This window comes from Pinus tabuliformis, chromosome 7 (genome assembly GCF_031772625.1).
Source record: "Pinus tabuliformis cultivar Carrire ecotype Pingquan chromosome 7, CPIR1, whole genome shotgun sequence".
NCBI lineage: Eukaryota > Viridiplantae > Streptophyta > Pinopsida > Pinales > Pinaceae > Pinus > Pinus tabuliformis.
The window spans coordinates 865,482,080-865,554,168 of NC_142293.1; positions in this window are offsets into that span (position 1 = coordinate 865,482,080).

Here is a 72,089-nt window from a genome sequence, read left to right on the forward strand (position 1 = left end):
CAAAAAAACCCTTATCGACCATTCAAAGTTTGATGACATCGTGTTTACGACAGGTTCTTCAATTACCCATTAAATCTTCAGTAATACAAATGTAGTCATAGCTTTCTAGCCGGTGTTAAACCCAAAAATCCTAATGCATTAAAATGGCACAGTCCCTCAAGTAATGAGGCTTGTCGCCTGAAAACACAGTCACCGGGATCAACCTGAAAGAGTACCAACATGAAAATCGAATGCAATGATTGTGGTAAGAGAGGGGTTTCATTCTGAATCCTCCTTGAACATAAATATTCATACAACAACTTGAAAGTACCTGCGAACGAGAGACGCAATTGATTAAACATGGAAGTCAAATCAGAAGGAAGAAATTAGCAGTGAAGTCCTCAGCAGAGAATAAATTACCTGAGAGCGGTTGCCGAGCAATGGAATGAAAAGTATACCTCATAGAGCACAACATTCTCATTAGGGTTTCGTCAGAGAAAATAAAACCTCGAGAGATCATCCATAACATCTTAATAAGTTACCTCTAGTCACAGAGTGAACCAACGCGTCCTTTCGATGTAGAGATTCCAGCCATCAACGATTCGACCTCCTACATGGGACGAGGAGAATGAATTAGATTTGTGTATAAAATGAAGAGGTTTAAAGAAAATCTATTAGATGAGACTGGGGTCCTAGAGGGAGGTGGTGCCATACAACCATCCGTGTCGCTCTGTGTTGTAGAGCTGAACCTCAATATCATTGCATAACCCAAATGACCCTAACCTTTGCCGCGAAGTGCATTAATCCACAGGGTAATACTTAAGTCACTGAGACCGTGGATCTTCTCTGATCCAACGATGAGGATGGGACCAACTTTCGGGGTCGAGACTATTCCATCCAGTCTCATCAGCATTAAAATGAATATTGTTGTGTTAATGTACAGACCTTGGTTTCCCTTCGCTTTAATAGTGAGGTTTTTTCGGATGCATGCCATCTAGGTAGATTTTAATGTGTAGGGGTGATTTCTCATTAACACCTACCCGCCAGCTAACCCCAAAGTACCACCCTAATGTGAACAGAGTAATGTTAATAAGAATTTTTGTTATTTTTATAGATATATTTATAGTTTCGTTTTTTATGTTTGTTTGTTACAAATGGTATCAGAACAACAGGTTTATACACACTGAGTCTTCTAGGATCAATATAAACATAACACATATGAACAAAAAAAATATAGAATATATTTGTATAGAAATCTATAACACATAACTGAGTAAGTGTGATTGTGCATAGAGACAGAGATCTACACCTTAAAGGTAGAAATGTAGAGGAGTTCTGAAACATTAAACAAGCGAGAAGCAAGATGTAGGGACTAACCCATACATATGGATATAGCTAGGAGAGGAGTCTTGCTAAGCCAATGCTGCTCAATTACAAACAGTTCAATAATTACACATAGATATGACCAATTTTAGGATGGACAACGAATGTCTAATGTGGGAATAAGAAAGAATCCTCAAAAGTCTATTCGACCGACAAAATCAACGAGGACCAGATCCAAGTGCAGAGGATAGGGAAAGGATTCCAACAGCCCACCATGGTGAAGATAACATAGAATCGAGCGATGACCACAGAGAAGATGAGAAAGGATGTTCGGATAACGTTAGCGACCAATGTAAAACAAAGAAACCGAAAATGGAATTACAAGGTGAATTTAGAAAGATAAAACCATCACTCTTTGAAGGAGAATCTAAAGAAGCAGTTGAACCCTGGTTAATCGAAATGAGCAAGTATTTCCAGATTTATGACTACATCGAGAAACTTAAAGCTCGACTGGAAGTTTATCAACTAAGGGGTAAGGCCACCCTTTGGTGGGAGGAAATCAAAACTGTGTGAAAATTTGATGAGGAATAGGGTACATGGTAGAAATTTCAGAAGCATTTCAAGGTTAAGTATCTAACGGAGCGGTACTATGATGAGAAGGCAAAGGAATTCCATGAACTAAGGTTGGGCACCAAGGAAAATTTTAAGGATGGAAAAATTTCTTGAAGTTTAAAAACATTGGCGAATCTCACTAATCCCTAATATGAAAACTATAAAATGTTTATTGGTATATTTGTAAAATTATTCAAATTTATAATGATTTTATATATAGCCCCTATATAATGTTGGCGATTTTTAAGGTAAAATAATTTAACATTGTAAAATTTGGGCGAATTGTCCCTATTAAAATTGGAAATTGGCGAATCTTTTTTGTGGAAAAAGCATGGAAAATTAGCTCACTAGACGAACATTAGCCCCTAAAATTTTCCATGTTGGGCACCTCGACCATGGATGAGTACATGAAGTGATTTACTTCCTTATAGCGATACATTTCGTATATGTAAGAAGAAAAAGCCAAAATTCAACAATTTATTAGCAATCTGCCTAATTTTATGAAGGAAAAAATAGAATTTGACTATCTGAGGACAATGGATGATGCAGTTTGAAAAGCCCACATCTAGTAAATGAGATAGAAGAATGAAGGGTCCAAAGCGATATTAAGAAGAACAGGAAAGAATTTACCCTTAAGCGGACCAGTAAAGAACGCTAATGGAAAGAATATTCAACAAAGCGCATTCAGCAAATTGCCATGGAACGAGAGAAAAGTCCCAACATACACTGAGAATAGACAACCAGAGGGAGTGACTAAACCTGTAAATGACCAGCAACCAAAACAATGTTGGGGATGTCGAGAATGCCATTATTATGAAAATTTCCTGCATAGGGCCAAAACATAACAACTTTCAAATATGCAAGAGGCCTCCATAGTTGGAGACGTAGCAAGTAGCATGCCTAGAATTAACGCTGCTCTGGATGATCATCAAGCAGAATACCAACCTACCATGATCGAATGTGATGGTATGATTGTTGATCAACTCGTTTCTGTTTTGTTTGATCCCAGTGCTACTTTAAGCTATGTAAGTCCTAAAGTGGTAGAGGAAAATTTAAGAAACCTTGGTTAGTCCAACTAGCCATAGGGATGAAAAGGAGAGTATCTATGAAAACAAAACACTATCCTATAATAGTTTCAGGATAGTCAATCCATGTGGACCTTGATGTACTCCCTTTAGGCTCTTATGATGTACTAATAGGGATGGATTGGCTAGAAGGGTGTTGGTCCCTAGTTGACTGTAAAAGGAAATATGTAAGTTATCTCACAGAATTAGGACAAAGAAGAGAGATATAAGGGATCATGAAAATATTAAGTTACGCAATATTTCCACTAATCAGTTGGGAAGATGTATTAGGAATGGTTCTCAGGTGTATGACATTCAAGTAGGATATAGCAATTGAAAGAGTAATATGACCTCCATAGAAGATATTCTTGTCATCCGGGACTTCAGGAATCTATTTCTTGAATCACCCAATCGTGACATTGATTTCACCATTGAATTGATATGGGAGCAGCTCCTGTTTCAGGAGCTCCTTACCGTACGAGTGTTCTTGAACTAACAGAACTCAAAATGCAACTTTAGGAGCTTTTGGATAAAGGATACATACACCCCAGTGTATCCCCTTGGGGAGCCCCTATGCTGTTTGTGCGAAAGAAGGATGGAACCTTGAGGTTATGCATTGATTATCGTGATTTAAATAAAATGACTGTCAAAAATAAATATCCCTTACCATGCATTGAAAATATTTTTGAGCAAGTGCAGGGAGCAAGTGTATTCTCAAAAATTGACCGGAGGTCAGGCTACCGCCAGATAAGGATAAAGGAGGAAGACATTTGCAAAACTGCATTTCACACTCCTTACGGCTACTACGAGTTCGTAGTATTGCCTTTTGGCCTAAATAATGCTCCAGCTACCTTTATGAGTCTGATGCATAGTATTTTTCAGCCATATTTAGATAAATTTGTGCTAATTTTCATTGATGATATACTGATTTATTCTAAGAACCAAGAGGAGCATAAAAAACACTTGAAAATAGTATTGCAGATTTTAAGGGATAAGCTATACGTCAAGTTTAGCAAGTAAGACTTTTTCAAAAGTCAGATATAGTACCTGGGTCATGTGATTTCAGCCGAGGGAATTGTGATGGATCCAAAAAATATCAAGACTATTATGGAATGGACCACCCCGAAGAATGTTGTTGACATTAGATCCTTTTTGGGCCTAGCTGGCTACTACCATCGATTCATTAAAGGTTTTTCAAAAATAACCTTTCCTGTGACATCTTTAAAGAAAAAGGGGTGTACCTTTCGGTGGATAGTGAAATGCCAACAAAGTTTTCATCAGTTAAAACAGTTACTTACTACTACCCCTATCCTAAAAGTAGCACATCTAGAAAAGTACTTTGTGTTGTGCACAAATGCAAGGAAGGAGGGTGTTGGCAGGGTAATAACTCAAGAAGGGAAAGTTATATCCTATGAATCACGCAAATTAAAAAAATATGAACATCGATATTTTGCTTATGATCTTGAGTTGACACCAGTAGTGCATGCCCTCAAAATGTGGCGACACTACATCCTAGGGAAGAAATTTTTGTTGTTAACCGATCATAGTCACCTTACTAATTTCTTTAACCAGTCTAGTTTGAATGTTTGACTAGCGAGATGGACTGCGTTCTTGAGCAAATTCAACTTTGATATGAAGCACCTTAAAGGGAAATAAAACCGAGTGGCTGATGCTCTACGAAGAAAATTGCATTGCATTTATAAAGTGCAATACAGTCAAGTACGATCTAATCTATGGGATGTCATCTAATCTATGGGAGAAAGGGGGATAGTCGTATTATGGTATTAATCTTGACAAAATGATAAAATTTTGTAACATAATATATATTCCTAATCAGAATTCTATCAAGAAACAATTATTGGATGAGTTCCATTGGAAACATTACGTGGCTCACCCAAAATACCAAGAAATATTTTCTGCTATCAAAAAGAGTTAGTTTTGGTCAATTTTAAGGAAGGATGTGGCCAAGTATCTATCCAAATGCTTCGAATTCTAGTTGGTGAAGGTAGAACATCAACGTCCCTCTGGTCTGTTGCAACCACTACCCATTCTTGAGTGGAAATGAGAGACAATGACCATAGAATTTATCACCGGGTTACCTCGTACTAAGAAGTAGCATGACTTAATCATGGTATTGGTGGATAAGCTGAGCAAAACCGCTCATTTCATACCCGTGAAGTCCACCTAAAAGACGATGGAGATTGCAGACATATTCATGAGGGAGATCTTCCGGCTACACGAGATACCCCGGGTTGTAATCTCTAACAGGGATGTAAAATTCACATCCACATTCTGAAAAACCCTCTTCTCAGAATTGGGTACCCAAATTCATTTTAGCACAACTTACCACCCACAGCCGAATGGCCAAACTGAGAGGGTAAATCAGGTTTTGGAGGACATGTTAAGAATGTTTGTTATGCAAAAACTACAAAGGTGGGAGGACTACCTCCACCTGGTGGAGTTTGTCTACAACAACTGTTACCACGGCTCCCTGGGCATCAGCCCTTTTGAAGTGTTATATGGGAGAAAGTGCAGAGTACCCACAATTTGGAAAAGCCCCGATAATAGATTAACAGTGGGTCCTGATATGTTAGCTGAAATGGAGGACATAACTGAAAAGGTTCGTAAGAATTTAAAAGTCACCGAAGATAGAGAAAATATTTATGCGGATAAGGAGAGATCGCACAAGGAATTTCAGCTGGGGGATCATGTCTATCTAAAAGTCAAACCCCGGAAAAGTACCCCGGAGTGGAAAGGTTGTGCTAAATCGGTGCCCCGATACTGTGGACCATTTCAAATCCTGGAACGAATTGGATCCATAGCATACAAGCTAGCACTCCAAGGCCATATTCGAGTCCACAACATTTTCATGTCGCGTTGTTAAAAAAATATGTGTATGAGCCTCGGCATATTATTAATTGAGAGAATATATGGGTAATAAGAGAATAGAATCAATAACTTATAAATTATTGTTTTGAAAATTTCTAACTGTAGGTTATATTTGTGCAGGTCGAACCTGAGGGAGAATTTTTGGCATAGCCTTTTCATATCCTCGATCGAAGAGAAACCATCTTGTGGAAATGAGCTATCCCCCAAGTTAAAGTGCAGTGGAAGAACTTCAGCCTCGATGAAGCTATTTGGGAAGAGAAGGAAGCTATGCAAAAAGCCTATCTGAAACTGTTGTCATGAAAGCACCACTAGGGATGGTGTTCCTCTCAAGGGGAGGGAGTTGTAACACCCAATGATGCACCGATATTTACTTATTACCAAGTCTTACTAATTACTGTCAAATTTTCTTTCTATTATGTTGTAACCTGGATTGTTGAAGAATTAGGCTGAAAATCCATAACTTATTTTGTTAATTATTAATCAAAAGAATTTGACCAGTTTGTAAAAGCACTAAAGAATGAGTTAAATAACTCCTAAAGTAGTTACAAGAAGTTGCCCATCTTGTCCTTCAAAAAGGAAAATGACAGAACCCTCGAGGGGTTGGAAAAAGGGAAGAAGGGGTTTGCTGTGGATAAACTTCCTTGAGCTGGATGAATTAGCTAGTGGGAAGAGGTTGTGGAAAACAGTCGAAGGGCATAGGCCTTGAGGCTGGACACAGTCCTGACACCTACTGTGCCAGATTGCCTTCATCCACTGAGAGGAGTTGAAAGAGCTCCTTCATCCACTGAGAGGAGTTGAAAGAGCTCGGAGGGGGATTCTGGACGTAATGGCCAGATCCATGGTTGGGTGGTGAGATATTTCAGACAGAGGAAATAATTGCATGTTTATACTTACAATAGGAAAAAGTAATCACTAGTGAGAAAAGATTAATTGTTTTTGTATCATGTAGTTAAATAGTTAGCATGTAATTTAATTACTGGAAGACTATCATTGAAAGTTAATAAGTATATACTACTTCTTGCTATATTCCTAGCATATCCAAATTATTGCAGACATCTATGCATAATAGAAGTAATGACATTAGGGAATCTTTAACCACTGTAGAGTAATGTTCCTTTTTACTTCTGAATACAAATTGTCTTACTAAAATTAATATCTCATTGAATAATGAAACCAAAGTAAGCTTTCTGTCAATTCATAGAAATTCCTAAGAATTTCTCTATTCTAATAGTATTAGGAAAACACAAAAACAAGTGGTAGAAAAATTGAAATTTCATTCAAACAGTAAGAGAAATGAAAAAATAAATAACCTGTGAAGGTGGTATGGCTCTCCGACGGGTTTTGGGAGAACCCCTGCAAGCCTATTACCACGATAAACCACATATCAAGCATACAAAGATTGCTACTCTGGAACTGTAGCGGAATGATCCGAGATAATCATAATTTAACATAAAAGTTAGATATCGAGTATTAGTGAGACGAATACAAGATTTCAGGGGGCAACCCAACCCTAGGGATCAAACCCTAACCGCAAAAACTTCATAAACATGAAACAAAGAACGGTTGAAAATGGCATGACGATAAAATAAATATATAAGTCATTAATTTAAAACTATGTATTCACAGAACTCCACAAAAAAAACCTTATCGACTGTTAAATGTTTGATAACATCGTGTTCATGGTAGGTTCTTCAATTACTCGTTAAATCTTCAGAAATACAAGTGCATCCATAGCTTTCCAGTCAGCATTAAACCCAAATATCCTAATGCATTAAAATGGAACAACCCCTCAAGTAATGAGGCCTGTCGCCTAAAAACACAATCGCCAAGATCAACCTGAAAGAATACTGACCTGAAAATTGAACGCAATGACTTCTGTAAGAGAGGAGTTTCATTCTGAATCCTCCTTGAACATAAATATTCATACCAAAGCATGAAAGTACCTGCGAACGAGAGATGCAATGGATTAAACACAGAAGTCAAATCGGAAGGAAGAAATTAGTATCAAAGTCCTGAGAAGAGAATAAATTACTTGAGAGAGGTTACCAAGCAATGCAATGAAAAGTATACCTGAAAGAGCACAACATTTTCATCAGGGTTTCTTCAGAAAATATAAAACCACGAGAGATCATCCTTAACATCTTAATTAGTTACCTCTGGTTCTAGAGTGAACCAACACGTCCTTCCGATGTAAAGATTCCAGCCATTAGCGATTCGACCTGCTACATTGGATGAGGAGAATGAATCAAATTTGTTTATCAAATGAAGAAGTTTTAAAGAAAATCTATCAGATGAGACTGGGTGTCCAGGTCAGTTCCGCCATACCTATGAAGCTTGTAGAAGTGGTGCTGGCAAGAGATGGTGACATACAGCCATCCGGGTTGCTCTCTGTCGCAGATCCAAACCCCAATATCATCGCATAACCCAAATGACCCTAACCTTGCCACGAAGTGCATTAATCCGCAATGTAATCCTCAAGTCATCGAGACCGTGGATCTTCTCCAATCCAACGGTGAGGATGGGACCAGTTGATGAGGTCAAGACTATTCCATATAGTCTCATCAGCATTAAAATGAATACTGTTGTCAGTCTACACACCTCGGGTTCCCTCCACTTTAATGGTGATGTTTTTTCATATGTATGCAATTCAGGTAGATGTTAATGTGTAGGGGCGACTGCTCGTTAACACCTACCCACCAGCTAACCCTAGAGTACCACTCTAATGTGAATAGTGTAATGTTAATAAGAAATTTTTTTATTTGTATATATATTTATAGTTTCTTTTTGTAGGTTAGTTTGTTACATGTAATTGGTTTTTATTAATATTATAGGAAATTGGATAATGTATATGTGTTTAGCTGGAATGTATTAATTTAAATAATTAAATGTATTTAATATATTATTGAGAATTGTTTAAACATTTTTTTTAACTTTTTTTGAAAGAAATAGAATTATATAATTGTATAAGAGAATATTGAAAAAAATGTTCTCATTATATTACATACATATTATAATATGTTAGCAAAAAAAAAATGGATTTTATAAAATTATATTATAAAGAGTTATATTAAATCTCTTAGTGTAACCTTTTTTTTAATTGTTGCATAAATTATAATTAAAAAAAAGCATTGCATAATAAAAATATGTATAAGAATGGATTAATTAAATAAAAAATTCCTTTTAATTTTTTTTAAATAAACTTTAAATACCTTACTTAATATATGTTTAAATTCATGTGTTCTTAGATTTTCTATTGTTTATAATTTGGAAAAGATTGTTTGGAACTACAAGTAAATTTGAGTTGTAAATTCTTCAAAATTAGAGTGCATGCACCAAAAAAAACCAGTTTAAACAATAAAAATTAAGGTTGAGTCAACAAAAAATTGTCAAATTCGAACCAAAAATTCCTAAACATCTAAGTTTTAGACAACCCATTAAAAATATGTATAAATACGTAAAATAAAAATAATAATTCAGTTTTAAGATTAAGATCAACCTATATATCATTATTCTTTTAAAACAATGGAGACATATAGAATTAATTGTTTTAGAAACACATTTTCTTAATGGTTAATAACATTTAAGTTATAATTATTATGATTACTTTATGATTAAAAATTACATTATTAAACAAGAAAGACTATCTTAAAAAATATTAAGAAATTCAAATAATTAAAAAAAGTTAGAAATATATAAAATTATGTTGAAAAATCTCACAAACTTAAAACAAACTACATTTTTTATGATTTAAATTTCCTAATATTTATTAATTTAACTTCTATATACCACATAATCATAATCATGTGGATATTAATGTAGTCCATTATAATGATTAAGTTGTGATATTAATGCAGTCCATTACAAGGATTATCTTATGATTAACAATATATTGTTTTATTAATAAATGAGTAAAATGATTTTAGATTATTTATAAATATGAAAAAAGTTAATATATAAGAATGTGTTGTTTTAGAAACTTAATAATATAATTTTAATTTGATATTTCTGGATTCATTTTGATTGACTCAACAAAAAATTGTCAAATTCCAACCAAAAATTATTTAGATGGTTACTACACTTTAAAGACTACTCCTTATTTAGGTGGTTATTACACCTAATCACAATTGAAAATAGTTAATTATGATTCACATAACATTTATAATTAAGAATATAACTAAAATAAATTCAGATAATGTATATGTGTAATATTCGTTTTAAATGTAATTGGGTGTTATTAATATTATAGGAATTTAGATAATTTATGTGTTTAGTTGGAATGTATTAATTTAAATAATTAAATGTATTTAATATGTTATTGAGAATTGTTCAAACAATTTTTTTAACTTTTTTGAAAGAAATAGAATTATATAATTATATAAGAGAATAATGAAAAAACTCTTCTCATTATATTACATATATATTATAATATGTTAGAAAAATAAGATATGGATTTTATAAAATTATATTATAATAAGTTATATTAAATCTCTTGGTGTAACTTTTTTTTAATTGTTGCATAAATTATAATTACAAAAAAAACATTGTATAATAAAATATGCATAAGGATAGATTAACTAAATAAAAAAATCTTTTTAGTTTTTTTTTAAATGAACTTTAAATACCTTACTTAATATATGTTTAAATTCATGTGTTGTTAGATTTTCTATTGTTTATAATTTTGCAAAGATTCTTTAGAATTACAAGTAAATTTGAATTGTAAACTCTTCACAATCAAAGTGTATGGACTCAAAAAACCATTTTAAACAATAAAAATTAAGATCGATTCAACAAAAAATTGTCAAATTCCAACAAAAAATTCCTAAACATATAGGTTTGAGGACAATCCATTAAAAATATTTATAAATACATAAAATTAAAATAATAATACATTCTTAAGATTAATATCGACCTGTATATCATTATTTTTTTAAAACAATGGAGACATATAGAATTAATTGTTTTAGAAACACATTTTCTTAATGGTTAAGAACATTTAAATTATAATTATTATGATTAATGTATGATTAAAAATTACATTATTAAATAATAAAGACTATCTTAATAAATATTAAGAAATTCAAATAATTAAAAAAAATTATAAATATATAAAATTATGTTGAAAAATCTCACAAACTTAAAAAAGACTACATTTTTTATTATTTAAATTTCCTAATATTTATTAATTTAACCTCCATATACCACATAATCATAATCATGTAGATATTAATGTAGTCCATTAGAATGATTAAGTTGTGATATTAATGCAGTCCATTACAAGGATTATCTTATGATATTAACAATCTATTGCTTTGTTAATAAATAAGTAAAATGAATTTAGATTAATTCTAAATATGAAAAAAATTAATATATAATAATGTGTCTTTTTAAAAATTTAATAATATAATTTTAATTTGATATTTCTTGATTCATTATGATTGAGTCAATTTTTTTTGTCAAATTCCAACCAAAAATTATTTAGGTGGTTATTCCACCTAATCACAATTGGAAATAGTTAATTATGATTCACATTACAAACATAATTAAAACATATAACTAAAATAAATTCACTACTATACAAAACAAGTAGCCATGTGATGTTGAATCTCGAACAAAAACTAAGTTGTTCCCCAAGTATTTTTTATTAGTTAAAGTTTCACTCTTACAAACCATTAACATTTTTTATTGTTAACACAATGGAAAATTGTGTAGTCCAACAAAAGGATAACATTGTGTTTTCTAGGCAATTTGTTGTTGGCATTATGAATTAGGTGTTGTCCTCGATGGGAACCTACCTAATGAGTTGTTATTATTTGATATTACAAATATATTTGTAGAAACATTATAGAATCAATATTAAACATAGACCTTAATATAAACATTATTATAGGTTTACTAACATTAATAATCTTGGATTATATATATTAGGTTTAAAAAATTATTGAATTGTGTTCGGTGTTGTAATAATGTTATGATTGCACATTTGATTTTGTACAATGTGTATATGTGAATTTTTTCTGTATGTGTAAATGATAAATTATGTATGTATGTTACTTTTAATTTTATTCAACATTAAATTATTTTCATGATTTAAAATGTGTTTTTATTTTACTATTAGGTGATTTCATTGTTTGATCATGGATCCAACTATTTGGAGTTGTCTTCCATTCAAAATTCTTGAAATTGTCTTCCTCTGGCTCCCTTTATTAGTTGTGATAAAGTTTAGCACTGTTTGTAAGAAATGGAAGAATTTTTTGCAAAACCCTTCTTTCTTGTTAGGTTGCAAGCATGTCTCTACGAATGAATTTGGATTTCTGGTTCCTTTCCTCAATAGTGAAGACAATTGTTGTGCTGATCAATACCTTAATGAGAACGGGCATATATCTCAATTTCATTTGTGATTCATAGATTCAAAATACAAAGTAGAGTCTATTGTAGGACCAATGGTGATTTTATCCTTAACAACAAAATGCTCCCATACACACAACTATTTTGTAACGAATCAATTTACAAAGGCATTCAAAAACATAGGGCCAATATGAATTGGAAACTCAGGATTCTTTTCATTATTGGAAAATGTAACCAACAGAAAATATGACTAGATTAATCGAAAACTTATGTATGACATAATGCAGTCTAAATTTTGTGTTTGCAGTATGTTGGGTCCCTATAATACTAGTGATTACCCCATTGCTATTGTAGTTATACCCCTTATTAATATTGTTGTGCCCCTATTGCCCCCATATTGTTATTACTGTGCCCCATAGAATCCCTCTATTGTTATTTTTGTGGCTTTATATTATTATTGTTAGGTCGGCTGAATTATATTGTGACTCCTTAGACTCCTATATATAGAAAGGAAGTTTTGTCATTTGAATCATCCAAGAATTGTTCATTTATGTAATGTAAAGGAGGTTGCCCCCTCGAAGAGGCTGAATTCTAAGGCGTTGATCTATCTTTTCTATCTTTTCTTGAGCTGGTTTCATAACATTTGGTATCAGAGCTTTGGATTCTAGGGTTTCGCTGTTCCAAACAGGTCATCGTGGCATTTTTGCTATAACTTTTTTTTCTGTGACGTTTCAGAAGTCGCAAAAAAAACCCATTTGAGAAGAAATCACGCTAAACCTTGGGTCCGAATTTCAGATCTTTTTGCACGATATTTGTGGAGATATGCTCTGAGGAAGTTGGTCTTTTTGCAGACTCCTGAATTACATTCAAAACAGGTGACCTAGGGAAAATCGTCGTAACTTTATCTCTGGGGATCGGATTAAAATTTCGTAAGAAGGTACAGAAAGAGGACGGATTTTAGTGTCTTGTATGCATGTTTCAGATACAAAGGTCAAAACAGTGACTCGTGGCACGTCGTACAAGTTCACTCTACTGAACTAGTCTATAAGCAAGTCACTGTGGGAGATTTCACATAACTCTTCCTTGGAGAATCCAATTTGGGTCAGACTTATGGCATTGGAAAGAGGACACAGAGGGTTACTGCAGCTTAGAAATTCACAACTAGATGATTGGAAAGTACATAGATACATCAGAGGCAATATCAAGCTCCTACAAAGTGAAAAAAGGTGTGTAGATTTTCTTAAATTTTTGCTTAAGGTTGGTTTGAAAATTTATTTTGAAGGATTCCAAAGGGCATAGTAGAGCATTATTATCGTAACTGATGCCCCGAGGAAAGAAAATTCAAACACCTAGTAAGGAACCTGAAAGCTCTAGCATGACTCATGAAGAAGAGGAAGAAATGCAACATGATATATCAAAATTACAAGACCAAGTGCAACAACTGTCCCTTGCACAAAAAGGAACAGAATCTAAGATGGATGGTTTAAAGAAAGATGTAGAAGCTAAGATGGATGGTTTAAAGAAAGGTCTAGAAGCTAAGATGGACTATTTAAAGAAAGGCGTAGAAGCTAAGATGGATGGCATGGAAGCTAAGGTGAATGGCATGGACGCTAAAATTGATGGCATGGATGATAAGATAGAAGAATTGAAGATAAATATGAATAAGTTGCTACAAGAAATGGTCACTAAGGGTGAAAGGGTACTAAAGGAAACTCATGATGAGAACAAAAGAAATGTTAATCATGATTCCATAGACTCTAATGTTGGATCGAAGACTCACCATGTTCCAAAAATCGATATGAGGAAGTTTGATGGCAAGGATCCTGCCACATGGATATTACAGATGGAGCAATTCTTCGATCTCAATAATGTGCAAAACACACAAAAGGTACGTATGGCAACTTTATATTTGGAACCAAATCAGTTTGTATGGTATCAATGGCTTTTCTCTCGTAAACAATTTATCACTTGGGCAATTTTTACGGAAGAATTGATAGCACATTATGAGGATACAAAAAGCAACACTTTTTTTAGCCAATTGATAAGTCTCAAACAAAAGGGTTCAATAATGGAGCACATTGAGGAGTTCCAAAAATTGAACATAAGGGTAAAAGATATTCCAGAGGAGCATAGGATTGATGTGTTCATAGGGTCTTTAAAGGATAATATCCAACATGATGTTCGCCTTTGGGAACCTGATTCATTAGAGAAGGCATTCAGGTTAGCAAGAAAAATGGAAAGCAAAATTATGGCAACCAGGAAGCATACCACTCACAACTATAAAGATGGAAGTGTTGTTGCCCCTAGTCTTCCACAACCTATAAGGTTGACACCACAACAATTGGAAGAAAAAAGAGCAAAAGGGCTTTGTTACAGTTGTGATAGCAAATACACTAAAGGTCATAAGTGTGCTGAGAAGAAATTATTCTACATAGATTGTGAAGAGGAAGAAGAAAAGGAGCAAGAAAGGTCAAAAGAAGAGGATATACTCCAGGAACAAAGCCTAGATGAAGAACAAATAAATCCGACCATATCTTGTAATGCATTGGCAGGAATTACCACTCCTCAAACCATCAAGATAGAAGGACAAATCAAGAAGAAAAAGGTAATAGTGTTGATTGATTCAGGAAGCACCCACAATTTTATTCATTGTAAGGTAGCAAAAGAATTGAATTGCTTCCTATATCCAGCACCAGAGTGTCAAGTGATGATTGCAAATGGAGGAACAATAAATTTCTCTGGAAAGTGCCATAATATCAAGCTATCCATGGGAGAATATGTATTGACTAGCCCAATGCTTTCCATTCCAATGGGAGGTGCTGATGTTGTACTAGGAGTCCAATGGCTACAATCCTTGGGTACAATAGCTTTTAATTTTCAAGAACTTTTCATCAAATTTTCTACGGAAGGAAAGGAAGTTGAATTAAGGGGTATTGGGGAAACCAGGAAAGATAATCAGCTCTAATGGTATGACAAAGCTTCTAAAAAAGGAGCAAAGAGGTGTAATTGCACAATTATGTTCGCTAGATGTTTCCACATTGGAATCATCTATTTCTCCAGATCTCCAAAAAGTCTTGGACAATCATTCCAAGGTATTTGAGACTCCCAAAGGTCTCCCACCTATGCGTGATCATGATCATGCTATTCATCTGATTCCAGGAAGTGTTCCTCCAAACATCAGGCCGTACAGATATCCCTATGTCCAAAAGAATGAAATTGAACGTATGGTTGCAGAAATGCTAGAGGCTGGTATAATTCAACCGAGTCAAAGTTCTTTCTCTGCTCCAGTAGTATTGGTGCACAAGAAGGATGGATCATGGCGCATGTGTCGGATTATAGGGAGCTCAACAAGCTCACTATTAAAGATAAGTTCCCCATTCCTGTCATTGATGAATTACTGGATGAATTGCATGGATCAATTTACTTCACCAAGTTGGATCTTCGTTCAGGATATCATCAAATCAGAATGAAGACTGAAGACATTTCGAAAACAACATTTAGAACTCATGAGGGTCATTATGAATTTTTGGTCATGCCTTTTGGCCTTACCAATGCACCTTCAACATTTCAAGGTTTGATGAATTCAATTTTCAAACCATTCCTTAGAAAATTTGTGTTAGTATTTTTTGATGATATACTAATCTACAGCAAGTCTTGGAAGGATCATGTTGAACATGTTGACAAGGTGCTACAACTATTGGAGGAGAAACAATTATATGCAAAAAGATCCAAATGTTTCTTTGGAGTCCAGGAGGTGGAATATCTGGGTCATATTGTATCTCATGAAGGAGTTAAGGTAGACCCTAGCAAAATTAAAGCCATTAAGGAATGGAAAATCCCCACATCCATAAAGCATCTGCGAGGATTTCTCGGGTTGACAGGGTATTATCGCAAGTTTGTTAAGAATTATGGGAGAATAGCAGCACCTCTAACAACATTATTGAAGAAAGATGCATTTTCATGGACTCGGGAAGCAACAAAGGCCTTTGAACATCTTAAAGAGGCAATGTGCCAAGCACCGGTCTTAGCTACACCAGACTTCACAAAAACCTTTATTGTGGAATGTGATGCTTCAGGAAATGGAATTGGTGTTGTTCTAATGCAAGATGAAAGACCCATTGCTTTTGAAAGTCGTCCAATCAAGGGAAAGTTTTTAAGCAAAGCTATTTATGAGAAGGAAATGTTGGCAATACTCCATGCACTTAAGAAATGGCGACCCTACCTAATGGGAAGACACTTCAAGGTAAAAACGGATCATGATAGCCTTAAATACTTTTTAGAACAAAGATTATCCTCTGAAGAGCAACAAAAGTGGGTCACAAAGATGTTGGGTTATGACTTTGAAATCATCTACAAAAAAGGGAAGCAAAATGTGGTGGCAGATGCACTCTCAAGAAAGGATGAGGATGTGGAAGCATTGTTGTGCGCCATTTCTATTATCCAACCAGATTGGATAAACGAAGCAAGGGAGGAATGGAAGAATGACGAAGAAGTGTGGGCACTTATTCGAAAGTTACAACAAGATTCCAGTACGTCTGATACATTTAGCTGGCAAAATGATTCATTATGGTACAAAGATCGCTTATACCTCTGTAAGAATTCCCAGCTAAAACAAAAGATTCTTATGGAATTGCACACTTCTCCCTTAGGAGGGCACTCAGGATTTTTAAAAACTTACCACAGGGTTAAGAAGGAATTTTTTTGGGATGGCCTTAAATCAAATATTCAAAAGTTTGTGGCGGAATGTTTGGTTTGCCAACAAAATAAGGTTGAAACAATTAAGACACCGGGTCTATTACAACCTTTATCCATTCCAAGCCAACGTTGGGAAGAGGTTTCAATGGATTTTATCACAGGTTTACCCAAGTCTGAGGGAAAGAGTGTCATCATGGTGGTAGTTGACAGACTTACCAAGTATGCACACTTTTGTGCATTATCACATCCATTTAAAGCCAGTACAGTTTCTACTGCATTTATGGAAACAATTCAAAAGCTACATGGAAACCCAAAGATTATTGTAAGTGACAGAGATCCCATTTTCACTGGAAATTTTTGGACAGAATTATTTTCTTGTCTTGGTACTCAGTTAGCTCATAGCTCATCTTATCCTCCTCAATCTGATGGGCAAACTGAGATAGTAAAAAAATGTTTGGAAGGATATCTTCGTTGCTTTGTATCTGATAAACAGACACAATGGGTCAAATGGTTGCCTCTGGCTGAATGGTGGTATAACACTTCCTTCCATACAGCAACAAAAATGACCCCATTTATGGCACTTTATGGGTATCAACCACCATCCATCACATCATATTTAAGAGAAAATTCTAAGTTTCAGGCAGTGGAACATCACATCGAACATCAACAACAAGTCCTCCAACTCTTAAAGGATAACCTCGTGTTGGCACAGAATAGAATGAAACAACAGGCATAACAACATCGCAGTGAAAGAAGTTTTGATGTAGGTGATTGGGTATTCCTACGGCTACAACCATATAAGAAAATGTCCCTCAAGCAAGCTAAGAAGGATAATAAATTATCACTAAAGTATTATGGTTCGCACAAGCTGTTGCAAAAGATTGGTACTATGAAATATAAATTGGAGCTTCCTGCAGCTTCTTGATTGCACCCAGTTTTCCATGTTTCATGTTTAAAGAAGGTTATAGGCGAAAAGCTCCCAGTTCAAACAATATTGCCAGAACTTGACGAGGAAGGAAAAATTATATTGGAACTGGAAGCAGTCACAGAAACAAGAACTCGACAGCTATGAAATCGATCAATTTCAGAGTATCTTATCAAGTGGAAGAACTTATCCGCTGAAGATTCCACATGGGAGGATGAGAATTTTATGCAGAAGTATCAAGAACTACTCAAGCGTTGAGGACAACACTTTTTTGAAGGAGAGGGGCATGTTGGGTCCCTATAATACTAGTGATTACCTCATTACTATTGTATTTATACCCCTTATTAATATTGTTGTGCCCCTATTGCCCCCATATTGTTATCACTATGCCCCATAGAATCCCTCTATTGTTATTTTTGTGGCTTTATATTATTATTGTTAGGTCGGCTGGATTATATTGTGACTCCTTAGACTCCTATATATAGAAAGGAAGTTTTGTCATTTGAATCATCCAAGAATTGTTCATTTATGTAATGTAAAGGAGGTTTCCCCCTCGAAGAGGCTGAATTCTAAGGCGTTGATCTATCTTTTATATCTTTTCTTGAGCTGGTTTCATAACACAGTAGTCTTGATAAGGTATGGAAAAGGGTTGTTGTTCTATTTGGTGGCACTTCACCCCCTACAGATGTATTGTAAATTGCTTTGCCTATATCTATACAAGGAGTATGAATATTATCCTTAGTATGGGTATACAATATACTGGTTTGATGCAATAAAAAATGAATGGGGTTTTTCGTTTGTTCCAATCAGTGACATACAATGTATGTCATTAGCAATATAGATGTATAACTTGATATGCCTTACCAATGATGGGTCCACCTCTGTATGGTCAATTGAAGAATTAGATTATTTCCAATTTGGTTAACCATGTGTTGAACTAAGAATTGACTACTGTGAATATGATTGGGGTTTCAGATGGAAGTTGTTCAAAGAAATTTCTACAGATATAAATAGAAAATGTCCTAGTTATCTTCCATTTTGAACAATCCTGGTTTGGTTCTTATGTGCAACTATAGTGAATTTCCTTTCCTATTACATGACATGATGACTAGAATTTGTTTTCCAATAGATATTGATAATTCAACTAATGAATAGATGTATGGGTTTTGGTACCCAACATTGGAAGATTGCAATGATTTGATTGAGTATGGAAATGTTTTTGCAATTGCTCCTCATATAGATTCTGTTGATGAGATTCCACCATTGGATATGGATATGGATTCTTAGGATATTAGTATTATTAGGAGTTCCTATAAATATTTCCATTTTATATACTCTGTATGGTTGTGGAAAATATTTCAATTGTTGTCTCTATACATACTACATGTCTTTATTGTAATACTTTAAAATTATGTTTGTATCGATCTTTATGATGTAAAATATTTCATATTGTTTCCCCTAAATTTTTCTTAATTACATGTAAATGTGTCTCGATGTTATTCATTTTTCTTTGTTTCTATAATTATAATTTCTACATGTTATTTTATACATGTTATTTGTATTGCTTTTTGTCGTTGATTCTCAAACAAGGTTATATGTTTATGTACATTTTAATATTTGCATTTATATTTTGGTAGTATATAGTTCCAAATTTTTAGATATACTTCCAAATCATATAATTCTTAGAGTATTGTGTCCCAATAGTATGGGTTTTGTTTTGATTCTAATATGATAAATGGAAATTTATACTTTTTTGTTTAAGCAATTTCTAAGAATTCATTTATGTTTTTAGCCATTTTGAAAAATTTATTTTTGTTTTTAGCCATTTGGAAAAATCCTTATACATTTTGATAAGTTTATATGGTTGGAAAAAATAACATATACACTTTTTATATTTTCTTATGATTTCCAGAAAAAAAACTTGTGCCTTTTTCATTCTTTTGTGTTTGTTTATATTATATATTTGTTTGTTCCATGTTTATGATTCCATAACGAATATCTTATTATTAATTGTAGACATGTCATCTGAAGGCACAAGAAAGCATACAATAAAATGAAATTTGTCACCAGAATCACGTGAGAGGTCTAGTGAAAGTCATCATTTATGGTATCAACAAAATATGAATGCCATAAATGAGATCGGAGAGCTACATATCATAGAAAAACAAGTGAAGCCACTCCTGAAAATGATTTTATAATTCCTCGTAAGTATCGTACTATGGATGATATAATGGAAATAATATTTCCTATTGATAGTTCATTTTCAGGATATGCTCCTCATTAGCATAATCTTGTTGTTCAATGTTCTCTTCAAAATGTTTATAACATTGGGGAAACATCTTGAAATCGGGAAGAATGCCATATCGATAATGTGGATGAAAATGTCCACCATAACCCTTCTGTGTGTCTAATTGCATGTTTTGATGGCCAAATGTTGCAAAACATCCATGGTGGATGTAATGATGACATTGTGTGTGATGAATTGGATGATAGTTTACTTTGCCATTTGTTTGATAATTTGGAGCCAGTTACTTGAAACATCGAATATTCCAATCCCGCTTCTCAAAGTAATGTGGTCCCACCAATAGAATCAATCATCCCTGATAGAATTTCACATGGAACAATGGAGGTACCACAATGATATTTTTATTTTTGCTACAATAGTGGTTGTTTTATTACATTCCTATATTTACAAAGTTTTTTTTACTAAACTTATAAGTTATTTTATTCTCTTGGAATATGATACAACTCGTTTTAATAGAGGGCTAGAAATTAATTCCCAAATTTTTCCATCTACTAATATGAGAAGTGAAGATGAAGCATGTCATAAACTTCCTGCGCATTCTCCTTGATGATCAAATTTCCAAACTAATGTAAATTTTCAATGTTTTTGATTTTCTTTTCATTTTTCAAATTTCTAGTTTGGTTGGACATTGAATTTTATGGCATATTTTATTTTCTTTGGACATTACACAACTCATTTCAATAGAGGCATACAAATTAACATCGTATATGTTCCATCTACTTATGTTAGAAGTGAAGAGGAACCATCTCATAGTGTTCATCCACATTGCCAAACAAATGTAAATGTTGAGTGCATTTGATATTTTTCTCACTTTTACATTCATTGTTGCTTGGACATTGTATTTTGTAACCTTTTATGGAGAAAGCATGATTTCATCTCATTAGGTTGGAGAATTGGAATCCAAAACATCAAATCATAAAACTAATGTAGATGTTCAATGTATTTTATTTGTTTTCCATTTTTGAATCTTTATTTCTTGGAAATTTAGTTTTATAATGTATTTTATTTTTTTGAAATAGGAAATAACTCATTTGAATAGAGGCATATAAACTAACTCCCAAAATGTTCCATTCACTAATGTTAGAAGCCAATAGAAACCATATCATAACCCTCATCCACATCAAGACACAAATGTAAATTTTGAATGCATTTAATTATTTTTCATTTTCTTCATTTATAATTAGTTGGAAATTAAATTTCAAAATATTTTATAATAAAGACACCTTTACATCCTCTTAGGTTCACAAAATGCAAACCATAAATTTGGAAATACATTGTCATAGATCCATTCCACATGCTTCAAATTTGGGTAGGGAATCTTATGTTCCTGGAGATGAAGTACATTTTAGAAGAAATTTTACTCTTCCAAATGATTTTCAACATGGTTCGGCCAATATACATCATATTCATTTTGATGAAAACATTATTTCAGTGCATAAAATGTTTCAAGCAAAGACATATAGCTTGACAGTTGTCCAAATGTGCCACATTTGCCAAGAATCATATCCTGAAATCCAAGTTTTGGGACTTTCTGAAGGACCTGTTTGCAGACGATGTAAGAGTGAAAGAGGAGCCCATTGTTTCTGTTGATTTAATAACATGGATCTTGGTGAGAAACCACATATTTTAAGAGTCCTTACTTAATTTCAAGAAATGCTAATAGCACGTGTGAATCCTATTTTGCAAGTGACACATGCTCAAGGTGGGTAATATAAGTATAGTGGTCATACAATTAGCTTTCCTCAAGATATTTCTACAGTTTTACAAAGTCTTCCCAACATGTTGAAGATATTCACTTTCTAATTGTGAGGAGACATGCTGCTCAATCTAAATACTATGAATGTTATGTCAAAATATCTGGAGTGATGGCTGCATTGATTTTCAAAATCCAACATGATAAATATTATCGAAATGTTGTAATTGATTATGATTCATAGAATGCTTTGCCCGAAAGATCAACAGATGTCTCATCCAGGCTTAAATTTGTTGATTGTGATATTGAAGAATCTGAGACGAATGAAACTAATAATGAAGGGTTTCCTACTAAGCATTTTCCCTCTCATTCATCTTCTTTTGTTTCTTGCCTACCAAATGAACGAAGAGAAGTGGAAGAAATTAGAGAATTTCTTGATAATATTGATTCTTCACATGTTCAATACATGGATTGGCCTAGTATTGGAACCTCTCCAGAGAATGAATATAATACAGAGGGGTTATTAGATATGGCGTTCCCAACATTCTTCCCCTCTGGTGATGCTAATTGGTTGCAACCACGTATTTGTACTGTTCAACTTCATGAGTATGCATTACATATTCTTAGGCACTATGATCATATATTTGGAAGCCATCCTCGCTTTTGATATTACCTATTGAACATGGTAATGAGGCATCAGATCCAAGCAATTGCTACATTTTTTGTAAATAAACATTTACATGATAACTAACCTACAACAATTGAAGAGTTGCATCACCAATTATCGAATTTACATATAATAATTTGGCTAAGCATCTTATGTAGTTTGGTTCTTCTCTGAGAGGTACAAGGGCATACTGGACTAAGTGTCGAGCTGAATTGACTGACATGAATATTCAATTAGGATGTCCATCTTTATTTTTTACTTTGAGTGCAACTAACACAAACTGGCTAAAGTTGCATAACCTCATGCCCATAAATTCACATTCTCATTCTTTAAATGAGCATCGTATGAAAATTGAGAATGTTATCTAGTACCCTCATATTGTTGCCACATTTATGCACCATAGATTCAATATTTTTCGAGAGGAAGTTATCCAAAAATATCTTAAAGCTAAAGACTTCTGGTATAGGTTTGTGATGTTGAATTCGTTTTCTATACTTTGTCAACTTTTATTATGATTCTATTTATATTGTTTGTAGTAACTATATCTTCATTTTTTTTAGATATGAGTGGCAACATAGAGGTTCAACACATATCCATGGTTTCCTATGGTTAGAAGGCACTCCTGAAATGGAAAGACTTGATTGGTCAAATGGTTTCTGATGTACATCTTTCAAAGATATTCTTTGACAAATATTTAGCTGCATGGAATCCACATGACATACATTTTCGCAACATAATGGTTCAACGAAGCCTCAATGATGACCCTTGCCTATTGAATACTGGTCAGATTTTCTCTTGTAATCCTCATAATGATTACGAAGAATTATTAAACCATGTCCAAAGGAACACAAAGTGTACTGTAGATTCTTGTTTGTGCAAAAAGGGCAATATTCTGACATGTCGGTACAATGCTCCATTGGATATTTGTGACAAATCAATATTGTTCATAGATGATCAAGGAAGAAGAAAAAATGAGCCAGCAAGAAATGATGACATAATTAATGTACATAGCATTGACCTTCTAACAAAGTGGCATGCAAATGTTGATTGCCAGCCAGTGATTTCTTGCTATGTTGTCTTGAAATATATTGCTAAGTATGCATCAAAAGTAGAAGAAAGGTCTGAAGGTTATCATCATATGTTAACAATAATTTCAAGTTCTATTGGCTCTGAGGATCATGATTTATGTGCATATAGAAGGTTTCTTGCAGAAATGACTATTGACTGTAACATTGGAGCACAAGAAAAGTTCCATATGTTACTTAAGATACCTCTTGTTGTTTGTAGTAGGAAATTTGTTTCCTTAAATGTTGGAAGAAAGGTTTTTAGGAAAATCTCAAGGGATGGCTTGTAATTTTCATCTGAGAATACTTTTGTTCAACATTATCGGGAGAGACTTTCTTTCCTTGAACATCTATCTTTGATAGAAATAGCAAGATCTTGGACATTTGATAGCAAGCATAAACAAGATCCATGGAAGCCTAGAGATGTTCATGATATTGTTAGGGTTTTTACACGATTTTATTCTTTTCTTGGTGAGTCTTCAGAGGAATTTTAAGCCTTTTGTTGGACATCATTACTCTTGTACAAGCCATTTCGTGGCATTCCTGCAGAAATTGGCCTTTCACCTGAAATTATTATTAAAAATTGGAGGAATTTTCGATATCGAGCATGGTATGTTGATTGAAATCTATCAATTATAGACAATATTGAAGATGAAGAAGATGGTGATTTTTCTAACCAGGAAATGAATCTTAAATATGATTTTCAAGATTGGCATATTTTCTCTTGCTTGGTTTCACCAAATGATGTGAATAATTTTGATCTTCACACCCTTGGTCGCAGGGATTTTTATATATCCTTTGACTGGGAAAGTACAACTATTTCTGATGATGTTGTAGAAGAAGCTATTAATTTTATAAGCAATGCAAAATCAAGGGCTGATATTGTTGAAATTTCAAACAGAACATTTGCGTCTATAGATTCTTTGTTGAAAAAACACCTACTTGCTTTTGAAATTGTTTTGAGGCACTTTCCTTAATATGAGATACATGAAGCTCTTGTTACGATTATTCAGGGTACTGCGGGCACTGGGAAGTCTTTCCTTATCCATTTCAGTTTTGGAAGCTCTTTATAATTCGTCAAGTAATGGCGGAAGCCTGTTTCTTCTTCTTGCCCCAATAGGAATAGATGCTTTTAATATACATGCAAAAAAAATACACTCAACTCTAAAAATTTCAATTAAAGATATGCAGCTACTAAAGGGGAAGTCACTTGCAGTATCCCAAGAATAAATCTGACATGTTAGATATATATTGATTGATGAAATGAGCTTTCTAGGATCAAGGTTGTTTATGGAAATAGATGCTCGATTACGAGAAGCATTTCCAAAGAAAAAGAAATGTCATTCTGGTGGAAGATCCATCATCTTTGTGGGTGACCTTGGCAAACTACCTCCTGTGAGAGATAAGCCTTTGTATGAGAGTAATACAACAGGGAAAGTCTTTTGGAACAAATTCAACATTGTTTTCACTCTTTACACAATATTTCTCCAACAAGGGAATAATGAGAAACAATCTTGTTTTTGTAGAGTCCTCAATAACATAAAAAATGTAGAACATGTTCTTTAAGATTGGGAGTTTCTCATGTCGCGTGCTGATATGAGGTTGCATCCTAGAGAAAGAGATTTATTTAATGCAGCAATTCACATGTTTCCAACAAATAATTTGGTCTCCTTCCATAATAGGCATATGTTAAAATCATTAAATTCTCCAATTGCACGATGTATTACTAAGCATTAAAGGTGTTTAGAAATCATTGGTGTTGATGATGATCAATTGGACCATGATGTTTTGTTATTTCATGGTCAGTGCGTTATGTTGACATGTAATTTATGGGTTGAAGTTGGCTTGGTCAATGGTGCACTTAGTTATGTTAAGGACATATTTTATACACCTACCTCTAAGCCACCTCAACTTCCAATGTTCACAACTGTTGTTTTTGATAAGTATGTTGGTGTTCCATTTGATGCAAGCAATCCAAACATTGTGCCTATCACACCAGTGATAAGAGGAAATCGAAAAAAAAAAATCCTTTGAGTATGGCATGGGCTCTTACAATCCACAAGTCACAGGGATTATCTTTAGAACGAGCGTCAATTGATATCGGAAATAAAGAGCAGCAAGGCCTTACCTTCAAAGCCATATCAAGCATGAAATCAATAGATGGTTTATGCATTGCACCACCTTTCTCTTTTCAACATTATGCCAAGATGAAAGATAGTGCATATGTTACAATCAGGAAGAAAGAAGAAGAGCGATTGAAGTCCATATCGCTATGACATACAAATAATAACATTATGACCTTATTTATAATATGTGTTTTGAATTTATTTTATTGTCCTCTTGATTTTTTTTTTTTTTTTTATTTTTATTTTCTAGTTAAGACTAACCTAAGTACCCACGGGGGATTTGAACCGGTGACCTATCGCAAGGAGTGCCTTAATAGCGCACCCATTCACCATCAATCCAAAGCCCCATGGGCTCTTGATTTACTTTTAATATAATAATCATTTTCATTATTTATGAGATTAATAAATTCATCATATTCATAGTAATATTTGAGAAAGTTTTTTACATCGTATTTCCTGTTGTTCAATTTACTCTTTTTTCTAAAGTGCATATTGTTCATTTCTTTGTAACAAACCATTTAAACATAAACAACGAGTTATATGAACCAATCATTCAAAATAATTTTTATAACTATTTCATATTGGTATTAATATTGTGGATTCATATTACATCATGAAATTCAAAAATGGAGGTTTTGAATATTGGCCATCACCATGGCCAGTATTCATCTTTTGAATATTGGCCACACTTTTATTCTATTGTATTGTCAAATGAGGCTTATATTTGTAGAAATTCTTTTATCATTTGGTTCATCTAACACTAGATTTTTTTTTTCATGTAACATTATAATATTAAGTTTTTTTAACATAAATACAAATGGGGTGTTATGTGATATATATATATATATATATATATATCTGTGTGTGTGTGTGTGTGTGTGTGTGTGTGTGTGTGTGTGTGTGTGTGCTTATTTATTTGTGCATGTTCTTCTTGATTTTGATTTTGTTTTTTTGTCTTTCAAATGCATATATGGACAATAATGATCTCATCTATTATAATTATAGAACAATGCACAATATTGTTGGAGCTATAAGTTTTCTTTTGTATCTTCGGAACAAGCTTGATAGAAAACATGGGTTCCATCCTACTTTTATTGGTGATCATATTCATGTGATACATGAAACGAAAAAACATGTAAAATACCTATTACATGCGCACCAAAGGAAGTCTAGGAGGAGAACAAGAAGGAATTGGTTGGAAAGTGTTAAGTATCATGATCATTATCCTGTTGATTTGAATTGGTGTTGCTTTTCTCATCGGTCTGGTTGTGTTTTGAAAGAGGCCATTCCATAGATGAATTTTGATGAAGTGTTTGAAGTTCAATTTTGTAGTGTGATTATTTGATGTAAAGAAAACAAAAAATATATGTTAAGACTCAATGTTCTTTCTGTGGTTGCAATGTTGGTGAAATTGAATTTTTTTTCTCGTTATTGTTTTTATGTAGAAAAATGTATATCTTTGGTCTTAAAATGTCCTATTATGTTGTTCTTCTTTATTTCTTTAGGTTTATAATATCAAATGCTTGGGTTTCTTCGTTCTTCAAGTTTTTAATGTTAATAATTCTTTTGGTTTATCAGTTAATCCCTTGGTTTTATTAATCTCGTGACCTTAAAATATTAATGCACGGGGTTTATTAATTGTTTGGGTTTTTAATATTAGCTCATTCTATTTATTGATTCCTTGGGTGTATTGATCCCTTGCATTTATTAATCATTTGTTTTTATAATATTAATGCCTTGGGTTTGTAATATTAATAGTCCCTTAGTTTTATGAAACCCCAATATTAAGGGTTAAATATTTGTCCAACTATTTATGATTATGTCAATATCACAATAGATTAATCTAATATGGAAATCAACCATGGTCAACCATGTTTATTTTAGGGTTTATAATAGTCATGTTAAGGTTTATATGTGTTGGGTTTATAATTTTTATCACCTAGGTTTATTATTCCCTTGGGTTTATAATATTAATCTTTTTGGTTTATTGATCTAAGGGTTCACATTCCTAGGGTTTAATATTATTAAAAAAATGGTCAATAATAAACAACCATGTTCAACCATGATCAACCATTGTCCAACATCAATCACTTGGGTTTATTATTCCCTGGTCAATGATGGTTTATTATGATGTCAACTATGGTCAACCATGGTCCAACATGGAATTGTGATAAGGATTGTCTCAATATGAAAAACAATGATGGGCAGTCATGTTTATTTTAATGTTTATGTTATTTTTCTTAAGGTTTATATACCTTGGGTTTATAATATTAGTCCCTAGGGTTTTATATTATTTCCTTGGGTTCATAATCCCTTGGGTTTATTATTCCTTCGGGTTTATAATATCAATTCCTTGGGTTTATTATTCCCTTAGGTTTACAATATCAATCATGGTCAACCATTATCAATCATATCCAATAATGGCCAACCATGGATGAATGTCACATTGTGACAAGGATTGTCTCACCATGAAGATAAATCATGTTTGTTTTATTGTTTGTAATATGTATATTAGGGTTTACCAATGTTGGGTTTATAATATTAATATCTTGGGTTTAATATTATTCCCTTGGGTTCATAATCCTTTTGGTTTATTATTAGGTAGGGTTTACAATATTAATCATGGTCATGTTTATTAAACTCTTCTGTTTGTAATATCAATCCCTTGCGCTTTTTGACCCCTTAGGTTTTTAATATTTATCCCTTGGGTTCACTAATTCATTGGGTTTTTAATATTAAATGATTGGTTTTCTTAGTTCCTTTGGTTTAGTAATCACTTGAGTTTAAAATTTTAATTCTTAGGGTTTATTAATTCAACCATGTTTATTTTAGTACTTTTAATATTTATCTTAGGGTTTGTATACCTTGGGTTTATACTATTAATAACTTTTGTTTAATATTATTACCTTAGGTTCATAATCCCTTGGTGTTTTAGTATTAATCCCTTGGGTTTATTGTTCCTTTGTGTTTATAATATCAATTGCTTGGGTTTATTATTCCCAAGTAAAACATGGTTTATTATGATGTCGACCATGGTTTAACATTGAATTGTGATAAGCATCATCTCAATATGAAAATCAACGATGGTCAATCATGTTTATTTTATTGTTTATAATATTTATCTTAGGGTTTATATAAGTTGGGTTTATAATATTAGTACCTTGGGTTTAATATTTTTCCTTTGGGTTCATAATCCCTTGGGGTTTTAATATTAATCCCTTCGTTTTATTATTCCTTTGTGGTTCTCATATTAATCTCTTGGTTTTGTTATTCGCTTAGGATTATAATATCAATAATGATCCACCATTTTCAATCATAACCAACAATGGTCAACGATGGTTGAATGTCGCATTGTGACAACGATTGTCTCACCATGAAAATAAACCATGTTTATTTTAGTGTTTGTAATATTTATATTTGGGTTTACCAATGTTATGTGTATAGTATTAGTCCAATGGGTTTAATATTATTCCCTTGGGTTTATAATCTTTTGGGATTTTAATATTAATCCCTTGGGTTTATAATCTCAATCCCTTGGTTTTATTATTCCCTTAGATTTATAATATCAATCATGGTCAACCATTGTCAATCATAGCCAACCATTGTAAACCATGGTTGAATGTTGTATTGTGACAAGGATTGTCTCACCATGAAAATAAACCATGTTTATTTTAGTGTTTGTAGTATTTATATTTGGGTTTACCAATGTTGGGTTTATAATATTTGGCCCTTGTGTTTAATATTATTCCCTTGGGTTCATAATTGTAACAGCCCTAGTGAAAATTCCATGTAAAAATACATAAATACCACAGATGATGGGACATGTATTCCAAGATGAATGGTGGGCAAGACATCCTAGGGGGTGTTCATTTGGTTGTTTATGGCTAAGGAAATTGGCAAAGGCAATGGCTAAATAATTAAAGAGGCAAAAAGGTATTTTGGCACATTTATTTATGAAAATAATGGAAATTAGGAGAAAAGGAAGGTGAAAGGTCACAGGTTGCATGTGAGGAGGAAATTGAGGGAAAATAATGGAAAATGAATAAAATAAAGGCCTCATTAATAAAAAGGATTCTGAGGATCAGTTGAGAAGACTTGGTCAGTTTATATTTGGAGCTCTCTCATTATTCCCTCTCTCTCTCTCATACTCTTGGATACTTAGAGTTTTCTTGGAGCACTTTGGCATTTGAGAAAGAAAGCCAAAGAAGGTAAGAGGAAGCATAGATCAAGCAGGGAAAGGCAGGATCAAGTAGCTATAACAGGCTTCATTGCAGATATCAAGTTGCATGTGTATTTTCATTGCTAGATTTGGCATGCATGGGATTGCATGTGTTTCTTTTCTACCATGGCATGGGGTTTTTCAAGTGTAACAGTATTTTCAGCCTGGCCTTGGCATTTCCTGATAGCTTTGATGAGATGGGTTATCTCATGCGTTTTTTGAGGGATGGTTAGATTAGATTCGAAGCTAAGTGGGATGTATCTCCAAATTAATAAACACATGGTGGTAGTGGTCCCCGAACCAAACTGAGGATGCACGAAGCCACTGGCCTAGTAACCCCTAAACCAGACTATGGGTTGTGGTAAAGCCAGATTGTGTTCCGCGGTGGGCATAGGAATCCTTTCCGATGAATGGCGGGATATACGGTAAAGCTAAGAGATGGATTTTCTCTTCATTGAGCCTAGCGATTCTACGATAAAATGTATGGTAAAGACTGGAGAGTATGTCTCGGTGCAGGGCCTAGTGATCCCTAGATCAGACTGCGGATACAAAATAAACCCTGAGAGACTAGGTGGCACTCAAATTCCTCACGGTGTAGGTGGATAACTCCGGTGGCATCCACATTGATTGGTGTTTTTTATGTGTTCTATGAGTCCCACATTCATGCTTGGAATATGGCACGGGGGTGATTGGCTGAAGAGAGACTTGGCTCGGCCAATCTATGGTTGGGTGGAATGTGGTAATCTCATCACCGGTTGGTTCATTGCATTATTAATGAAAAATTCATTCCCTTGATTTTCATGCGCAAATTTACTGATGTATATATGGATTGTGATGGCTAATGTGTCCATTGTATTTTTGTTCCTATTATGTTGGTTATATGTACGTTTTATGGTAGCAACTATGTTTGGATCTCATCGTGTTTTTACTTGTGTTTGAATGGATATTGCATTTATGACCTAATAAGTGATAAGGAAGCAAAAGACATGAGGAAACAATGGTTCATAGAAATTCTCAGATAAGTATGAGATCCATACTCTTAATTATGTTATTTACACCTATAGGTTACATGTTGATGATATGTTTTTCATGGCTATTGGGGGTCTGGTTATGATTTTGTTCATATCCTTGTTACCTTGTATCCTTGTTACCTTGTATCCTTACCAATTCTAAATTATCATTCCATTCTGGGCAGTGTCGCGGGCTCTGGACCGAAAAAGGTGGCTCAAATCCCGAAATGATAGCATTAGTGTTGAGACTAACTCGCCTGGGCAGTGTCTAGGGAGCATTATAAAGCACCCTACCAGTGTCTAGGGAGTGTTAGTCCTGAAACTAACTCGCCTAGGCAATGTCTAGGGAGCATTACCCTACCCTAAGTTTTCTCAAACAACACGAGGACCCAGGGACAAGAAATCTGAGTGGTTGACTTGTCTCCTGAAGGTTATTTGGATGATGTTGGGTGTGGGTTCCCCCAAGGGAAGTTTTGGGGCTTAGAGCCCAAATTTTGGTAAAAAATTGTAACTCCATTGTAAAGACTCTGTGTTTTGTGGGCATGGAGTGCGTAGCTTGAAAAAGAGTCATAGGGTTGTCCGCCCTCAACTTTGTTAATGTAATGTCGACTATAGAGATCTACCCATGGTCTACAGACCATAGGATTGTATAAATAGAGCGAGGCTCTCAATAGTTAAGGCATCTAATCGAATCTAATCTAATCAGATCAGAAGAAGGATGAATAGTTGAGTTGTATCTGTAGAGTAAAGTCTAGTTTTGGGCCATAGAGTAGGAGAAGGCTCTGCAGCTGAGTGCACAGAGGCCTAGTAGTCTGCAGCCTAGTGCATAGAGGCCTAGTAGTCCGCAGCTGAGTGTGCGGACCCCTACAGCTAAGTGCGCAGGGTGAGTCGAGTCTGTAATAGTTGGAAGTATTAATAAAGAGAAGTTCAATATTAATTATGTGTATTTATTTCCTCTTTTATGCATTGAATATATTGGGTATAAATTTCACTCCTATTGTTTATATGATGCACGGATATATATGACTGTGTTGATTAAGTGAATGCGAGATAGAATAGTTGCTTACTTGAAGTTAACTAACATCTGTAAGAAGATAACTAAGATATGCAGTGTAGTTTGGGGAGATAGTGCAGTTTGCTGCCTTAGCAGTGTGGAAGCATCTCAGCCCCTGATTAGGGATACGTAGAAGATGATTATAATAGATCGCGAAGGTATTGAAGATTGGAACAAGTGCGCAAAGTGACCTGCATGAAGACAGATCTATTTGGACTAAGTCCACATCTCAGACATCTCAAGGGTGTGGAAACTTGGTTCCAGCATCCCCCCCATACTGCTTCAGGTGAGAGCTCAGTCCGTGCTCTACGTGCTGATGCAAAAAGGGTGAGTAGTGTAGGGATTTTTTTGGCTAAATAACTCTAAACATGGGTCGGGCCCCCCTCAAGCCAACAAATCGTTCCGTTGCCAGGACCGGAATCTACATAAATATGTCTGATGTCATATCATTAGAGTCCAACTCAGAAGGAAATTGAAGGCTAGTTGGATAGAAGAATTCATGAGTTCACATCGTAGGAAAATAGAAACTCGTGACTGTCAAAAGAAGAGTGGTTAGGCTGCTACCTAGACATGGAGATCACTAAGCTATACGAGCGGATCACGAAGCTAGTAGATAGCCAAGGAAGGTGGAAACTTGACGGTCCTATTGTTTGGACCCCAGAGTTAGTGCGAAGGTTGTAAGCATCAGAGGATAAGATCGCACAAGTTGTTGATCATTGGCTCGATCGTATTATAGGAGGATTCATTACTGAGTTCGTGGTTGACACCACAATTAGCTACAATGAGGCAGAGTGATGCTTTCTCAAAGGACCATGAGGTAAGTACGTAAAGTCTTTGAATACTTGGATGCTATTGTGTGAAAATAGGGTTATGCAGTTACCTTGATGTTCAGGGCTACACGAAGTGGAAAAAATTACAGAAATAAAGGAAATAAGGGACCTGAAAATAGCCCCTTGATTTCACCTCCGCGAGGGGACGAGGAAGAACTCATGAAGCTCTCACCGTGAAGTGTGATCAATCTGATAAGGCAAAGAATTTTGTGAATACCACCCCCACCCACACTGCCACCAGCTTCACCACGACCACCTCCACCACCACCGCAATTCAAATGGCAAGCATAGTGAAGTTGCATGTGTTTAAAGGTTTGGGAAATGAGGATTCGAACTAATTTTGGTTCATGGTAAGGGTTGTATGGGAAGCACAAGGAGTTATAGATGACAATATAAATAAAGCAACACTGGTTATAACCCTGCAGGACCGTGTGCTGACCTGGTATATTAAGCACTCCAATGATAACCCAAATGCAGGAATCACGGATATCCAAGCAGCGCTAAATAGAGAATTTAGCAAGTCGAAGTCTGAAGCACAGTTAATCATTGGATTCAAAGAGATCATGATGCTACCAAGAGAGACTCCTTGGAAGCTGGATCATAGGCTAAAATGTACGATTCACGAAGCTAATATGAATCTGAGAGATGGACAACATCACGAGTGGTTTGTAGCTTCACTAATGTCACATTTAAGGAGTGCGCTATTGTAGCAGAAGATAATGAATTAGGAAACGCCTTAGAGATTACTATGAGGCTACATTAGACCCCGCAGTAGGATCCTAACTTAGGAGTTTAGTAGATCCACATGTAGCTGAAGAATTTATGCCATGAGATGTAGAGTCTGAAATAAGACATGACAACTCAACCAGAAGCACATGAAGAGGTATGGTGCATAAAATGCAAGGGTCAAGGTCATGACAAGGGCCACTGCCCAATTTTCGCAAATTACCTCATAAGAGGAGGACCGATTCCCTTAAGACCAGAAGTGCAAGCAGGACCTAGCGCAGCACCTACTTTGTGGTGTATGATTTTTCAAATAGCAGGAAAACATGCCGCGAACAATTGTCACTTGTTACAAAAGTATACAGAAATTTTGCAACAATTATTCTACAACTTTCATAGGTCAGTGGGACACGATGAGTGTACTTGTAGAAGCTATGAGTTAATGATGGATAAAACTCCCACCTATAGAGTTCAGGCCAAAACGCGGCCCCTTGACCAAAATGCAGGAATGACACGAACAAGATTTTAGGGGCGCGGACGAGGCCGAGGCTGAGGAGGACCTAGAAGAGGTCGCGGACAGTTGATATGCTATAATTGAGGAGGGCCAGGACATTATTCTCGTTATTGCATGAACCCAATGCGCTTGTCATGTTTGTATTACACCTTGTTTGATCATGAGATAGAAGATTGTCCTACACTTATAGCTAGGATACATGACAAAGGAGCGCTACCACCTCCCCCGACTTAGAACCTATAGATGATGAGGTATGAGCCGCGTGAGGAAGATCTGAATGTGAACATTGTGCTCCAAAGTGGAATCACGATGGGAGATGACAAAGGAAAACAACCAGAAGATAGTAGAAGAGCTTCGCTAATGCCTCCACTTCAGGAAGAAATGATAAACCGGAGTCAGAGATGGACCCATCTATGCTCACAATGTTCCTGGAAACATTTATGAAGCTACTGCACAACTGTAAGGTGATGAAAGGGTTACAAGAACTCATTAACAGATGCATTGGGACCATGCCAGGAGAACCGTTCATAGTCAGAAAGATCAGAAAACATAAGACAAGAACGAGAAGAGAGATGAGACTAACCGCGTAGATCGGAGAATATGAGATGGATCAAGTCATCCTACATTTAGGATTGGATGTGAATGTTTTGCCGAAACAGACATGGGAGTGAATGGGGCAGCCTGTGCTGCAGTGTTATGCAATTCAACTAAGGATAGGAAACCAACAAAAAATAATACCTATGGGGTGATTGCAAGGAATAACTGTGGATATGGAGGGAGTGAGCGCACTGACAGAATTTGAAGTGATAGAGATTGTTGATGACAACAATCCCTACCCCACGCTGTTAGGAATTGATTGGGCCATTGAGATGAACGATGTGATCAATATGGAAAAGTGAAAATTGATTTTTGAAAAGAAGTCACTATGTGTAGTTGTACCCCTCGACCCTGCTAAAGGATCGTGCTATACGAAGACGGTGCACAACTATGAAAGTGATGATGATTTGGACTGCATCTATAAGATAACAGTGCGAAACAAGGATTGGGTGAATCCCACCACGGATGGGAAGATTTCATGGGAGCACGAAAGCTCCTATACTATAGATTCGGATGAGGAAATGGAGCGATGGCAGAATCAGTTACATGAGGTAACTACACTAAATTGTAATATGATGACAAGGTCACTACACTACGTATCGACATATGTAAGAAACACGCCTACTTATGATGGTCTATGTGAGGTAGATACCTTCTTGAATAAGTTTGAAAGGGAGGTGCTAGAAAAGAAACGACTCCAAGCCTTGGTTTGGGTACTGTGTGCTATGCCCACGAGATGGTGGGCTACACACAAAGGGATCTTTGACGACTGACGCGAATGTAGGAGAATGATGCGTACGCGATTTGGGAAGCCTAGGGTGCAATTGACAGACAATTGCAATGGACGGAATGATCCGTGGGAAAATCTAGCCAGGTGGGTGCAGGGATATCGAAAACAACCTACACGGATGCACATGAACTTGGTGCTGAAATGTATGGTCAATAAGCATGTGTTGGGGGCACAAATGTGCAAATGGCTCTTAATGTTGGGGAGACATTATGTAGGAAGAACAGTCACGCAGAAGGTTCTCCACGCAGAAGCGTTCAACAAGGTATGCAAGGCACTGAACAAGGCATGAAATGCGCAACGAAGTGATTGGGACCTGCGTGTACCTGCAGTATTATGGGCTTATAGGATGACATGCAAAAAACTAATGGGACAAACACCTTTTAGGCTTGTCTATGGAGTGGAAGTCATAATGCCTATGGAATACATCGTGCCTAGTATGCGCATAGCAGCGCTCATAGGTATGACAGATCGTAGAGCCCTGGAGGAGAGGCTCACACAGTTGGGGGAGCTCGAAGAAGAACGGTTTTTGGCTGGATTCCACCACCAGGTACAAAAGCAGTGCAAAAAGGCCTGTCACGATCAACATATTAAGTTGCGCACCTTTAAAGTCAATGATTTGGTGTTGTTATATGATAGTAATTTTGATAAATTCCCAGGGAAGCTCAAAAATAACTGGCTAGGACCATATGTTATTAAGGAGATCACATATGGTTGCGCGGTGCAGTTGGTAAAGTTAAATGGAGAACTCTTCCCAAGAAAAGTCAATGGCAATCATTTAAAGACATACACAGGGGGCTCGGCCATCTGACTAGCTGTCACAACCATAGTCTTAGTGCTCCAAGCAGCGGAAAGGAGGCGTGGAACTATAAACTACTCTGCCCGAGAGGTACACGATGTCAGGACTGCGCGCGGTAGAAAAGTGTCACAAGGTCCGTGATAGTGTGAGGGTAGCTGCACTGCCATACGGGTCAGCTAGAAAGTGACCATTATAGTCACTATTGATGATGTGATGCTTGGTTTGAGACCAAATGGAGTGGGTGGCAAGCATTTAAGGTGAAATTTATGGGCTATATTCGTAAAAATCTACTGTCAATCGATCATTAATGGACCAAATGTGGGGGGAACAGTCGAATTCAAATTCAAAAGGTGCTATAAATTACATAGGGATTTCCATCAAACAACACTTGGCAATTTGAGAACTGAGTTGTTGCGCACACAGACATTCATGAACCCAGACTTGTTTGATCTTCTGAAGGTGAATTCGTTCCTTAAGCAATTACCCGAGTTGTTAAGAGAATTGTGGAATCGCACTATGGTAGCACTTGAGGAAGCCATGGATACTAGAGTAATGACCGCTAAGGAAGCCACGCAGGCCATTACGAAAGTAGAAGCCCCTGAAAGTGTTGAGATAGTCACAGAAATCCCTAAATCGCTGCGCATGCCGGGACCCAAGAAAGACAAGCGGGCTATGGTACCAGTGCACGTATCCCCTAGGAATATGTTAAGGACTAAGCTTACCATGTAGGAAAATGGGAAGGCTATCAATTTGGAGGACAATGAGGAGGAAGAATTTGAAGAAATTCTAGTAGAGGAGGAGGATGTAGAAATGGAGGTTGAGACCGAGGGTGTGGACCCTATTTCCAAGTTTCCCACATATGTTCCTCCACGGAAGGGTAAAGCAAAGGTGCCCAAAGATATAGATGAGAGAAAAATCTCTCTACAGACTCTGCTGCTCCCTGATGACATTATTTTTGAAGGAGTGCACCTGGGGTGAGTGCTTGTACTAAAATTTGAAGACAGACATCTCACGGATCATGAGAAGTTCCCGCATCTCGCAACTGCACAGCTCATGCACCAGAAGAAAGACACATCACCCAGAATCATAGAATTGCTGCTCCGTAAATGACTGAGAGGAGTTGTGAAAGTAGGGTTGCTAAACCTCCTCTAGGTTCCGCATTACCATTGCACCCAATGAACATTTTTGCCATCAGGTAGGTACTCTACTTGGTGCATGATGGGTGCTTGTGGTTGGGGGAGCCCATCCCCATCACAGACCATTTGATTCATAGAATTACCTAGCTCCCTTGCAAAGGGGAGGATCCAACGAACATCTCAGAGGGAAAGAGTGATGACTTGGCCATCGCAGAGGCCATGAAGAAGAAGTTTAAGCTAGAGAAAAAGAAGTGAGGGTACGCCATTTCTAGCATCAACAACCCTTTGTCAAAGTCACGATGCAGATATTGGTAGGAAAGGTTGTGCAAAAGTGTCATGTGGAGGAGGTTGTTGGGTGCCCTATGGGCATAGATACAAGAGTTCTAGGTGCACACTCCACAGGCTCGCACTGTATCAGCCAACCTCATAGTAAGCACGTTAGTGGCCGAGGAAATGTTGTGCACCCAGATGACCAACACCATAGTGCTACCAAATGGAGCACTCATTACAAAAAATGAGGCCAACAGGTCTATGGTCAGTGGCTTGAAGGGAATCAAGTTAAATGTGGCTACGCTTCCTCGGGAGACGCTCTATGTTCTCCACGATAGAATCACTGTAGAAATACGAGCCAGGGAGGGTCATGCGCTCCAGTAATTAGCGAGCAACGCATCAACATGGAATAACTGAGTGTGCAACACGACGAGGTAGTGGCACAGAATAGACAGATCATGTAGGTAGTGGAGGAAGCCTGCCAGATGGTCCCAGAGTTGGCCATCGAAGTAGAAGAACCATTGGACGCATGCGTCTGCAAACTAGCAACATGGCTACGCAAGGCAAAGGAATAAATGGCCAGCATTCAGTCGGAGCTGAACCTTAAGATAGATGAACTACAATTGAAGGCGCTTCCTTCAACTCCAGTGGAGGTTAAGGAACAACACTCCATCGTGATTACAGAAGCAGTAGCGGAGGTTAACAGTGTAGTGACAGACTACACAAAACTGTTCGAGTAGTCATTCGAGGTTCTCACTACCTTGTAGGAGGACCCGAACATACATCGCCTAGAGACAAAGGCGCACAAGCTACAACAGAAATATCACAGAGGAAAAGAGATCGTGCAGATGATTTCCCTTACATAGAGGCTCGCGAGGATGCAGCAGGAGAAAGCACTTAAGGAACAGGTAGATGTCGCTTGACATAAGGAAGCAGTTTTGAAGGCATGCTTACAGTCGTGGATTGATGAGGCATATATCATTATAGCCTCCATTGAAGCAAATCTCACGCAGCTGCAAGCAACACAGGAAAAGGTTTAGGGCAGTAATTCAGCCACAACGGTCTCTGAACAATGCGTTGAGGAAGTACGTGAGGCCATTGCTCAGTGCGCTACCGATCTTACAACGATCCAGGTAGAATTGGAAGGTCTTCGTGCAAATATCTCTACACCAATAGAGTGACTTGAGGGTGAGTCATGAAGTTTGTGTTGGGTCCCAAGGGAAGTTTTGGGGCTTACAGCCTAGATTTTGTTCAAAAATAGTAACTCCAATGTAAAGACTCCACATTTTGTGGGTGCGGAGCATGTATCTTGTAAAAGAATCATAGGTTTGTCTGTACTCAATTTTGTTAATGTAATTTTGGTTGTACAGATCTACCCATGGTCCGTGGACCATGGGATTGTATAAATAGAGTGAGCCTCTAAGTAGTTAAATCATCTAATCGAATCTAATATAATCAACTCAGAAAAAGGATGAAGAGTTGAGTCGTATCTATAGATTAAAGTCTATTTTTGGGTCATAGAGTAAGATAAGGCTCTGCCGCTGAGTGCATAGAGGGCTAGTAATCCGCAGTTGAGTGCACGGAACCCTACAACTGAGTGTGCAACACGAGTCAAGAATGTAATAGTTGCAAGTATTATTAAAGAGAAGTTTCATATTAATTCTATGTATTTATTTCCTGTTTTATGCATTAAATATATTGGGTATAAATTGCACTTCTACTATTTATATGATGCACGAATATATATGACTATGTTGATTAAGTGAATGTGAGATGGAATAGCTACTTACGTGAAGTTAACTAACATCTATAAGAAGATAAGTAAGATATGCAATGTAGTTTGGCGAGATAGTGCAGTTCGCTACCTAGCAGTGCAGAAGCATCTCAGCCCCTGATTAGCGTTGTGCAGAAGATGATTATAATAGATCGCGAAGTTATTGAAGGCTGGAACAAGTGCGCGAAGCGACTTGCCCGAAGACAGATCTAGTTGGACTAAGTCGACATCTTAGACATCTCAAGGGTGTGGAAACTTGGTTCCAGCATCCCCCCATACTGCTTCAGCTAAGAGTTCAGTCCACGCTCTGCGGGCTGATGCTGAAAGGGCCAGTAGTGTATGGATTTGTTTGGCTAAATAACACTAAACCAAGGTCAGGCCCCCTCAAGCCAAAAAATGATGTTGGATTACTATGTGTGATGTTTCGTAGATTTCATTTCCTTAATGTCACGAAGGATTTTGAATCTTATCATAGTGGCCTCTCGTCGCATGTTTACCCGGGCTGGCGAGTTTCTTGGGTAGATGTGTGTGGAGGGCATTACAATAATCGCTTAGGGTTTTACTATTAATCTCTTGTGTTTATTATTCCTTTCGGTTTATAATACCAATTCCTTGGGTTTGTTATTCCCTTAGGTTTATAATATAAATGATGGTCAACCATTTTCAATTATAGCCAACCATGGTCAACCATGGTTGAATGTCACATTGTGACAAGGATTGTCTCACCATGAAAATAGACCTGATTTATTTGAGTGTTTGTAATACTTATATTTGGGTTTATCAATGTTGGGATTTTAATATTAGTCCCTTCGGTTTAATATTATTCGCTTGGGTTCACAATCCCTTGAGTTTTAGTACTAATCCCTTGGGTTTATGTTTCCCATGGGTTCATAATATAAATCCCTTGGATTTATTATTAACCTAGGTTTATAATATCAATCATGGTCAACCATAACCAACCATGGTCAACTATGGTCAATCATGGCTCGATCTCACATTATGAAATTTTTTTTCTCCACTTAGGGTTTATATACCTTCAGTTTATAATATTACCCCCTTGGATTTAATATTATTCCCTTATCTTGTCCACATGGGGTAGCTCAAGCGGCAAGGGCCGTGGAAATGAAGTGTCACCGAACCAGAAGTCTTGGGTTCAAATCTTGGGCTACCCTTCCCCCGTAGAAGGGTACATAATGGACATGTAAATCGGAGAGTCCCACCCTAGCTTACAAAAAAAAATATTATTCCCTTATCTTCATAATCCATTGGGTCTTTAATATTAATCCCTTGGGTTTATTGTTCCTTGCCTTTATAATATTAATAATCCATTTGGTTTATTAATCCCATGAATTTAATATATTAATTCTTAGGGTTTATTAATTTAACGATGTTTATTTTAGTATTTTTAATATTTATCTTAGGGTTTTTATACCTTGGGTTTATAATATTACTCCCCTTTGCTTAATATTATTCCCTTCGGTTCATAATCCCTTTGGATTTTAGTATTAATCCCTTGGGTTATTGTTCTTTGGGTTTATAATATCAATCGCTTGGGTTTATTATTCCCTAGTCAACCATGGTTTATTATGATGTGAACCATGGTCCAACATGGAATTATGATAAGGACTATCTCAATATGAAAATCAACGATGGTCAATCATGTTTATCTTAGTGTTTATAATATTTATCTTAGGGTTTATATACATTGGGTTTATAATATTAGTCCCTTGGGTTTAATATTATTCCCTTGGGTTTGTAATCCCTTGGGGATTTAGTATTAATTTGTTGGGTTTATTATTCCTTTGGGTTTCTGATATCATTCACTGGGGTTTATTATTCTGTTAGGTTTATAATATCGGTCATGGTCAACCATTGTCAACCATGGTTGAATTTCACATTGTGACAAGGATTCTCTCACTATGAAAATAAACCTTATTTATTTTAGTGTTTGTAATACTTATATCTGGGTTCACCAAAGTTGGTTTTTTAATATTACCCCCTTGGGTTTAATACTATTCACTTGGGTTCATAATCCCTTGAGTTTTAGTACTAATCCCTTGGGTTTATGTTTCCCAATTGTTCATAATGTCAATCCCTTGGGTTTATAATATCGATCATGGTCAACCATAACCAACCACGGTCAACTGTGGTCAATCATTGTTCGATCTCACATTATGGAAAACAATATCTCCACTTAGTATTTATATACCTTGGGTTTATAATATTAGTCCCTTGGATTTAACATTACTCCCTTAGGTCCATAATCCATTGGGGCTTTAGTATTAATCCCTTGGGTTTATTTCTCCTTGCGTTTATAATATTAATAATCCCTTTGGTTTATTAATCCCCCGAGTTTAATATATTAATTGTTAGGGTTTATTAATTCAACAATGTTCATTTTAGTATTTTTAATATTTATCTTAGTGTTTTTATACCTTGGGTTACTAATTTATTAGTCCCTTTTGTTTAATATTATTCCCTCGGATTGATAATCCCTTGGGATTTTAGTATTAATCCCTTGGGTTTATTGTTCTTTGGGTTTATAATATCGATCGCTTGGGTTTATTATTTCCTAGTTAACCATGGTTTATTATGATGTCAAATATGGTCCAACATGGAATTGTCATAAGCATTTACTCAATATGAAAATCAACAATTGTCAATCATGTTTATTTCAGTGTTTATAATATTTATCTTAGGGTTTATATACCTTAGGTTTATAATATTAGTCCCTTGGGTACATAATCCCTTGGGGTTTTAATATTAATTTGTTGGGTTTATTATTCCTTTGGGTTTCTGGTATCAATCCCTTGGGTTTATTATTCCCTTAGGTTTATAATATCGATCATGGTCAACCATTTTCAATCATAGCTGATTGTGGTCAACCATGGTTGAATGTCACATTGTGACAAGGTTTGTCTCACTATGAAAATAAATGATGTTTATTTTAGTGTTTGTAATATTTATATTTGGGTTTATGAATGTTGGGTTTGGGTGTGTTATTCCCTTAGGTTTATAATATCAATCATGGTCAACCATTTTCAATCATAGCCAACCATGGTCAACCATATTTGAATGTTTCATTGTGACAAGGATTGTCTCACCATCAAAATAAACCATGTTTATTTTAGTGTTTGTAGTTTTTATATTTGGGTTTATCATTGTTGGGTTTATAATATTTGTCCCATGGGTTTGATATTATTCCCTTGGCTTCATAATCCTATTAGGGTTTTAGTATTAATCCCTTAGTTTTATTATTCCTTTGGGTTTATAATATCAATCCCTTGGGTTTACTATTCCCTTAGGTTTATAATATCAATGATTGTAAACCAATGTCAATCATAGCCAACCATGGTCAACCTTGGTTGAATGTCGCATATTCACAAAGATTGTCTCACCATGAAAATAAACCATGTTTATTTTAGTCATTGTAATATTTATATTTGGGTTTACCAATGTTGGGTTTCTAATATTAGTCCCTTGGGTTTATGTTTCCCTTGGGTTCATAATATCAATCTCTTGGGTTTATTAATAACTTTCTTTATAATATCAATCATGGTGAACCATAACCAACCATGGTCGACTGTGGTCAATCATGGTCTAATCTCAAATTATGAAATGAATTGTCTCCACTTAGGGTTTATATACCTTGGGCTTTTAATATTATCCCCTTGAGTTTAATATTATTCACTTAGGTTCATAATCCCTTGGGGTTTTAGTATTAATCCCTTAGGTTTATTGTTCCTTTGGGTTTATAATATCAATCGCTTGGGTTTATTATTCCGCAGTCTACCATGGTTTATTATGAAGTCAACCATAGTCAAGCATGGTCCAACATGGAATTGTGATAATGATCGTCTCAATATGAAAAGCAATAATGGTCAATCATGTTTATTTTAGTGTTTATAATATTTATCTTAGTGTTTATATATGTTGGGTTTATAATATTAGTCCCTTAGGTTTTTAGTATTAATCCCTGGGGCTTATTATTGCTTTGGGTTTATAATATCAATTGCGTTGGTTTATTAGTCCCTTAGGTTTACAATATCAATCATGGTAAACCATTGAAAATCATAGCCAACCATGGTTAGCCATGTTTGGCTGTCACATTGTGACAATGATTGTCTCACCATGAAAATAAACCATGTTTATTTTTTTAGTCTTTCTAATATTTATATTAGGGTTTACCAATGTTGGGTTTATAATATTAGTCCCTTGGGTCTAATATTATTTCCTTGGGTTCATAATCCCTTGGGGTTTTAGTATTAATCCTTTGGGTTTATTATTAACTTGGGTTTATAATATCAATCATGGTGAGCTTTATTAATCCCTTGTGTCTGTAATATCGATCACTTGCGCTTCTCGATGCCTTAGGTTTTTAATACTTATCCCTTGGGTTCATTAATTCCTTGGGTTTATAATATTAGTCCATTTTGTTTAATATTATTCCCTCGGGTTCATAATCCCTTGGGAGTTTAGTATTAATCCCTTGGGTAATAATATATAATAATATTATTATAATAATATAATAATAAATATATTATATTATAGTAATAATAATAAAATATAATTCTTATTATTTTTATTATTATTATTAAAGTATAATATATTTATTATATTAGTGTTATAATTATAATTATTATTATTATTTCGCAGTTAACCATGGTTTATTATGAAGTCAACCATAGTCAACCATGGTCCAACATGGAATTGTGATAATGATTGTCTCAATATGAAAATCAATGATGGTCAATCATGTTTATTTTAGTGTTTATAATATTTATCTTAGGGTTTATATATGTTGGGTTTATAATATTAGTCCCTTGGGTTTAATATTATTCCCTGAGGTTCATAATCCCTTGGGGTTTTAGTATTAATCCCTTGGGTTTATTATTCATTTGGGTTTATAATATCAATTGCTTGGGTTTATTATTCCCTTAGGTTTATAATATCAATCATGGTCAACCATTGACAATCATAGCCAGCCATGGTTAGCCATGTTTGAATGTCACATTGTGACAAGGATTGTCTCACCATGAAAATAAACCATGTTTATTTTAGTCTTTCTAATATTTATATTAGGGTTTACCAATGTTGGGTTTATAATATTAGTCCCTTGGGTTTAATATTATTTCCTTGGGTTGATAGTCCCTTGGAGTTTTAGTATTAATCTTTTGGGTTTATTATTAACTTGGGTTTATAATATCAATCATGGTGAGTTTTACTAATCTCTTGTGATTGTAATATCAATCCCTTGCGCTTCTTGATCCCTTAGGTTTTTAATATTTATCCCTTGGGTTCACTAATTCCTTGGGTTTCTAATATTATTCCCTCAGTTCATAATCCCTTGGGAGTTTAGTATTAATCCCTTGGGTAATAATATAATATATATATTATATTATTATAATAATGATACAATATAATTGTTATTATTATAATAATAATAATAATAATAATAATAATAATAATGATGATGATGATAATTATTATTGTTATTATTATTATTATAATATGATATTATTATCACCCAAAGGATTAATACTAAAATCCCAAGGGATTATGAACAGAGGGGAATAATATTAAACAAAAGGGATTAAATTATAAACCCAATGTATAAAAACCCCAAGATAAATATTAAAAATACTAAAATAAACATGGTTGAATTAATAAAGCCTAAGAATTATAATATAATAATAATTATTAATTAATATTACTAATATTATTATGAGTTTATATTATTATAATAATATTAATAATAATATAAACTCTATTTGGCATTTACAATAACAAGCTAGAAGGTTGTTTAGAGGAAGTAGGTTGTGCACTTTAGTCACTCACATTATATTATATGGATGTGAGGTTTAGGGTTGTAGCATCTCTAGAGAATCCTAGAGAAAGATTGAGAAAATCTAGAAGCGTTTTATAACGTATAACCTCAAAATTAAAAGAAATACACCCTATCCTATTCTCCTTATAGAAGTGGGTCTTTCCCCTATCGAGAGCGTAGCTATGACTAGGCTTCTATTGTACAAGCACAAACTCAATAACATAGGAGACGATAGACTTCCTAAGCTAGCTTTAAATTCCAGCCAAAACCACCTAAGGCTCAAACGAGGTCGGTATAAAGACGCCAAGGCCTGGTTAAACAATTGGGAATCGACGAGAATGTTGCACTGCAAAACATTAATAACATTAAAAATATTGTTATTTTTAAGTTCAAATAAAAATTATGGTATGAAAAAGATTCAGCTGCTAAAAGAAAATTAAGATATTATAAGTAGGTCATCAACCCCACCCTAGAATATCAAAAGTATCTCTGTGTTTTAACTAGATCAAAGAAGAAAATTAATAGAGCCAAGATTAGAACGAACTCTCATGAGCTCCATAGTGAAACGGGTCATTGGGCAGTTCCAAAATCACCCTGGATGGAAAGGATGTGCCATCTCTGAAAGAATATGAACATCAAGGATGAAAATCACTTCCTCTTAGAGTGCCCCGCGTACAACCACATAAGATCTCAGTTTCATAATATTTTTTGCAATACTGACCTTCCTAGCCTTTTACAATGTCAAAATTATAGTGAGCTCGAGAGGCTTCTCTCCAAGCTTTTTGAGCACAGGAATAAAATCTTAAATCAAACTAAATAATTCGTTTCTTTACATCCGGTAGACCAAAGTTTGGTCTTAGTGGACATTAACCATCATCATCATTATCATCATAGTCATAAATATATAAAAATATAAAAATATCGTTGTTATTATTTATATAGTTCTTAATAATCATAAATAGTTTGTCTATAAAAAAATTATACATAATACTTCCCTTATCACAATTCTAATTATTATTAGATCGTGGTTGTTATTATGACTTAGTATTATTATTATAATAATAGTTCAATAATAATAATATTATTATTATTATTATAATAATAAAATAATATAATTATTATTATTAGTAATACAATAACTATTATATTATTATAATAATAATATAATAATACTTGTCTTTTTATATATGATTATAATAATATAATTATATATAATATTATTATTATTATTATAATAAATATATATTATTATTATAATTTAATAATTATAATTTTTATAATTTTATATTAATATTTTAATAATAATTATATTATTATATTAAATATAATGATAATATAATATTATTATAAGTTATTTTTATTATTAATTAATATTACTAATATTATTATTATAATATTAATATAATAATCATATAATAATATATATAAATAATATGGTTGTTATTATTTATAAAGTTATAATAATCATAAAAAAATGGTGTTTAAAAAAACAAGTATAATAATTATTAATGTGGTTGATATAAGTTTATAAGTGTATATCAACCACATTGATAAATATGATTGTGCTAGTGACCACTAATTCAACAAGGTCGATCTTAACTGTGGAAGTCGATTTCCTTTAAACCGGGCCCTCAATTAATTCGACGATTCGTTTATTAAGGATTGAAGTATCTAGATGTCTTGTTCTATAGTGTAAGCTATCGACGACTTAGTGTAAAGTCTTGTAGGAAAAATATTTTTATATTGTAGGCCCATTACTGCGCTACTCCCTTGGGATCAATTCATCGCCAGGTACTTCATTTTCATTTCCGCCGAAAATTTCGTTGTTCCCTCACACATCCAAAATGAGTCCAAAACTGCACAGTGCACACACTACACGTGTTGTTAGGTCTGGACTACGTAACTAAATCAATGCTAAAATGAATTTTGCAGAGGCATGCCACTCCTCACCAACATCCACTCTTCTAAAAACAAGTGCTTCTAAAACAAGTGTTGCATCCAACGATAGTCCCTGCCGGGAAACTGGCGCCCACCTTTTACCACAACCATGATTTCTATAATGATTTTTTCGCGAGAAAAATCACACTTACAACAAGTGCCCACAAACAGAACGAAAACCATCAAAATCACACTTACAGCTGGTGACTTATTGCTCATGATATATATTTATTAGGTAAAAAGAGGAAACAAGAGAAACCTTAAGCAGATGTCACATGCCATAGAAATAGGGACTTTTGAATAGGAAAATTCCATTCTAGTGACATTGAATATTACTTATGTTGTTGATAGTAATACATAGTAAGGTACCTACAAAATAATTGATATTTTATTTTCTTTCTCATTTGGGTAAACCAAGTTGAACACTCCCATATGATCCTTGTTCTTACACTTGAATCTAAGAATCTGTTAATATAAGATGTGATCAATCTTCTTTTGATTCTCTCATTAATTTGTAACTATAAACGCCTCGATGTAAAAATAAAACAACATAACTTCTTATTTCTTTCATAGCAATTCCATGTCTCTCTAAAAAAGGATAAATTATTTGGTTCAAAAGGGAAATGAAAATTAGGACGAGGGGTAGATTACCTTAGACTAAAGCATTATAAGGGCATTGAAGTGCTTGAAGTGAATTTGTTTGGTACTAACAGAGCATAGTTGAACTTCATATAATTATGGAGAGAGTCCTTATCCTCTTCACTGGAACTTGTAGGTGTACAAAGGAATGCTAGACAGAGGTGAAACGGTGGCCATGAAAAGGAATAAACAATGGTTGATGCAGGGTGGATCCGAATTTCAAAACCGAGGTCGAGCTCCTGTCTCGAGTTCACCATAAGAACCTGACAGAGCTCATTATTTTTTGCTTTGAGAAAGAAGAACAAATGCTTGTTTACGAGTACATCACAACTTTCAGGAAATCTCTATTTTAAGAATATCACAATATGAACTTCTTCTTACAGATCCATCACACAAGTAGTTTTAGTGCAGAGGTTTAAGTTCTAAACATGGACACTAAAGCTAATTGTGTGATGGAGTAGCATAATAATAATGTTGAAGTTCGCACTAAAACTGATTGTGTGATGGAGTAGCATAATAGTAATGAAATTTCATTCAAGATCCTTATAAAAAATGATGAATCTCATCATAATTCAACTCACATAAACCTCAATTCTGAAATATGACAATATTTCTACTATGGGCAACATATATGACAAGATTTCTACTATGGGCACCATATATATTACCTCAAAATTCAAACAATCAATATTCCATTGGATCTTACAAGAATGAAAAATAGGTAAAAAGGGTATTCGACTTCACTGGGTAAGAAGAGTTTGTATAACACTAAGGTCTGTTTGGCGATTGACATATCTGCATGAGCTTACAGTTCCACCCGTAATACACACAGGCATCAAATCAGGTAACATAGTGAATTTGACTACTAAGGTAGTAGATTTTGGTCTTTCCAATATCATTAGTGATGGAGGAGTTGAGGCGGGAGGTAAAGGCTATGTCTCAACCCAAATTAAAGGGACAATGGTAATCATTTTATACTACTTTTATACCATGTAATTGGTAGATCTATCTCTGCTGGAAAACATTGAGAGTGTATGTGTATGTGCAAGGGTACCTGGATCTAGAGTACCTCATAGCACTGCTGATCAACGATAAGACTGACGTCTTTAATTTCAATATTGTTGTGCTGGAGCTCATTACAGAAAGGTCCCCCATTTAGGGCGGGAAATTCATGGTCATATTGGTGAGGGCGACCCTAGAGAGAGCGGGAATAAGTGGTTTGCAGGAAGAGTTAATGGATCCATTATTAAGAAAATCTGTTGATACCAAGCCTCTACCAGGCTTTGAGCGATTCTTGGGCTTGGCATTGAGTTGAGTTGAGGAATCAGGTTCCGAGCGACGCTTAATGCGGGAAGTAGTTAAGGAGCTGGAATCGATTATGGGAATGGAATCAAGTTTCTCACAGACTACACACCACCACGAAGATATAAGGGAAATAACACTGGACTGTCTCCACCTTCTTATTATACTTAATATATGGAAGCGAGCGATTCTAGTTCAAATGTGCGAGGAAAGGAAAGTTATAATAATTTGTTTGAATATAGCGGAGACTATACCATGTCTCAGATTGTATAGCCCAGGCATGGTACTCGAGGATCAAGGAGTATTTTTTAAGTTAAGTTGTTCGAAGACTTGTGTAGAATATAATCTCTATATTTTATTTGATAAATTTGATCTCTGCTTGTCTTGGTCCTGTATTGATCCTATATGTAGATGATCTTATCATTACAGGGAACTCTGACCACCTCACTTTATCGTGTAGGAATAAATTGGCCAATGAATTTAACATGAAGGATATTGGTCTGTTGCACTAGGTTTCATGTAAGTCATAACCTTTCCCAGTAGCTTCCTTTTGTGCTAAATTTTGCAGTATAGAAACAAAAAAATTAGATAGGTATACCTCTGCTAGCTGGTAGCTAATCCTAGTAAATATTATACAAAGAAAAATAAATTTCACATTCAATACCCTAGGGAACCTCGTGAATTCATAATTTCACATGCTAAAAAGAACTTTGCCAGAATTTTGATTGGCTATGTTTTCGACACCCATTTTGGTGAGCATGTTATTCATTTTACTATATCTTCTAGAGTTTCAAAGGTTAACATTGGAGAAAATTACACGCCAGTTTTTCCAATTTGTAGGGGAGAGCAAAGAGGTTGGAATAACAGGGCTTGAATTGTATTGGGCCACTCTCTTCCAAGTTTCTATGTTTAGTGTTTCTCTCTCAACAGACTTGCAACATGAGCTTGCACCTCTGTCACCATCTACCTTAGTTGTGGTGAATTTAAATGCTATGATTGCATGACTATCTGATTCATACCTCCTATTCCTCTTCCTCTTCTCAGATGCAACCTTCCAAAGGAAACTTATTGTATAGAAGATGACTCTTGAGTCATAATGATGTAAGTATCTATACAAATTACTACCCTGTTCAGAGGTTTTCAAACCTGTTCAGAGGTTTTCAAACTTATAAACCGTAACTACTTACTTATTTTTTTTTATATCATCATTTTAATGCAACCCTATATATTGGTTCCTTTCCTCAGAATATTTTCCCTTCTATCTATGATCGCATTTTTTATGTTCTTCCAAACAAAATTATTCCTTTGATGGAAAAACTCGTTGTTATTTATTTCATTTAGGCAAACAACTAAACTTTTAAAGTCAAAATATAGTTTATAATACTACGATTCAGAGTACAAAATATAAAATGAGAGACATCTGTTTGCTGCAAGGATTTATGATTTTAGAATTGAATATAGTACAATATCATCACACCATGGAAAGTCTAAAAGAAATAATGCATTTGCTCGCATCAAAACAAGAAGGAAATCTTTCTTTAAGGTCACACCATGGAAAAGTTAAAAAAACTTCATGCATTTTCTCGAATCAAAATAAGAAGGAAATCTTCCTTTAAAAAATTTAGTGCATACATATATTGTTATAACCTACTTTGACATGGCGACAACTACCAACAACCAACATAAAATTTTCTTTGAATGTACAACACATACATACATATATATTGTTGTAAAATTTGATCAACTGTGTGAGAAGGGTGTGTGGTCGCTGTTATTTACTATGGGGGATTTGTATTTGTTGAACTGTTTGTGTGCGTGGAGAAAACAGGGACAATACCATGAAATAATCAAGCACAACCATGGTTATGAGCACAAAGACTCTAGCAGTGTTACATATCGCCACATACCACACACAAACTCTACTCCATGAAACTTGTTTGTTTCCTCGTATAAGGGAGATATCCCTGATTCTTGCTATGTGGATGACAAGGAAGCATCGAAGATGCATGATCTATTACCACATGAAACTTGAACAGCTCAACACTCTCTTAGACATCTTGCAAAAATCACTTATAAGAAACCTCTATAAACACTTGTAATACATACAAAAATTGTCATACAAAAAAAAATTGATAATTGAATTAAATAGAAATCATCTACGGGCCACCGATTTTACCAGTTGTTTGCCCCGTGGGCCCATGATCTTACCACTTATTCCTCTTTGCGACAACTCAGCATCCAATGTCAAATGTGCACTATGCACAAGAAGTGCTCTATGTTGCGTCTCCTTAACTATTCAGTTAAATAGGTAGTAGAGAAAGAACTGAGATGCTCCTAATTTTGAGTCTGTATATAGTCCTGCCTCTTATCCTACCATTTAGACCACTTAGCTAAGGTTCTACCCCAAATAATCCTAATTTTTTACCTTAGGTGATGGAAAGTTATGATAGGTTGTTAATGAAGCCCACACTTACGAAGAAACAAAGGTGCACACAAGTGCCTACCACTACTCAATCGAAACAAAGTTATAGTCCAGAGTTTAACACTAGGTCCTCATTATTTCAGTTTTATGTCATTCTTTATCCACTTGTACCGATGAATGTTTCATCCCAGATGATTTATACCTACTCATCTTAATGAGCTTCTTTTCTTAATTCGCTATAAGTGCTTGCTTAGAGCTTTCTTACTCAGATGGGGTAGGTTTTTAAATAGAACCTTAAGTTCAACTGAATGAAAATAATTTGAAGTGGTGACCAGGAATTTCAGTTCACCAAATAGAATTTATGGCTCCATCTACCATAGCATCATCAATGAAACCCCAGTGGCGATTAATAAAATGCAGTGTAACATCTCACACTATGTCAAAATTGTTGAAAATCTCCACCACTTCAACCTAGTTCACCTATTAAGGTTTTGTTTGTATGACACACATTCATACCTCGTCTTCGAGTATACTGACAATGACTCTCTTGCCCACCGACACACATTCATACCTCGTCTTTGAGTTTACTGACAATGGTGCTATCGTCGACAACGTTCATGACAATTCACCCTTTTCTGACTTGGAGATGCATAGTGGAGATCACTGTAGATGTGGTAGACAAGCTCAGCTATGTTCACAATTACATTGTGTCACCCTACATCCACAAGGACATCAAGAGCAGCAATGTTTTACTCAATGGAAATTTCCAAGCGAAGATTGCCAATTCGGCATGGTGAAATCTTCATAACAGGTATTGCCTCTAACCAGACATGTGGGTGGAACGAAGGAATGCATGGCATCCGAATATCTTTCCCATGGTATCGTGACTCCAAATATTGACATATTCTCCTTCAGGGTCATCATGCTAGAGCTTCTCTAACACAAACCAATGATTTTGCGCCACAGCCCGTTGGGACTGCCCACTTCTTAGAAATCCCAAAAACATGGTGGGGTCAGGGCAATCAAAAGATTGAGCTGGGGAATAGGCTAAACCTACCCATATGAGCCAAGATACGCATGGCATAGGCACGACCTCAAACCATAGTTACCAAATTCGAATTCGGATTCGAATTTGAATTCGATACGATACGGAAAAAATTCGACTCTATAAAATTCAATACGAAAAAAATTCGACACTATACATATTACAAGTACTTATATATTTATATATATATATATATATATATATATATATAAATTTAAATAAACAATCATTATATTCAAAATTTTAACAAAATATAAAAGTTGTATAAGTTGATTTTTTTCCAAAATAGAAGTTACTATTTTTTATGTTCTATATAAAAGTTATTGATTTGCAACCAATTTGCTATTTTATAATTTCTTGTAAGATAAGAATTATCTTTTTCTTAATTGCAATTTGTCATTTTATAAAATTTTCTAATATAGAAATTACTATTTTTTTATTTTTCTATAAAAATTATATATATATTTTTTAATTTTTTTCCAATAAGAATTATCAATTTGTTAAAATAGAAAAAGTTGGTATTTTCTTTCTAATATAGAAATTACTATTTTTTTATTTTTCTATAAAAATTATATATATATTTTTATTTTTTTCCAATAAGAATTATCAATTTGTTAAAATAGAAAAAGTTGGTATTTTCTGTATTCAAGCTTCTGTAATCACATAATGAATTAAGCAAGTTGATATTTTTTATTGGAAAAAAAATTATTTTTATAGGAAAAAATATATATATATTCTTATAAGAAAATTTATAAAAGGTAATTGATCTGAGCATTAGTTTTGCCTTTCTCTACATTATTTCAATTTTCCACTAAGGTTGCCTAGTTCCAAAATTGTTTTGCCCTTGTATTGTTTTCACCAACATTGTGCAGATCACAACTTGTATTTTTCCAATGGATCAACAAAGCAAAGCTGGAATTAAAAATTTACCTTGCTGATTCCTATTCAACAATTAAAAAATAAGTTCAATGACCTATTTCCACTAATTTAACCATTAAAAAATAAATTTTTAATTTAATAAAATAAATGTAAATTTTATTTTTTAACAAAATAAGTGAAAAATGAATAAATCAATACTTTTAAATTTACATACATACAACACGATCTTATGAATTTATAAAATATATTTAAACAAAGTTAGAAAATCCCTTAATTTAAAAAATTCATATTTATTTAATCAACCACGTGGAGAGATATTTATCAAACTTCCAAATCAATTTACCATATACACTGGGTAGGGCCATAGTCATCAATTTACCATATACATTAGGTATGGCCATAGTCAGGTCTCTGTGTAACGAAACACAGGTCATTCTTTGGTGCAACGAAACACGTGAAGTATTCATGTTCGGGTGCGAAACACATTCAAGTCAAGGGACAAAGCAGGAGATAGCGAGCTGGCGCAGGGGATTTGACAAAAATATTTCACCGAACCGAATTGGAATTAATCGAATTAACCGTACCGAATCGAACTGACGAATTAACGTATTTTTTTCGCTAATACGGACGAACTTGGTAACTATGCCTCAAACTACATGCTTCAGGAAAAAGATTTTTTGGGGTCGATATCGACTTATTCAAGCAGGTTTGGTTGGATGGTGACTGTACATTCTTGGATGGTGACTGTAGTGAATCCAATTATGTACTTAATTTATGTTCAACATTGCAAAAAATTGTGATACGAAAAAAATTATGATACGAAAAAAATTATGATATGTTGTACCTTCTTAATTAAATGTTGTAGCTGTTTATTCTCAACCCTTTATGGAAGCTACCATCAATGAAGCTTGCTTCAATTTTTGTTTAGTTCATTCCTTTGTGGAAGCTACCATCAATGAAGCTTCCTTCATTTTAAGGAATTTTAATGGAAGAGGTGTAATTAATCAAGAATGAAAGTATCTAAATGTTTACATCAACGCATGACCGAGTTGTCCACTGACATAGATATTTCTTCTTTATTCAGGTATAGGAAAGGAATCACATATGCCCTTCTCAACAATGAGCTCTCGTATATCAATTGATTGAACATATACCTGGGGCATAAGAAGTGGACACCAATGAGTTTGTCCCTAAAGTAGTAAGCTACTTGGATAGAATGTAAGTATAGGAGATGGAAGAACGCCCACACCGCAACGCAAGCTTAACAACAATCTTGCATCATAGCAATAGGTGGCGAGGAAGAAATGTTGTTTAATGTATTGCAATTTTCATGGTGGAAGTAGGGGCAAGGTAGAATCAATTGTAAAAATAAGGATAAAGATATATGCAGTGTCAAATTTATATGTAGTGTCAAACTTTGGAATATATAAAATACAGGATATATGCAATTTCAAATTTGAATAAAAAGGTCAATGGGTTTTTTCAAACATTGGATAAAACCTCTACAGTTTCAAACTTTAGATAAAAATGTTGATGGGTATTCTCAAACTTTGGATAAAGCATTTCTTTGGATGAGAAAAATTTGCAGCCCGACAATAAGACCTCAAATCCGAAACTTTAGATAAAAGGGTTTTTTGATGCAATGGATTTTTGAAAGATTGGTTAAATGGGTTGGTAAACCCAACTTAATATGGATTCAACGCTTAATCTAACGCTATAGTTCCTGCACTGCTGAAGGTAGGGACTAATAATTAACGATGCTCAGTCCCTCAAGAGCACTTCATGGTCGTTCCAATCCAATCATACATACATAAGATGATACTCCTTATAAGTGGAGGCACCCGTGCACACAGAGCAACTCATAGTTTTAGAAATATGAGTGTTGTTCCCTTATGGAATTAACACTTCTCCTTCACGAATGGATTCACAGGGACATTTCGACTAGGTCAATGTACACACACAACATTGACATGCATATTTTCTTACATCATCTAGTTTCTTATCATATGTAATGGTTGCGACCACCACATGGTTTCATTACTAATTATTAACCAAAGAAACAAATAAATTGAAATATACAAACTCCCCTACATGGAGAAATTACTCATTTATACATAGAGAATTTTTGGGAACCATATTCATTGTTTAATTAAGAAATATATACATTACGACTTACAAAACTCCTTCCATGTTCTTTATCGAATGCACATGGGAGCCAATTATTCCCTAAATTCATAAGTTTCTAATTCCTCGAAGACCTCTACTACCTATGCTATCACACACACATTTACATATACAAATCATTGGCTGGAAAAATATCTCAACAGAAGTAATTGAAAATCTAACATTTGTTCAGATCCTAAAACTACCAGATATCTACCCTACACTTCTTGTATTTACAAAGTCCCACTTGGTCTGTAATGAAACAAAATCACAACTCAACATAATGGAAATGGGACACATGGAAAATTAACCTACAATCGTAATCTGTAAAAAATGAAATATATCTTTGACAATTTACATGCGCTCCTCTTAGTATGGAAAAAACATGGGGTTAATGCTCTTACATCAAACTCCCCAGGTAGATTTTTTTTTTTTTTTAACTCAAGGTTAAATGCCTTTAGTATGTGAACACTCAAAATGTTGCAGTTGCCCACTTAATATTACATTGGCTCCTCTTAGTGTGGAAAAAGCATGGGGTTGATACTCCTACATCAAACTACCCAGGTAGAAATTTTTTTACCTCAAGGTCAAATGCCTTTAGTATGTGAACCCTCTAGGGTCCGAAACAAAATGTTGCAGTTTCCCACTTTATTTTCCTTTCTGGCTTGATGTTGCATTCAAATATTCTAGATACCATACCTTACTTTGCAGCTACCCATAAGCTTGATCATGTTTTTTCTCCAGTCTTGTCTTCAACTTGCAAGGATCCCAAATTTTTCTTTGTTGTGCTGAGCTTTATGTTAGTTGTCCTTATCCTTCCATGATCCCAAATTATTTTTGCAGTTGTCTCACCTTCACCTTATCGTTGTAGTCCTTTCTTGTTAGCCAAGTGTTGAATCTATTCATTATTTCCTCATCATTGTACCATTTACTAAGTACTCCACTCATTAGCATCATGATTTCCTCAACCTACATGTCCGGTCAACACACTTGATGGTACATGTTGTTTACACCAATCAATACCATCAGTGTCTGCAAGATCTCAATCTCAAACTCAACAAATGACCTTCATTATTCTTCATCCTCATAGATGTGAATAAAACACAAATTTCTAAATAGCTGGAAACTCTCTATTACTGTTTTTTTCCCTATAATCATTGATTGCAAAAGAAAAAAATTCTCCAGAGACACAGTAATCTCATTATTGATTTCTTCTCATTCTTCTCTTGACATCATCTCTTGTTCTTCCTCTTCTCTTGCAACCATTCCTTTGACAATCTACTTATCATCATCATATAACTTTGATGGCTTTGACCATTTCAGCCTCCCTCAGTTATTTCATTGCACTCTTTATGAATTCTTATTCAAATCCAAGATCTTCCAAAAAATCCTCCAGAGACTTAAACTCTATTTCATATCATTGTAGCATAGTAGTTTTAAATTGCTCCCCATCTTCCTTGTAGGTAAAATCCTTTTAGTGCTAGTTTTCGTCAACATACTTCATCTCCTCTTGTAGTTTTTCACTATCCAAAATCTTTGGCACTTGTTCAACTCCACGATGCTCAATACTTGCAATTTAAAACTCATGCAAAAAATTAGCTAAAAATATATTTATTTATTCCTGCTCTTTTGACGTTATCAACATTTGTTCCTTGTGTTGAGCTAAGAAAATCCTCATTTCATCAAAAAAATTATCCTCTCCTAGGATTAGTACTTGCTCTGGTTCATATAAATGAACTTCCACCTATCCATACTCAACAAATCTAAGCTTTTTTTCATTAAGGAAGCATCTTTTCCATGTTTTCTTTCTCATGGTTACTAAGTACCACACCCACCCTCGATAATTTCTTGCATGTCATTTCTCCCTGTTTTTCTTCAGGGAACAACTTGATTCTTCTTGCTTATGCCTTTGAGAAGTTAGTTCATCCTTCCTTGGGGATTTTTCACCATTTTCTGCATAAATTTGTCTTCCATGGGGAAACTGAATGCTGTCATCTTAATTTTGGATTAATTATGTATTATCCTCTCTCGAGGGACTTGGATTCATATAAATTCACCAATCTTGAAAAAAAGGAATTGTAGCTTCCCTTGGATGTTTGGAAATCCATTACTCTGTCAACTTTTCCTACTGATCACCATCATCAGTTTGTAGTTCCTTCTGTTGTTCCTGGAATTTACATACAGTCCATGAGACTTCTAGAAAATCTATCTTTTATATGGATTTCTCCTCCATCCAAGATATCCATGACAACTTCTGATGGCTCCTCTTCATCATCATGCTTATGGAAAGGAGATGAAAATAGCTGGTTAGTTTTAAAAATATTCGGTCCTTGAGCCTCTACCAAGGCTCCTTACGTCACTTGCTCGATTGGAATTCTCTCACAGTCTATGAGACTTTCCACCAGTCCCCTTTCCTTATCTCCAAGGAGTGATCTCTCTCTTGCTTCATCTTTGGGTTCGACTATTCTTAGCTTCTCTTCTTCCATCTAGGACTCCATCAAAGGCTTCATCCATGGCTTCCCTAGCTCGCTGGATTTTGGGGATTTCCTCTTAAAACTCATATGTCTCACACATAATTTGGACCTCCTTATCAATTCTCATTTCTGGTTTTCTTCCCTCCTATGTAGCAGTTGCATGAGCGCACCAACTCATGCCTTTAGCTTAGTCATCTATCTTTGAAATTATTCATCACTCATCCTCCTCACACCATTTCCCTTCGCATCCTTCCCCTCTTTTTTGTGCATTTTATTTTAACCCTGATTATGACCATTAGTAGTTGTCTTTTTTCCTTGTTTTTTGTGAGCCTTCACTTGCCAACTATGAGCTGCAGACAAACCAATGTAAAAAGTATTCTCCATTGCTTGTTACCTAAACATCTCACCTCTTCTTGGTTATTGGTGTTTCTCTAGTTCTCTCCAGTGGAACCTATTTATTACTCCTTGCTTCTCCCTAGTTAGTGCACCTCTTGCTCACCTCTTGAGAACTTCACCTGTTATCTCCTCTTGAGGATCTCATGTCCTTTTCACTCTTGAATTGCAACTGGGTTCTGCTGCAATATCCTTGTTGCAAGTTCCTTTTTGCCACAGTATTGCAGGTTCCTTAATATTCTCAATATTACAGGTTCCTTTCTGCCATAGTATTGAAAACACTATTGGTTCTCTCCTCATATATTATCAGATTAATAATGCTACCAAATTCATTTTCAAACAAATTTGAAAGACTAGATTTACCTCCTTACCATAGGGGTCATCTCCTCTTGCCTGGATGTACTTTGCTCCAAACTATGCTTTAATATCTCATCTTCATCTCTCTGTGTTTCTCTATCTCCTTTTGATGAAAATACCTTTTCCTTCTCTACCATAGGTCTCTTCATTGTCTCGACCCATTCACTTCCCCTGCCCATTAAAGAATTTTTGAGGTCTAAAATGGGCCTCCTAAGAAAAATGTACAACCAAAATAAACTTATAAGAGCCAATAGGATTCAATATGATGATGTCAACCATGGGGATGATTCACCATTTTTGGGGTAAAAAAGTAAAGAGATTAAAGAATAATAAAATAAACATTTTCAACTTGTCTCCTTAATTTTTTTCTCACATTTCGAGCAGGAGTCCTCGTTGGATGTGAAATTTAATTCCTCATCCAAGGATTACCCATGTTGGATGCTTTTTACGATCCTTTCTACATGAAAAATGAGAAATACATGAAAAAACATTATTACAATCACATTTTTTCATATATTTCTCATTTTTCGTGTAGCAGGGTCCATCAAAAGTATACAACATGGATACTCTTTGGATGAGGAATCAAATTTTGCATCGAGCGTGTGTTCCCGCTCAAAATTTGAGTAAACCCATAGGGTGAAAAGTTGAAAAAGTAGTTTTTTTTTCTTTTTTCCCTCTAAAATTTGATGATGTAGTCTAATCTTATTTTATTATTTCCACTATTATTTTATAATTTCCTTAGGAGGCCCATTTTATACCTTAAAATTACCCTAATGATAATCAATATAAACCTAATTTTTTTTTACGTCTTGGGTTCTGCTCCAAATCTCCATGGGATATCTTCCTTCCTCAGTCTTCGACAATCTTGGTTACAATATCCCTTTTTAATTATAGAAATGTATGATACTTCTTTGATGGTAGGCCCCTTTAGTGACCCACCACGATTGCCCAGGATTCTTACTACAACTCTGAATCTCCATGTGATACTTCCCTTCTTAATAATCCTAGGTCCTCCTTTATTCCTTCGACAATTTCCATTTAAAATCACTCTTCTCCTTTCAATCCTTTTTCATTTGGTGATTGAACTTCTCTTCTTAGTTCAATATTGGCGTGATTCCAAAATTGAGCTGACCCTCCTCGATTCCTTTACATTTTATTTAACAAATTAAAACAACGTTTTGATATTATACCATCGTGTCCCTTTGTAAATTTCCATGCCACAGATTCTAATGGCATGTAAGTCAGGAGGTTGGGCATTGACTTAAATTCAGAGGTCAACATTATTTCTTGACTAGTTTCCCTATGCTCTCCTAACTCCTAAAACTCCCTGACTACACCGACTCCACGTGTGATACTTCATGTTGACTGATGCGAACCCAACTAATTCAATAGAGGTTCATCTTAACTATGCAAGTTGATTACCTTTAAATGGGACCCTCACTTAATTAATTCGATGATTCAGTTGTTAAGGATTCAACTATCTATAGGTCTAGTTCAATAATATAACTTATCGATGGATTAGTCTAGACTCTTATAGGAATTTTTTTTTTATATTGTAGGTCCTAAATCTGCGTTACTCTCTTGGGATCCATTCATCGCCAAGTACTTCCTTATTGCCAAGAATTTTGTTTTTCCCTCATACATCCAAATTGTGTCCACAAATATATGCATAGTATTTGTGTTATCTAGGTTCGGACTCTGTCACTAAATTAATGCTAAAATAAATGTTGCAAAGATATGTCGCTCCTCACCAACATCAACTCTTCTAAAATAATTATTGATGCTCGGTCTCTCCATAGCACTTCATGGCCATCTTCACTTCAATAACACATACATAAGATGATACAACTTATAACTTGAGCCACCCACGCATAAAAGAAACTCATGGCTTCAGAAATCTAAGTGTTGTTCCCTTATTGAATTAACACTACTCCTTCACAAATGGATTCGTAGGGACATTTTGATGAGACAGAGGTCGATGTACGCACACAGTGTTGACAAAAATATTTTCTTCCTTCATTTGGTTTCTTATAATATGTAATGGTGGAGATCATCAGAGGGTTTCCTTGGTAATTATCAACCAAACAAATAAATAAATTGTAATCTACAATGACCCTATGTGGAGAGATTACTCATTTATACAAAGAGAAGTTTCGGGAACCATATTGAATGAGTTCGTGGAGGAGGGAAGTGTTTGGACTAATGTTTTGGAATGTTATGTGACAAATATTCCATAGGGGAATAGTAGATAAGATATGTGCACCTTCATAGATAACATCGTCAGATGCAACCTGCAGTCGTTGTAAAATTTATTCCCACGGCCCACATCTCAACAGTCATTGTCAGAGTTATTCCCATGGCCCACATCTCAACAGTCCTTGTCAGAGTTATTGCCACGGCCCATGTCTCAACAGATTAATAAATAATTGTTTTTATATTGTGATCGTAAAGAACAAACTGCTTTATTTTTTATTTTTTATGGGAAATCTGCACTCTCTGAGATATAATTGTTATGGCAAAAACCATGCCTAATTTCATTCATTCGTAAAGTGGAAGAGGGTAGTTTAGGACATTATTAAGTTGAAAAATGTAAAATTGAACAACAATTTTGTTTTTAATTCAAAAACAATGTAAAATAAAACAACAATTTTCTTTTTGTTTTTGAATTCAAATTTTTGTGATCCATAGACTTTGTTTTATAAAAATAACTGTTTCAGAAACGAATATAACAATAATTTTTTTTTGGGGAATGGCCCAAAATCTTTAGAACTTAAACTTCCTTCCATCAATTGAAAATGAAAGGCAAAGTAGAGATATAGATGCCTCCACGGATCCTGCAAAATCTTTCGTATTTATGCTACTTTGATTTTCAATAATTTTGCATATGCTCCAATACCTCTGCAACATCCTTCGTATTGTACTTTATTAAGATTTATTAGGATTTAAGTGCAGTCAACACACATAACAGGTTAAATTCTGGAATTGGATGTCGAGACATCGAGAACTGAACAAGAAAGTAGACGCCATCCTGCTAGAATTGAAACCAATGTTAGAGAAATTAGCAAAATTAGCAAAATTTTAACTTTATAATCTAGAGACACTTTCCACATTACACCGGGCTGTAAAATGAACCTCTAAACTCAAGCTCAAAAATATATTAAGATATGACAAAAATCTCTTCCAAATCTGCTATGTTTTAATTTCATAACTTACAATTCTCTCTCCATAGAAGTTTTTGTAAATTTTCAATTTATAATTTGATGGCAGTTTTAATTTCATAACTTTCAAATCTCTCTCCATAGAAGTTTTTGTAAATTTTCAATTTATAATTCGATGGCAGTGGCCTGCCATGATTACCCAAGATTCTCGGTACAACTCCAAATCTGCACGCAGCGCTTCCCTTCTTAATAAGCGTAGGCCCTCCTTTCTTTGGTGATTTCCAATTAAACTCACTCTTCCTCTTTCAACCCTTTTTCCCTCAACGATGGAACTTCTATTCTCAATTCAATATTGGCGCAATTCCAAAAGTTGAACTGGCCCTTCTTGATTCCTTTGACATTTCATTTCACAAATTAAAACAACCTTTAGAGATTATTAGCGTAAGTCGAAGGTCAGCCATAACTTCCAAGACAGTAGTCACTAAAATCAAGAAGAGACCATGGTCATGAGACTGTTATATTTCACTATCATCATCACCGAAGATAGCAGAGGTATCCGAAGTCCTTTTTCCCACAAAAAATCCCAGAGAAACCTAAGATTATGTGTCACTGTGCTTGCCCGAGATTTCAGAGATCTTATGCCAAAATGTCACTATGCTTATCACCGAGATACTCTACCTTACTGTGCCATCGAAGTTTCAGAGTGATCTGAAGTTATGTCCTCTTATGATTACTCCAACTGTGTATTTATAGGTTATAGTCCATGTATGCAAGCTGATGTGAACGTAGTTAACCGTTGCCTCCTTTCATTGAGCCGATGTGTCATCTATATATACTTTGAAGCTGACTTGACTGTCTCTAACATCGTTTTGCTGGTAGTATTCTTCTTTGGAGGATGGTGCCAGTCTTTGAAGGTTACTTGCACTAGGTTGACCCATATTCATGCTCAAGAAGAGATCTTTAACATGACTTTGATTCTTTGACTTTCCTAGACCTATGAAATGAGCAAGAAAGTCATTCTTATAATTTACAAAAATAATATTTCTTTTACTTGACAAGTACAAAGATCAAAATCACATTTGGAAATATTGAACCTAGTTACACTTTCTTCAACACTCCGTCGTAACTAGGGAAGTATTTATAATGGTACTTGGTCTTTCTCAATATGAATAATTTCTCATAAGAAGAATTAGATTGGTAACCCATCTGTATAGCATCATAGTAACCAACATTGTTTATAGCAAGGCCTTGACTAACAACACTATCTCTCATAAGATAAGAGCACAATGCTCGCGAGTATAGACACCTTTATCACTGTCTCTCAAGGTACATACCCACCAGGGTGTTCATCGAGTATGACCTTCTAGGACTATTCTTATCTTGGGTTCCCAGCCCTCAAAGGATATCATTCCTCTTGCTTACTATTATCTTGGATGCCCTACACATCGTCAAAGAGCATCAGATGCCAGATGATTACCCAACCCTCCATTCTTTCTTCCAAAGTGATGACAAGAATGTTGTGTCTATCATGTGTCTATATTTCCATTCATGACCTTAACCTATACTTATGGTTGTTAGTCCTAGTTTAGTGCATGACACATGAAATCGAAAAAAGCAACCGTAACTCCTTTTTAATCATGGGTGATGCAATCCAAGGTCCCTCTTGATCAGGGACTTGTTAGATCTCCCTCTTAGCTTGGGACTCTTCTATATATCAACAACTTCTTTCTTCGTGGGTCCTTCAGCTGCTTGATCAACTTCTCGCCTTCATGACATGAAAATCAGTTGACCTTCTTCCTTGTAGGGATACAACCATTGATCACCTTCCTCCTTATTTCATCATGTCATTCCTTTATTCATGAAAAGTGACCTTCTTCATATCTATAACCTTCATTATATCACTACTTCTTTCTCGTCATGCTTCTTCCATCCACCACATGAATGCTAGTTGTACTTGTATTTACAACTCTTGTTCGAGTAGCCCTGCATTATCCAGATATTATTAAGGAATTCGAAACATCATATTAAATTAAATCATACCTTACGAGATGGATCTTCATCATGACATCTTATTGTAGGTATCAACATCCTGCACACATATTGATACATCTCCATAAGATATCCATTTTCAAGGGTCTTCATTTTTATACTTTCATCAAAATCTTCATATCTTTTTAGGAGATTTCCTAGTCAAATCTTCTTGGTCTTTGGGATGTTGATGTTGTTCATCATGGTTGCGTATCTCATGACCTCTTCCTTCCTCACACATTTCATTCCCATTAGCTTTCAATCAGAGTTTCTTCATTTTAGTCAACCATCTTGTACTTTGTATGAGGACATATTATGTTGATTTCATTTAGTGTGACTTATGCCTTCCTGCATCCTTTCAGAAATTGAAATCCTTTTTCTTCTTGATCATGCTTCTTAAGATAGAAGAAGTGATCCATCTTACCTGCAACCGTATGACATGACATTATAATATTAAACACAAGAATACATACCTTATTTTACCTTCAGGTCATCGAAGTTTCTTGCAGTAGCTTCCTTGTTTGAAAATATTTTCAATCCCTTTATCTACTTCATGTCATCATATCATCATTTCATGGATTCCATAAGTTGTATTTTTTGTTGAAACACTTACTTCCTCTCTAGATTAGTGAACCATACGATGAGGATTCCATCAGAGAATTTTGAGGATCTTGTATAGCCCCAACTGGCGAAAGTTTCCCTTTTGTATGATGAGCCTTAGATTACTCCATTCCTTCCTTCAATGTGCATTGAGTTTCCCAAGATCTATATATCCTACATGTTTGTCTTTCATGGATCATTTCCTTCATGATTCCCATGGTGATGTCACAATCTCTTGTTTATGATGCTTCCATGATGCCATGATGCATCTTATTATTATTTTCATATCTTAGAACACAAGATTTAAGAGCTTATGATAAGACCATTTTGTAAGGGATACTATCTTACTCATAGGAGAGATTTGTTACTCCCTCTTTCCTTGGTCCTTTTCTTCATCTTCCTCCATCTTTCATTGATGTGAGCTTCCAAAATATTTCTATAGCATTGAATCTTAGCTATACTTATTCTTTCTTGCTTGACGAGCAACCTTTCCTTTCGTTTCTATACATGGTTGAGTTATTTAGACCTTCAATATTTTTGTCATCAACTTTACTTTCTCTATCTATCATAAAGACCATAAGTTTTCGAATGAGGTAACTCATAGATATTTGTTACCTTCATTATTTGTTAGTGCATTATAGATCAGTGATGGTTATCTTCATTCCTCGATCTTATTGATGGGACCTTATGAAGGTATCCTACATCCTTTGATACCTTTGCTTCCATGTAGATAAAATTTCATGTGACCTTCTTCATTGCACATTTAGAGAATGAGTCTATCTTATACATTTTCTTTGATGTCTCCGATATTTCTATATGAGGGGATCTTATAAGTATCCATTTCCAAAAATTTAGAGTAGCCCTTTTAGTCACTTCAGCTTCTTAGAGGACTATCACTATCCTTCTTCTCCATGCAAGGGATCTTGATGACCCATCAACTTATAGATGTCCTTGCAATTCATGAAGTCATTTAACAAAATTTATAAATTGAAAAGATTCTTACTTGTCATGTGAAGATGAAATATTCACCTTGATCATGTTGGTGAAGGTTGAAGAAGATGTATGAGGGATTCTTCTTGGATGATCTTCTTTCAAGTGAGAAAGCCTTTCCTTAAATGGAAAAGGTTGCTCCCTTTTGATGAGGATGATTAGTTGCTTCCTCAGATGGTCTTCTTCTAGGGAAAGGATACGATCCTTGCTTGATTTTATAACCTTGGAGATGATAGTGCCTTCAATATGATTTTCCTTATTTTGTAGATCAGGATTGTTGCTAGGGTTTCAACTTTCTCCAAGTTGATGTGATCTTCATTTTCAAATCCTTCGAGTTGTCTTGTTTTGTAGACATATTGATGAGGGTCTTGGTGGCCTTTTGATGAGGACTATGGAGACACAAGTTCTTGCTATTGTAGACTATCTCCTTGATTGTATAGACAAACTTGCTGATGTAGACTGTTGTTGTAGATTTCTAGGCTTTGATCAATATCAAGGTTTGTTTCTTTAATGCAGACCTTGATTTCCTTTAGCTTGGTTTGATGCCCTGCTAGAAGATTGATCCTTGAAATATCGCTTTTCTTCCCTTCCTTTGATTGTAACCATAGCTCCAAAACCATGTTGAGGAATCTATGAAAAATGTAGTTTATATGATTCTTCTTCACATGATAACTATTTGTGAGTTATTTTAACTTTTTTCTTATTAGCACAATATTCTCTTGATACCATCAGTATGTGTATTTATTATTTCATCAAACAATTACCAAAATACAAGAGACAATAACACAAGATGTTCGCTTTCTGCTAGGATCAAAACCTCTCCCTCTTAGAGAGGAAAACATGCAAAAAAATATTCTTATAGCGATTCCAATTGACGAATACCAAGACCTTGACCCTTGACCTATTAGGACACTCCAAGAACAAGACACCAATCCTCTTTTTCGTCATTTCTGAGTTCATCATCACTGAACCACTCAGATTTTCCTCTCTACTGTCATCACTAAGAACATTATTGTGCCTCTGCTGAGATACTCATTATGACAATGAGATCATTGCTTCTACACCATTACTCCATATTCACATAGATCATTGTTGCATCGTCTCAACTGCACAATCATTACTATGTCATCTTGTTGCACTACCACAGATATCTTCTTGAGACCATGGTTGTGACTATGCTTAGATCATGATTGTGTCTTGATGATATTCCGAGACTGTATGATCCTCTCCATCATAGATACATCAAGACTACGAGATCAAGATTGTGACTGTGTATATATATAAGTCGAGACAAAGTATGACTAAGGTTCTTCATATGCATATCAAGACTATAACTTCTAAGATAGTTTTCATTGAAATTAAGAAGAGACCATGACCATGAGACTGTTATATTTCACTGTCATCATCACCGAAGATAGCAAAGGTATCCAAAGCCCTTTTTCCCACAAAATATCCTAGAGAAACCCGAGATTATGTGTCACTTTGCTTGCTTGAGATTTCATAGATCTTATGTGAAAATGTCACTCTGCTTATCACCGAGATACTCTACATTACTTTGCCATCAAAGTTTCAGAGTGATCCTAAGTTATGTCCTCTTGTGATTACTCCAACTGTGTATTTATAGGTTCTAGTCCATGTATGCAAGCTGACGTGAACTTACTCAACCGTTGCATCCTTTTATCGATCTGACATGTCATCTATATATACTTTGAAGCCGACTTGACTATCTTTCACATTGTTTTGCTAGAAGTTTTCTTCTTTCCAGGATGGTGCTTGTCTTGGAGGGCTACTTGACACTAGGTTGATGCATATTCATGCTCAAGAAGAGCCATTTAACATGAATTTTATTCTCTGACTTTCCTAGACCTATGAAATGAGCAAGAAACTCATTCTTATAATTTACAAAAATAATATTTCTTTTTCTTGACAAGTACAAAGTGTTGAAATATGGCAACAAGAATATTCCAATTTAATTTGTCCTTGAATTAAATTGTGAACTAAAATTGAATTTAGTCTTAACAGTGACTTGGAAATAATTAATTAATTTATTTTAAATTAATTAGTTGGAGAAATTCAAGCTAGAAGTCTTTCTGAAGTCATGCAAGAGTTATACCTTAAATTAAGGAGATAAGATTGAGTTATATTTGAGTTGTAATTAGTTAACTCAGTTTACTGAGTTAAGTCCAGTTAAATTGGTTCCGAACTATTTGAAGAACTAATAGAGAGTTAATAGTTAGTTGATGCATGCATGCACTAAAGTAGTACTACTATAGTTAACTGAAGATTCCCTCATTAGAAACTCATGCATGTCTATTCTAAGAAATATCCAGTTGAGATTAAAGTCAAAGAAAGTGTACTATCAATTACATGTGTTTTCTCAAAGAGAAAACTCATGCATGCAGTTGAGGATTCCACAGTTTTGGAGGAGATCATCCATTGGGTAGGAGGGTTTCCACTTTGTTGAAGGCAAATTGTCCACGAGGAACAACACAAGGAAATAGGAGCTTGGAGGGTAGAGAGGAAGGCTAGAGAGAAACCAAGATTGGCTGTGAGCATCTGTGAGGATTGTACTGAGAGCTGGCTAGGTGTGAGAGCTAAGGCTTTGTATAATTCCTATGTATTTCCACATGTATGATAATACAATAGTGTGGGGTTTTTAGCTGAGGATTTCCCCAAACTATTTTCATGTGTATTGTGCCATTGATTCTTCTTCTTCTAGTTATATTGTTTACCTCGATCTTTAAGCTTCCAAAAATTTGTAGTAGAAGTAGGTTATAGTATTCTGATTTGATTTATAATGCATTATCGAGTTAACCTACCATCAGATTATCTACATGGTATCAGAGATGTGAAGAGTATACTGAGAAGAGAATTCGAAGTTTGAATTTCAGGGTTGCAGGTACAAAACGAATTGATATCATACTTCAAGGTTGGCCAATGGAGATCTATGGCTTGAGACTCGAGTATGCCTTGGAAGGTACTTGAGTTACATAGCATGGAAAGATAGAATGGAGGTTGTATTAGAAGACAATGGCTTGAAGGAATTCATTGATCAAGAAATCCCAAAGCCAGCTTCAACTAATGCACAAGAGTTGGCTGAGTGGAAGAAGTGTGTGGCGAAGGCGAAACGGATCATCCTTGAGGGAGTTTGAGACCATATTGTCTCGATTCTCCATGGGAAGGATACTCCATTTTCAATGTGGAAGACATTGAAGGACCTCTACCAAAATAGTAGTAACCAGAGGAAATTGGCCCTCAAGGATAAGTTTCGAAGAATCCAGACGGAGGATGGCGATATTATTTCCACCTATCTGAACAAGCTCACCACCTGCAGAGATGAGCTTGGCAGTGTGGGAATAGCTATTGCCGATGATGATATGGTGAGCCTCACTCTCCTTGGCCTTCCAAAGGGTTGGAATAGCTACCAGGACACCGTGAATGGAAGAGAGAAACTATCGTATTGGGAATGACTATGGTCGGATCTTATGCAGGAGGAGATCAAGAGGAGCACACGAGATGGTTCTTCATCCAGGAATGATGATGAAGAAAATCTGGCCTTAGCAAGTAAGGAAATGAAAGGGAAGGGGAAGGCTTCCCATTTCAAATCTAATTCTTCTCATGGAGGGAAGAATGTGACATGTCTAAAGTAAGATGCTTTAATTGTCATAAGATGGGAAACTATGCGACTAATTTCCCATCGAAGAAGTCCAAGAAGGGATCCTTGGAAGGATCGGAAGGTGAGGCATTAGCCTTTCAATTCGAAATGGTCTTCACCCTCATTGCATGCATGGTGTCATCAATGATGGGTTGTGTCTGGTATATTGATAGTGGAGCCTCATTCCACATGACTGGTGATAAAAATTTTATTCAGTGCCTTGGGGAAGAAAGACATCAAGATGCAGATAGAGATGGGTGATGATGGAAGGTATAGTGTTTTAGGAGTGGGCATGGTTGCTTTTCAGAGGGAGCATGGAGCTCCTCTCACCTTGACAGATGTGATGTATGTGCCTGGACTGAAGAAGAACTTGGTATTGGTCGTGATGTTGGAGGACAAAAGCAATGATGTTGTCTTCAGTAAAGGAAAGGCATTCCTAAGACACATAGACATGGGTCAGACCAAGAGGATAGGGATTCGAGTGAAGAATCTCTATAAACTAGAGGTAGATGGTTGCTCAAAATTGAGTACGAAAGAATAATTGGTGCAAATCCAAGACATTGGCAAGTTGTGGCATGGGCGGTTGGGCCATTTGCATCATGGGGCTTTGAAGATAATGCAACAGATATCTACAGGACTTCCCAAAGGTAAAATTGAGCAAGTTGACACATGCAAAGGTTATACCTTGGGAAAGTACACCAAGTCTTCCTTTCATGATCGAGACAGTCGAGCAGAGGTTATCTTAGAGCGAATTCATAATAATTTGTCTGGAGCATTCTTTACGGCATCCACAATGAAGCAAAGGTATTATGTGATTTTCATTGATGACTATTCTAATAAATGCTGGATTTATTTCATGCAAAAGAAGGACCAAAAATTCACAAACTTTTGTGAGTTCAAAGCTTTGGTCAAGAAAGAGTCAGGGAAGAAGATCAAGGCCTTGGGAAGCAACAATGGTGGAGAATATGTCTCTCAAGAGTTTAAGGACTTCTGTGCAGCGGAAGGAATTAAACGAGAGTTAATGACACCTCACAACCCACAGCATAATGGGGTGGCCAAGAGGAAGAACCGAACTATTGTATGGGCAACATGGGCAATGATGCATGACCAAGGCCTACTACTTCCCTTGTGAGCTGAGGAATGCAACACAGTGGTCTATTTGTAGAATAGAAGCCCGCATGGCACACTTGGGATGAAGACACTAGAGGGACTAGATGTGGGTCACTTTAGGATCTTTAGCTCATCGGTATATTTCAATGTGACAAAGGATGCATGGAAGAAGCTTGATCCGACAGCGGAGTTGGGGATATTTTTGGTGTACAGTGATACACCTCACAACTATAGGGTGTACTTACCTACCAGTCGAAGGACAGTGTGTATAAATTTTGAATAATAAACACTTATTCACATAGATTATCCCGATTATACACTGTTGTGGAATACATGCATAATACATAACCTCCTCTATGTTGATCATCAATTTAGCAGCATTAAAAACAACGAAACATCAATCACATGCGCACATTAACACAGTATGTAACCTGGGGAAAGCATACAGCTGAAAACCCTCAACAATCTGTATATTATAATGATTGAGAACATATAATAATACATAGTACAATACTCCTCACAAGTACTCAGTACTATCTCCACCTGTTACACACAAACTAGCTCAGATCTGAATCAATCACTGGCTCAAATCTCCTCTTCTGTCTGCCTGCCTCCATTGTGCAATCTTGCATGAGAATAATGATGAATGGCTGATCCAAACTCATATTTACTTGGCTGAACCATGTAAGAACAAGCTACAATTTCCTTGGTATTGGCCCACACTGCGCAGTCCACATTGGCATAACTCAATCCCATTGATTGTGCAAGATCTCATGCACAACTGATAGTCACAACTCACCCTTTCACTTACCTCTAACACCTGTCTCTATTGAACTGTTCGTGCACTGAGTTAACTGATGTATTCTTTAGTTGCTTTATGAGTTAATAATTAGTTAATTATTTACAATTATTTCACACAACTCATCACTAGTGTATTCTTTAGTTAGACTAAATACAACTAGTTCAACTAAGTCAAACTGAACACAACTCCATCAACTCCACATCCAACTCCATAGAACTCACATGCATGAGTTCTAACTGAAGTCCTCCATGCAATAGCTCAACTAACACATAAGAAACCACGTGATTCCTTTTGTCAGCTGCATGTGCCACATCCATAGCTCGAACTAAAGTGCTCCAAGAGAATAAGATAATGTTTAGAGTCCAAATATTACTAAGGGCTAATAATATTTCACTGTTTCTATTTTTAGCTTGGCAGTCTAAAAATAGACTCTGATCACTCTACTGTGAACCAAAAATAGAAGTCCATCTATTTTTCCCAACATGACCAATCACCCATAAACAACATCCTGCAACTCATAGACCATGATCCATATGTCTAAAAATAGACATAGTCTAAAAATAGACTTTGCGCAAAAAATAGCCTACGGGCCCACTTAGTGAAGGCGACTCCTTTCCACTAAGCTCCATCATATTGTTGCATTTTCAACACTCCCTCTCAAAAAGATTATGGATTATCTGCAACCCCTATCCTGCAACTCTGGAATGTTCTGCATGCAACACATTTGCCCGATCCACTTGCTCCAACAACACTTGGAACAAAAACACTCCCAACTGACCACTCTGTTGGGCTAGGAACATACTCTGATGCTGAAGCTCTACCTGTTGTTGACAAGTGCTCCCTCTCTGACATCTGCGCTACTGTAACATCTCCATGCATCTCGCACCATTGCACACCTCTTTGTGCC